Source organism: Pelodiscus sinensis, chromosome 2 (genome assembly GCF_049634645.1).
Source record: "Pelodiscus sinensis isolate JC-2024 chromosome 2, ASM4963464v1, whole genome shotgun sequence".
In the NCBI taxonomy this organism is placed as follows: domain Eukaryota; kingdom Metazoa; phylum Chordata; order Testudines; family Trionychidae; genus Pelodiscus; species Pelodiscus sinensis.
This window is the reverse complement of record NC_134712.1, coordinates 65,694,758-65,758,203: the sequence shown is the minus strand read 5'-3', so window position 1 is coordinate 65,758,203 and position 63,446 is coordinate 65,694,758. Positions and strand designations below refer to the sequence as shown.

At 42.9% G+C, this 63,446-nt stretch overlaps 1 long non-coding RNA gene across 1 annotated transcript; it reads right to left on the bottom strand.

The window, feature by feature from the left end:
• Positions 1–25,891: 25,891 nt before the first annotated feature.
• On the bottom strand, positions 25,892–44,907 carry LOC102462145 (uncharacterized). Its single transcript, XR_001368791.3, has 3 exons — positions 44,189–44,907; positions 39,712–39,903; positions 25,892–26,005 (listed from the first exon to the last, which is right to left on the bottom strand). It is a non-coding gene; the product is annotated as an uncharacterized LOC102462145 (long non-coding RNA).
• Positions 44,908–63,446: the final 18,539 nt, after the last annotated feature.

Genomic DNA, 63,446 nt, shown 5'->3' with positions numbered 1-63,446 from the left:
ATTTATTCAGTGAATTGTACAAAACTGAATCCTCAACACTTTTGAGAGACACCAGTAGTAGTCTCATTTTACAGCTAGTGTTCCTGAAGCAGAGAGATTAAATAACTTTCCTGAGGCCATAGTAGTGACTTGACTGGTCAGTGGCAGACATAGAATTAGAACACGAACTTTTGATTTAATCAGATATTTAAAACCAGTTGAGACACACGTGTGTGTCTAATCAGGATTTTTCTAAAATATTATAAATAGAAAATCTAAGCACAAGTAAAAATGTATACAAAAAGCAGTATCAGCAAATGTTGCTGTTTTTATAGCCATTAACTTTAGATAAGGTGCATATATTAAAATTAGGAGTTTAGAGATAGGACATTGTAACTGAGCTGATTCTCATTCGAACATAATGTACAAGTTTGGTCAAGTCACTTAATCTGCCCTGTGTGTCAATTATTTCCCATCTCTAGAATGAGAATAATTCTTTCCTATTTCCCAGGAGTAGTTAGAATAAACCTCATTAATGAGGATTTCATGAGGTGATTTTATATAATCTCCGCATGGGCTACTGGAAATTATAATTAAAACTAAATCTAGCTAAGAAATTGAATTTTTCATCATGATTTTCCATTAGGAAAACTGAAATTGCAACAACCAACATTTTTTCTTGAATTTTTTTGGCAACCATATTTTCCAACAGATGTTTTAGAGTGAGAATCTTTAATCCGCTCTACTTTGAACATTATATACTCATGTGAAGGAATATTTATTTGGATGCCAGATTCTCTCCCCTTTACTCAATATAGATGAGCAAAATAGTACTTTGAAGCATCTGGGGCCTACTCCATCAATAAAGGATTAATCAACTCTCACTAAGTTAATGGAATGATTCCCATGTGTTACAATGGAAGTTGGATAAGGCACTAAAGAGGGAGAAGCTGTTGGATCTCTTTCTGGCATGTTTCCTTTTCTCTTCTGCAGAAAGTCTAGAAGACCAAGACAGGCATGCTGGAAGAATTTGTATAGTGGGGGTGCTGAGAGCCATTGGACTAAAATAAACACTGTATATGATCAAAACCACTTTGAGCTAAGGGATGCAGTACCCTTAGTTCCAGCACCTATGCCAAGAGTTAAATAATATCCCTCTTCCCCAATCTAATTTTCAGGTACCTGAGGGAATTGTAAACATCTCTCTTAGCTATGAAATTATCCCATATCCTAGGGATAAGCTACTTATTGCCAGCACCCTTCTGTGCTCCCCCACTCTGACTCTATGGGGTCCAAGCCTCTGCTGTAGGCTTTAAGAAAAGCTATTTTTCTTCCTGCCTTCCACCTCCCTTTCTTTTTTCAGGGTGGAGGGCTTGATGACTTGGTGTTTATCAACCCAGCTTCTTGAGCTGCTCAATTCACAGGTGGAATCAGAAAAACTAAGTGGGGAAAACCCTTCACATCTTCTCCATGATCCCAGTGAAATCTCACTGAGTCTGACAATCTCGTGTGGAATAAAATTTACATTAACAAAATAATTGTAGGTTTCCATTGTCCCAGATATAGATGCTAAGAAGTAATTGCCCCAGACTCCTGGCTTGCAGTTTAAAAGAAGCTGGAATATTGTGGTATAAAAGTGAGACCCAATTCCTGCTATTCAGTGGTGTTAATGTGAGCGTTTTTACAAGGTTCATAACTTTGGCATGTTCTTAAGTGATCCCATATGCCAAAAACATAGCTTCTGGTGTTATTTTGAGTGTGGAGTAAATAACTTTCTCATTTTACAGGTATCCTGTTATGCATCCTGATGATTGTTGGTTTGGAAACTTAAATGACAAGTGACACCTTTTTTTATTGTTACTACAATACTGGTTGCTCCATTTTTGGTGAGGCGCGGGGGGAGAAAATATTTATTGCCTTCCCTTATTTGTGCCATAATGTTTCTGTTTTTATGAATCAATTCACAATTGTACTTTGTGGAGGTAGTGGTACTCAACAGGAAGGCTACTGAGGTGGAAGCAAAGAAGGAAGTTAGTCATTTTAGTGAAGACTGAAGTGTAAGTGTGTGTGTGTGTATTGTGCATTTTAAAAAGTGATTTTGTTTCAATGTTAGCTTTCAATGTTTCAATGACACTTAGCAGGAGCAATTCAAGTCAGTGTCTGGTACAGACACTCAGACTTCAATTGTAGTAGATTTCTAAATGGCCTTCAGGTGAAGGGGTAATTCGGATAAAATGATAACAGTGAAAGAATGAAAACAGGAAACAGATGTCTGGTGACGTCTGGTGATTGGATAGCACTTATTCAGTGAACATCGTCTTAGTCACAAGGCAGCTGTATCCTGGTCCTGATATTATTATGCTGCAAATATCTTGGAGCCAAAACAGCCACGTTCCCCCAAATCCGGTTATTCTAACTTATAAAGGTGATTTTCTATTGACTTATACTTGGCTTTAGTTGCCTTAGGTAAAATATGCACTGCTTGTCTTTTTCTGCTTACAGTAGCTAGTAGTTAATAGCAGCGGTTCCTAGCTGCTAACTAAAAAATGGCAGAGCTATAAAGGAATTCCTGTTTAATTTTCTCTCATCAGCAGCACAAGTCTCCTGGCAACATAGTATAGACTTAATTTACCTGTGCTTTTGATATCAACGAAGTCTCTAATAAATCCATAACAAACTGCTCCCCAATGGAATGTCTTTCATATGCTGATCAAGTTCTCTTGTACATGGAGAAAAACAGCACTGGCATTTATGACCATTACATGTACTTATGTTAAGAATGTGCACAATGTTTTTACATTCATAAGATAAATGATTGCACTGGGTTTCCTGTTTTGTTAGGCTTTTTCATATGCAACAATGTGTTGCACAGCAAGCATATTGACTCTGCTGTAACAGGAAAGGCATTTATCAGGTAGCTCCAGGATGAAATTTCATTTGGTCCATAAAGTGTTGAGTAATATTTTTATTCCTGTATACTTCCTTGGAAAACATACAGAGGAGATAATACTGAAATCAAGATGACTTTTGAGCAAATATGTACTCACATTCCACTTCGAAAGCACCCGGTTCTTGAGAACTAAGATGGACTTTGCTTTAATATTAGTCAATCAGTACTATACCTATTGTGGATTTTAAGTGAAGCTGTAATTCAAATGTGCCTCTTCCTCTTTTGTGCACTTGTATAATGAAGATAATTGCTTGCGACTTGGAGGTATTTGAGGCTTTATTGGTTTGATTGTGCAATATTTACATTTTGTGAAGCATTCAATTGGTGGTATGCAATTCTATTAAGTGGGTAAATTAGTAGACTAATCCTGAATCTTCACTGGCTGTATGCCGATATCTTTTTGACATATGAGTGCAATCAATGTTAGAGCTACAGGAAATTATACAAAAGTGATTAGTTAAGATAATAGTTTCCCATTGCTACTTAATTTTCTTTACTAGAGTTAAAACAAATATACAAAATTATAGCTCAAATAAGGTGCTAATGCAAAGTTAAGATTTAACAATCAAATGCTCCAAAAAGTTGATTTCCCACATGTCCCCAGAGTGTTAAGTTGGAGACATTATACATCCTGTATGTTTGGATATTTTAACAGCATTAATAAAGTTAACATTTACATTAAAAAAAAATGCTGTGTGAATGGCCAACCTTTTTATGTTCCAGAGCCATCTTTAGCATATGCCCCACTTGCTCTGCCAACCTAGCAGTTGGTGAAATGTACAAGTTCCTCATTTATTTTTTTATACCCTATTCAACTCTTAAATCACATGACCAGAACTTTTTTCTGTGGGCTGCCTGTGCAGCCTCCAGCCTTAAGTGCAGGATGGCATCTTCTCATTTCTCATGCTCACTATTACCACCATTCTTACAACAGCAGCATCTCTCTAGTGGATGGGAGAAGAGGAATGTTGTCTCCTCCTTCCCCCGGTAGCTGTAGTCCATATAAGCCAAAGAAGAGTATTTCTAGAAAGAACATTTTGCACCAATAGAGGGTGAATGAGAATTGGGCCAATAATACCTAGCTTTTCCAATACTATTCATTAGCAGAGCTCAGTGTTGTACAAAAGGTGTTCAGTATCATTATCCATATTTTGCAGAGAGGAAGTAGAGGCAAAATGGCTTTCTTGGTATCATCCCACAGGCCAATGGCAGTGCTTGGGAACAGACCGCAGGCCTTCAGAATGTCAGTCCAGTACTTGCTCTCCTAGGAAAAAGGAAGGAAAAAAAGAATAAATAGAATAAAAAGATGTGGAGAAACAACGGCAACAACATACTCATCTGTTTTCCTTTATTTCCCAGGCAGAAATCCTCAGTATCAGTGTTTCAGGGACAGGTGAGCCTAACATGCGCTTACTAATGACTGCTAGTCTGGAATGCATAGTTCAGTAGTTGGGCAGGGAGAAAAGCAGAGTCCTCAGACCTGCACATAACTCCAATGGATGATTAAAAAGGGGTCTGTGACCATCACTCTTCTCCCCCCCCCTCCCCCCCCCCCCCCCCCCCCCCCGCTGCAGCACACAGCCCACTGATCAAAGTCTCAAAGTCAGGGAAATGAGCAGCTCTCTGGCATTGTCCACCCACTCCAACCCTGCAGGATTCTGGCAAGGGCATATGATTTTTTTTATATTACTTGAATAAATTATGTGTATTAACTAAGCAAGCCAGTGAATGTTGTTAATGCTTCACACAAATACTGCTTGGAAAAAGAATACTTAAATAGAAACTAGGAAAAAAATACCTCAAAGCACATTTAAAAACAGCTATTAGCATTGTTCAACAGTGTCCAAGATATATAGCAAAAGCCAAGGTTATGCAGTACAATTCTGTTGTGCTTTAGAAAGGTAGCACTTCGTGGATAACTGCAGTAATACAATAGGAAACATTTTTAAAAGGACGCAAGTCTAACAATGAGGTTGAACTTTCAAGAACTTATATTAACAAGGGATTCAATCCCAGCAGTTCCTCAAAAGTATGTAGATGCTAAGCTCTCAGTGAAAGTGAATGGAAACTAAGTATCTAAACACTATTTTGGGCCTACTTGCTTGCTTATTAGATAGCATTCATGTCACTGTGATGGGATATAAGATAAAGAGTTAAAAGGAGTGGGCTCAATTAGTTTACCAGGTTACACCTGGTGGGTGTGTAGAATACATTTGCTATTAGATCCAGCTGTGTCTCTTTTCATGAAGGAATGAGTTCAGGGCTGTTAAAAGTGATGTGGGAGGATGGAGAACCAGGAGGAAAGTAGTGTGCTGTTCTTTTATTTTCTGAGGAAGAAACTGCAGAGAAGCTATAGGAGTAGAGTTGGCTCTTGGCCTGGGGCTGTGAAAAGCGGTAAGACTATAGGGAAATGACTGATAGTATTCTGCAGAGGAAGGGAGACTTGAGGAGGACCAAGGATGTATTAAATGCCCAAGTCTAGGCATGAGAAAGCAATTGCCTGCTTTTGATTATGATTGAGCTTCCAGGGAGAAGCCCTACAGTCTGATGGAAGCATGTACTGGAAAGAGGAAGTCCTGGAAGGCATGTCTACATTAGGAAATTATTTTGGAATAACTCAAAATAACTGTTTTGAAATAGCATGTCCACACTACAGGGAAGCCTCGAAATTAGTCCGAGGAAGGCTTCCTTAATGTGGACGCGCTACTTCAACTTAGAGCCCCAGGAAGCACTGGAGAGTAATTACTTTGACACTGGGGAGTAGTTATTTTGAATAATAACTATTGCTATTTTGAAATAACTCTTCCGAAATTAGCGTTATTCCTTGTGGCAAGCAGGAGTAGTTATTCTGAAATAACCAGTCCCTTATTTTGAAATAACTCCTATTCGAGAAAGGTGGGGCAGAACGTGCCCTGGCTGGAGATCCAAATCAAAAGAAGTGGATTGTCAGTTTGCCTGGCTGGCATTTAGAAGAGGTTATTGAGAAGGCTCCTTCACTGTACAGGGTGGGCATGCCAATTGGCGAGTCTGTCTTCTACAGTCTCATTTACCAACACAGTGCACAAAGTAATTGGAGAATTAAATTTTGTTTTTAGTGAGATTATAGATTCAAATAATGTTAAGAATGTAAACACTTGGATCTCTTTAAATAAAGATTTCAAAAACTGTAAATATATGAACAGCTGTAAATAAGTCTCTAGGTCTGCTTTATTTTATAATTATTCATTGACTTTTGTTTACTACACTATTACTGACCACAAATGTTCAAAAATTAGTCAGACCACAAAACGAGCAGACTTTAAAAAATAAATAATGGGTTCCTTTTACCAGCTTCTAGTTGTCAGCATTTGAGGGATTGCATTTTTTCTTTTTGCAACTCAGAGGGCAAGAAAATTGCTTTTAAATTAAATTTTAAAAAAACCAACTAAAAGCCTTGCATAATAGCATGTCTCGAGAAGGCTTTAGCGTTTTTCCTAAATATTGCAAGTCATAATAAAAGTCAGAGAGTTGGCAATAATCTCACATTTACAACACCCTCTGTTTTTTTGGGGGGGGCTGGGGGGCTATTTCCTATTTCATTGTTTCAGACTGTAACTTCTGATCAGTCTCAACTTTTCACTTCTAATAACCAGCATCCCCAGCATGACAGGAAAATACAATCCCTAAAATTTTGTTTCTCTAATAAAGATTCCAAGCTTTGTTTTGCAGATTTTATATTACACAGTGCAGAGAGCTCCATCATTATGTAACTACCTAAAGAAAGAAAGACCAAACAAACCAAACCAAAGGTACAAGTCATGAACTCTGGTGAATTAAATTTTGGCTTGTCCAGCCTGTTTCCCTCAGGTGTGGGCAAGGCTGACACCTAGTGACTAAATGCATTTATTCCTAAGAAGAAGAGCTCTGTGAAGAGGTTGCTGGAATCGATGCTGCTACAGTCAATCTTCCAGGGTTCGATTTAGTGAGTCTAGCTAGATAATTTCATGGAAGTTAGGTCCATAAAAGGCTATTAGCCAGAGGATAAAATGGTGTCCTTGGCCTCTGTTTGTCAGAGGCTGGAGAGGGATGACAGGAGACAAATTGCTTGACCATTGTCTTCGGTCCACCCTCTCTGGGGCACCTGGTACTGGCCACTGTCGGCAGACAGGATACTGGGCAAGATGGACCTTTGGTCTGACCCAGTACGGCCGTTCTTATGTTCTTAGTAAAGACATGCTAATTCAAACTGAAATTGAACTCCTATCAGTGCCAGTACTCCTGATTCAGGCAGAGTAAGGAAACTGACGGGAGCTTCCATCAACTTCCCACTGTGTGGATGGAGATTTAAGATACATTGACTCCAACTATGTAATTAATGTAGATGGATTTGCGGATCTTAAGTCAACTTGCCCCTTTAGTGTAGAGCGGGCCAAGGAGTTCTTGGTGTTCGGCAGCACCCCCTGGACTGAAGTGGCTTCCATCATATATAGGTTTTACAGTTTTGTTGAATGGCTTCAGCACTGCTACCTTAAAAATTGTTCCAGTGCTATGGAATGCTAGCTCTGTGGAGGCTCAAAAGCTTCCCTCTCTCACCAACAGAAGTTAGTGCAATGAAATATATTCTCACCCACCTTGTCTCTTTATTCCTAATGGCCTTCTTATGTTTCAATGGGAATATTCTTTTTTTTTTTTTAATAATAGTCCTACGTGTTAAGGCCTCACGCTGAGTCCTTCATTTAATTCTCTGAATCATAGTTGTCAATGTGACTGTTTTAGAAGGGTCTAGAACCGTGGGGTCTAACACATTAGCCATGAGCCACATGTGGCTATTTGGCCGGTTGTGTGTGGCTAGTTCACTATAGCAGTATCACTATAGTGGCTACTGCTTCAGAACTGGTTGGACACTGTGGTTCTAGAATACTCTTTTAAAGGTCAAGTTAAACTGCTTTTGGAAATTTGTTGAACTGGCTGTATTATCTTAATTATTTACCCTAGCTGACTGTATCAGCTTAATTTTTGAGGTGGGGAGGGGGCAGGAGGAGGCAGTTCCATCAGAGCAGGGGTGGGCAATAACTTTATGCTGGGGGGCCATTTCAGAAAAGTTTTAAGTGGCCCCTGGCCACACCAGAAGGGGCGGGGCCAGAAATTCCCTGCTTCCTCAGCCACAGACCATGATTGGTCTCAGGTTGGGGGAGTGCATGAAATCTTTGCCCCCCCCCCCCCCCACAAAGGTTCCCCCTAGGCGTCTATGGTCCTGGCTTTTGTCCTGAGACCATTCAGGATTTGGAGGCTTCTAAGCACAGGCACTTCTAAGCATGGTGCTTCTAAGTACAGGATGGAGAAAACTTTGGGTGTTTCCCCCCTCCCCCACTGCCAGGCCCTGATTAGCCTGGGGATGCGCGCGAAGCCTTCTCTGACCCTGCCAGCAGTGCATGGCGCTTCTAAGCACCGCATGCTCCTTGCAGGGCAGGGCAGAGGAAACTTCATGTGCTCCCCACACCCCCAGGCCAATCAGGGCTTAGGGGCAGGGGAGTGCACAAGTACCCAGGAGCTTGTGGTACTTCTAAGCACTGCACGCTTCTGGCAGGGCAGAGGAAACTTTGTGCACTTCCTCCCGCCCCCAGACCCTAAATGGCTAGGGGGCTGAGGAGCAGCAGAGCCTCCGTGGGCTGAATCAATCTGCTGCGTGGGTTGAATCCAGCCCATGAAGGCCCTTTTGCCCACTCTTGCATCAGAGCATAATTGTTATATAATACAGGCAGTCCCCTACTTACGCGGATCCGACTTATGTCGGATCCGCACTTACGAACGGGGCTTTTCTCGCCCTGGAGCTTGCGGGCGGCGGGACCGCCCAGAGTGCAGTGGTCCCGCCACCGCATCCTCCGGGACGAGAAAAGCTGCTCCGGGTCTCCCTAGTGTGCTGGGGGGGACTCCCCAGCACAGCAGGGAGACCCGAGCAAAGCCGCACAGGCGGCGGGACCCCGCTGCCCGTGCGGCTTTGCTCCTTTGCCCCGGAGCAAAGCCGCACAGGTGGTGGGATCCCCCGCCTCTGCGGCTTTGCTCCTGTCTCCCTGCTGTGCTGGGGGGGAGTCCCGCCCCAGCACAGCAGGGAGACCCAAGCAAAGCCGCACAGGGGAGACAGCAGGGAGACAGGAGCAAAGCCGCAGAGGCGGGGGATCCCACCACCTGTGCGGCTTTGCTCCGGGGCAAAGGAGCAAAGCCGCACGGGCAGCGGGGTCCCACCGCCTGTGCGGCTTTGCTTGGGTCTCCCTGCTGTGCTGGGGGGGGACTCCCCCAGCACAGCAGGGAGACAGGAGCAAAGCCGCAGAGGCGGCGGGACCTCTGCGCCTCCGCGGCTTTGCTCGGGTCTCCCTGGTCTGCTGGGGGGGAGGGGGCGCAGCTAGTGCGCCCCCCCAGCAGACCAGGCTTTTGTTGCGGGATGCCTGGGGTAGAGCAGCTGGGGTGCTGCCGGGTTGGTCCTGCGGACTCCCATCTAAGAGTACCAGAGGTTGGTGAGGTTTGCCCTCAGAATTCGATTAACAGGTCTATACTGTATTTCTAAATGCATCATATGAAAAAATAAAAAGTGCAGAGCCTTTTTTCCTAACCTAAAATTAAGGAGTCATTGGAATTAGATCTGAAAAGGGCTGTTTGAACTTTTAGTCCCTTTTAATGTGATTGTTCCTTGTTATATGTTTACGTGGGCTTTATTTAGCTTAGTTCTAAATGTACCAAATGAAGAGACTATCGTTGTAAAGATTTGTAGTGGCTTTTTTTAAGCTCTAGTTCATGGGTTCCCACATTGAGGGGCGTGCCCCCCTTTGGGGGGGTGAAGAAATTCCAGGGGGGAGCATGAGGTGACCCAGCCTCCCCCCGCCCCATCAAGTTTTGCTGTCCTGCTCAGTTCCTTTTTTTTTCTCAACAAGTTTTGCTGCTATTTTGGGGGGTGGAGGGGCATGAGGGTTTTTCAAAAATCTAAAAAGGGGGCATGATGCCCAAAAGTTTGGGAACCACTGCTCTAGTTGGAGTCCAGGCAGAAAGAGAGCTCAGAAAAGTTCTAGGCTGAAAGACTATTCTGACACAGAGAATAACATTGTTACTCTTTATTTAATTAAAGCTCCTCAGTCAGAGTTAGAAGAAAATAACTCAATTATGTAATTCTTTACTTTCATTGCATGACTGTGAAACTGCCTGATTTCATCCTTGCACAGGCTGTTAAATTAAACCCACAGAACAGCTAGAATGGGGAAGTGACTTTACCAACTTCAAAACCACAACAAAACTTAAAATCTAGAGTGGAGTACACGTCCACTAATTTACTCAATGGAGTGATAATGTATGTATTGTTTTCATTGAGGAAGGGGATAAAGATGACTGTAGCTTCATACTTAGTTTTTGAGGAACATTTAATTTAAAAGCTTCAGAGAGGTAGCTGAGTTAGTCTGTCACAGGAAAAACTTAAAAAACAACAAATAGTCTAGTAGAACCTTAAAGACTAACAAAACATGTAGATGGTATCATGAGCTTTCGTGGGCACAACCCACTTCTTCAGATATTCAGATTTAATTTAAAAATATTACCACAAATTGGAAAGCTCTTACCAAAGAGGAGAAAATGCGAAAGTCCTATATAAAGCAGGGGAAAACCACCATTGTGTCTTTGGCAGAATACTTCTGAGATTATTTCATTAGTGTGGAATTAGAAAAATACCCCTCTTTCTAATTCAATCCTCCGGAGTAATTAATGGAGCACCCTTACCAGGAGCTTAGCTATCTTCTCCCTTCATTTAAGAGTCCCATTAGACAAAAGTAATCTTTAGTTAAACCTTTCAGTAGATCTCTCTGACTACGTACTCTCACACTAATATGGGGGCCACACAAGGTTTACAGGATCGGTCAGGAAAGGCTTTCCATGTCAACTGATCCCCATCTAGACTGCCACTTTTTGCCAGCAAAGTGCCACGTCAGCAAAAAGTAGTGGCCATTTCTATTCAAATGAAGCCGGGATATTTAAATCCCCACTTCATTTGCAATAGCAATATGCCTAATCTACATCCCTTTGTCGGCAGAGGGGTGTAGTTTAGGGTGTGTCTAGAGTACAGAGTTTTGTCGACAAAAGTGGACTTTTGTCGACAAAACTATACCTGCGTCTACACTACCGCTGAGTTCTGTCAACATAATGTCGACAGAACTCAACAGTTTTGTCGACGCTGGTAAACCTCATTTTACAAGGCATAACGCCTTCTGTCGACAGAGTTCTGTCGACAGAAGGTGTTAAATGCATGTAGGGTTGTGTCTAGACTACAGGGTTTTGTCGACAAAGCAGCTTGCTTTGTCGACAGAACTGAATGTAGTCTAGACGCTCTTTGTCAAAAACTTCTGTCAACGAAACCCTGTAGTCTAGACGTACTCTAAGACACACCTTTAGGGTATGTCTACACTACAGCACTAATTCGAACTAACTTAGTTCGATTAAGTTAATTTGAACTAAGCTAATTCAAATTAGCGCATCTAGACTTAAAAACTAGTTCGACTTAGCGTTTTGCTAATTCGAACTAGCATGTCCACACTGACTGGACCCTGAACCGAGGTTAAGGATGGCCGGAAGCAGTGCCGGCAGGGCATCAGATTAGGACTTAGAGCGTGGAGCTGCTGTCTCAGGCTAGCCGAGGGCTGTGCTTAAAGGGACCCGACCCCCACCCCGGACAGACAGTTCTCAGGGGTTCCCCACTTGCAAAGCAGTCCTGGCTTGGAGTGCCCTGAGTGCCCACACTGGGCACATCACAGCACTCGGCCATCAGACCGGCTGCACTTACCGCAGGCTGCCATCCGGGGGGAGGGGCAATCAGGGGGCTGCAGGAGAGCTTCCACCCCGAGGAGCCCACAGAGCCACCCCAGTCCTCCTCATCGGGGGCTCGTACCCCATTCCTCCGTCACCTCGTTCCACTTACTCCTCCCTAGCCCCCCCTTCCTGATGTACAAAATAAAGGACATGTGTGTTCAAAAATAGAAACTCTCTTTATTGAACAAAACTCGGGGAGACTGGGAAAAGGAGGTGGGAGAGGGGAAGAGAAAGGGTAGAAGAAGGGAGGGCAACTAAAATGATCAGAGGTTTGGAAGAGGTTCCATATGAAAAGAGGATAAAGAGACTGGGACTTTTCAGCTTAGAAAAGAGGAGACTGAGGGGGGATATGACAGAGGTCTATGAAAGCATTAGTGGCGTGGAGAGGGTGCATAAAGAAAAGTTCTTCATTAGTTCCCATAATATAAGGACTAGAGGACACTAAATGAAATGAATGGGTAGCAGGCTTCAAACTAAGAAGAGAAAAGTTCTTCTTCACAAAGCAAATAGTCAACCTGTGGAACTCCTTGCTGCAGGAGGCTGTGAAGGCTAGAACTAGAACAGAATTTAAAGAGAAGTGAGATTAAGTGATGGAGGTTGGGTCCATGGAGTGGTATTAGCCAGGGGGTAGGAGTGGTGTCCCTGCCCAAAGTTTGTGGAAGGCTGGAGATGGATGGCACGAGACAAATGGCTTGGTCACTGTCTTTGGTCCATCCCCTCCAGGGTCCCTAGGGTTGGCCGCTGTCGGCAGACAGGCTACTGGGCTAGATGGACCTTTGGTCTGACCCAGGACGGCCATTCTAAGCTCAGGGCTCAGGGTCGGGGGTCTCACTGGACCACCTTGATTTTCATGCAAACCAGCTCCTGGGTGGCCAGGCTGGCAGCTCTCCTGCCCTAAACGGCCACTTTCCTGTGCCTAGTGCGGAGGTCGTGGATGAGGTCCACGATGTCCGCACTAGATCAGGTGGGCGCCCACCTCTTGCGGCCCCAGGCAGGCTCCCGGGAGCCGTCAGCCTGGTCCCGGGAAGAGGCAGAGGGCTGGGTGGCAGCAGGTGGCTGGCTCGATCCGTGCCAGGTGCAGGGTCTGCTGGCTGGGTGCTGGCAGGCTTGCACCTGGCATGGGCACCGTAGCCAGCCTGTGCCCCTTTAAGGGGTCCGTGGCCGGGAGGGGGGGCAGAAGAGTTTCCCTGGTGGTGCCCAGAGTGGCCACCAGGGCAAGCTGGGGAGGGCTAGCCTCCCACTAGTTTGAATTAAGTGGCTACACAGCCCTTAATTCGAACTAGTTAATTCGAACTAGGCATTAGTCCTCGTGGAATGAGGTTTACCTAGTTCGAACTAAGTGCTCCGCTAGTTCGAATTAAGTTCGAACTAGTGGTTTGCATGTGTAGCGCCTATCAAAGTTAATTCGAACTAACGTCTGTTAGTTCGAATTAACTTTGTAGTGTAGACGTACCCTTAGAGACTAACAAATATATATAGTATCATGAGCTTTCATGGGCAAAACTCACTTCTTCAGATCCTGAGAAACCTCTCTCTGAACTCTTGCAGTATAATTTGACATAAAAAGTTTGATATTTTGGCAGAGAGATTGCAGTACTTTCTTTGACAGAAACTTCTGTCAAATTACATTGGAGGAGGCATTTATACAAATTATATACTTACACAGAAAAGACCTCTCTACATCATGGTCTCTAAAGAGAAAATGTTTTCAAATTGGTAAATTTCATTAAGAACACTAGGGGGAGATGTTACGCCAGGCTTTCTATTTCATCCTGGAATTGTTCTTCTTGCCTTTTGGCTGTGCTGGTATGCAGTTTGATTTAGTTTTTGATGAAGTATTGCTATGAATGGGGAAAACAATACCATATATAGCAAGTCTAGTTAAAACAAACAAAAACAACCTGAAAACTATTTTTACAGAAAACCAGAAAACCTTATTTAACAATATATTAGGGGGCTGAACCACCCCCTCGTCCCAGCTCACTATGCTCACCCCCCACCCCGCCCCCTGGAGCACCAGGGAGGGGGCTGAGGGAGGCTGCACAGCTCCTGTCCTTCCAGGGAGCACAGGGAAGGAAGGAGGCCATGGGGCTCTTGCTCCCCGATGAGAGGGGAAGGAGAAAGCACTGGGAGCATCAGATGGTGGGGAGGCCATTTGGCTCCCTCTTACTCCTCCCACCCTGGAGTACCGGGAAGGTGGGAATGGAGAAGGCCACGGGGCTCTCACCCTCCTGAGCTGTGGGGAAGCAATGCCACTCCTATCTCCCCGCCAGCGCTGGGTTGAGGGGAGGCTGTGCTGATCCAGCCCCCCCACCATGAGCACCGGGGAAGGCTACACAGCTCTGCTCTCCCAGGAGTACTGGAGAGGGGGAGGCTGTGTGGCTCCTGCCCACCCAACTCTACCCCTCTGCACTGGGGAGGCCGCATGGCTGCCATCTCCAAGCACCAGGGAAGGAGGGAGGGAGGATACTGGGTAGTGGAGTGGGGATGGGTTGCAGGATGCAAAGTTACATGCTGAGGTCACTCTGTTGTCCTTCAAGAAACGTTTTATATATATATATATATATATATAGAGAGAGAGAGAGAGAGAGAGAGAGAAATTTGGAAATACCCCTGCCCAGAATTTATTGGTTTTGGTTTTTTGGTTTTTTTGGTTGTTTTGTTTTGTTATTGACCATGACAGCTTAACATTTTCAGTCAGATACATGTGAATGAGGCAAACATATTCTGGGAGAGCTTCTAACAGAGAATGCTAAATAAATGGGAATGTAACTGCTGCTATGTTTCCTTGCATTAAGAACTGCAATCACTAAGGCTATCTGAACAGTCAAAAATGATAAGATGACTACAATGAACTAATTAAATTCTGAGTGAACCACTGAAAAAAACACTATTAAGATAATACACCAGGGCCCTTAGCAAAGATGCATTTCCTTCCTCTGCTTTTTTATCTACTATGTATTTGAGAGAATTTATCTGTCTGTGTGTGAGTCTGTCTGTGTGTCTGTTTGATCAAGAGATCCTCCTAAATGGTAAGAATTGGGACCACCAAATTTGGTATGCAGCTTCCTCTTATCATACCTTAAATCAAGATAAGGGTTTGGTTGTGCCAGGAAAATGGGATATGCCTGGAATGGGCTTGCTTCTCATATAACCATACAGAAACACCAGACTGGCGAAAGGGGCTGGCTGGAGGTGTGTCCCCCACCCCCATCCAGGTCTGCCCTAGCCCTGAGCACATTAATATAATGTGAGTTGGTAGATATTGATACTGATGCACTCCCTTTCAATAGTGTCCTCTTTTTTGAAAGTTCAAATATGGTAAACCTAGCCATGGGACATTATGCTGCATGATCCATTACGCTGCACAACTGTTTCTGTGATCTCCAGTGGCACAACTGTTCCAGCACATACGTATTTTCCGTGTAGTTTGGGCAGTTGTCTGAGAAGAGTGATATCCATGTGTCCATTACTAAATAGACAGTGAGGTATGTGCTCATTCTTTATAATACAGCACAGCAGAGATGGGACTGGTTGTGTGTAGACTGTTTCTAGATCTCAACTTTCCCCAAAGTTGATGAGCTTTGAATTTTGGGTTCTGCTTTGAGTGCATTATAAAAATATGTTCAGTTCGGTTCTAGTTCTTTTGGGAGGATTAGGGTGCTAGTGGTTTTGGATTCTTTCATTCTGGATGGTGGCCGGCCTTAGCCAACTTTACTGCCTCTCTGAAAACCACTGAGACATGCATGTGAAAAGAGATGTGTTCTATACATGTTTTCCATTTTCTTTAAGAAAGTGTAGCAAAGCCCTTAAAATTCCCTTCCTAAAACTTCTTTACCATCAGCAGCAATAGGCCATTTTCTATGTCCTGAATTGCAGTCAAGTCTAATGGAAAACAACTATCTGTGCAAGAGATGATCAGTGTTGGCATCTTGGGTTTTGGTACAATTAAGTGTCTTCTGTGATTAACTTAAAGACCTGTGATTAAAGAAACCTTCCACTGATAACAGAGCCAGCTGGTTTACTAACTTGGAAGAGAGAGCTCCAGAGCAAGATCTGTATTTGATTTTGTTCTCACTTTTGTTTGTATGTTTAGAGATACCATGATAGGTGCTAACTGTACATTGCATGGACAAATATAGACTTGTTTTATTTCTGGCTGATGAGTAAAAGCACTTGCTAGTTAAAGTGCAAAACCTAAGATGGTCTCTTTCAAAACCACACATGTGATGCTGTGCACTTTCAGACAATATCTGGTTTGGAGCTGGACAAGGGAGGTATGCTCTAACTAACTTATGCTAGACACTGTATAGTGCCCACATGGGATCTTCATTTTCCCCTTCTGCTTGATTTAGACTTTTCAGTAGAAATTCTTTTAGGGTGTTTGGAAATGTAAGGCTATATTCTTATATCACTAGACAGAAATTTTTCTTTCATACTGCATAAGGGAAAAGCCACTGGGAGCTCAGTGCCTGCTTCTGCCTTATGAATGGGAGAGAAAAGCCATCTTCTAGCAATGCATGGCCAGGACTAAATACCTAAGAGGTCCCTTCCAGCCTTAAAAATCTAAAATACTGGACTGAAACAAACAGCAAAGGTAGAACTTAATTATTTCTTACAGATAGTGTATGACCCAAGCCACTGTGAACAGCAATGTCAGTAAGAAACGGACTTGCCATTTAATACACCCAAAGGGCAGGGAGGCCAACAGCCTTGCTGGACCCCTGGGCAAAGTGGGGGGGGGGGGACTGGCTCTGTACATAGGAAGGAATGGGGCATCAGGCAAAGGGGGCAGAACCAGAGCAGCCAGCCATCAGTTCTACCCAGCAATCTGGAGGCAATTTAAAGGGTCTGAGGCTCTGAGGGCTGCTTCAGCCACAGTAGCAGCATCAGCAGCCCCAGTACCTTTTGAATCACTGGCCTCCGGGCTAATTGCCCCCTGCCCCACCACCCCAGGTCAGGCCAGAAGACTGTTACAGAGTGGGGAAAAGGCAGCCCCAAAAAGCATAAAAGGCCTGCTAAGTAGGGGTGAAAGGCTGCAGGACAATTAGCAACTGACAGGGACTAGACCAAGGCAAATTAGAGCCAGCTGACTCCACTTCAGGCCTGCTGGAGGCCTTTAAAATCCTCCCCAGTTAGACGGTCCGGGAGGGAGGGAGGGAGGGAGAAGATGAAGAAGAAAAAAAAAAACCCAAAAAACAGAGTTTGAGATAAAATAATACTAGTAGTTAGAAACAGCAGGGAAGGGAGTCCCAGAAGGAGTGGCTGGGCTTCCTACAGCAAACCCTCCCTGGCAAAGGGGGAAGGCTACCCACCCAACACTGGCCAGGGAAAGAGGAGCCCTTGCCCACAGCCCCTTTGTGACCCTATTGGTGGTCCTGCCAAAAGGCCAGATAGTCCACAGTCGAAGTCTAGCTTTGGGGATGGAGGGCAAAAGTGGAAGGGCACAAGGATCTGCTCACTTGTTATCTCTGCAATCTCTTTTATGTTTGGACAGTTACAGATAAGAGTTCCTACTGACATAAAAGGGGATATGAGGTGAAAGACAGTATGCACTACACCTCATGAGAAGGTGGCATACATTGTTTCCCATTGCAGCTCATTGTATTCAGGTTATCTCCTATATACTGTGGATTTATACTATGGTCAGTGAAATCATTAGCTTCCTGAAAAGGACTGTGCAGGTCTATCAGACTATAGCTAAATGTTGAATAAGACTAAAGAAAATACCCCACATCTACACGCTCAGCAAGTATCATTGACTGTTGCCTGGTTTCTAGTCAGGGCTACATCAGCGGAGCTTCATTTGAAAAATGGTCCAGGTTTGAAGAAAAGTTCCCAAATATTAGTGAGCCTGGCCTCAGTTGAGTTCTCACAGCTCAGTTCCAGTATGGTCAAGGAAGATCAAAATCTGCTCAGAGAGTTGATAAAACGATTTCATTGACTTCATCATATCGTTTAATAATAAAGCCATGCTATATGGAAACAGATGGAGATTCATAACAAAAACACCAGTGTAAATTCAATGACTCATTGAAAAATGTCTCTTGTAACGTAGGGAAAATCTTGGCTGAAGCAACCTTCTGGCTTCTTATTTGTTTCAGGGTCATATGAATTGGCAGAGAATGTCCTAATCTTTGTTCCGAGCACCCAATTTGACAACCTGTCCAGAGTCAGAATAACCCTGGTCTCACAGTTTTTCCTCGAGTCTCCTGCTGAGAGTAAAATATGGCTGTCCTGCAGTTTGTACAAGGTTTTTAAAATGTCATGAGATGTCACGGTCCATAGAAAGGGAATACAGTGTTCTGCTTGCTGTGAAACAGAAAAAAAGCCAACCAAACTGGTTCCTTCCTCCTAAGTACATAGTAACCAATGTACAGCTAAGTCAGAGGGAAACATTTTAAAATCTCAGTTTAGTTACAAAGAGTATTCTTGAGATACAGGTTTATTCTCTCCTCTGTGTGTGCATATTACTCCCCTTACTTTGAGTTCAGCTAATACCCGGAGGGGAAAGTAAACCATGACTTCAGTGCAAGGTTAATTGGTTATAGCATCTATCTTGCTGTGTTTCTTTGTATGGAGCACTCCAGAAAATGTAATAAGTGTCTGCTGGAGAAATCATGCTGTCCAAAAGCTCTATGTATTCCAAGGCACTCTGAGCATAGCTATGAGACTTGAGTCCTAAACTGTGCTGTTTCTACAGGATCACAGACCTAAGCACAAAAATAGAGAGGTCTGAGTAGGTTGGTCATTGACAAGAAGATGAAAACATAACTGAGAATGAAATATGGTAACACTTTGCTTATGGCAAATGAGTGTAGCGTTGCTTATTCCTAATGCTGCTGTGTGTTCCTACAAGTTTCCTCTTCTCTTCCCTTGCCCTGTCCCCCCAAGTCCTAGGGCTACGTCTACATTGGCAAGATTTTGCGCAAAAGCGGCCACTTTTGCGCAAAAACTCGCTGCCTGTCTACACTGGCTGTGAGTTCTTGCACAAGAACACTGACGTTCTAATGTAAGAAATCAGTGCTTCTTGTGCAAGAACTATGATGCTCCTGCTCAGGAATAAGCCCTCTTGCACAAGTGTTCTTGCGCAAGAGGCCAGTGTAGACAGGCAACATGAATTTCTTGCGCAAGAAAGCCCGATGGTTACAATGGCCATCGGAGCTTTCTTGTGCAAGAGAGCATCTACACTGGCATGGATGCTTTTGCGCAAAAGCACATCTCTTGCGCAAAAGCACATGCCAGTGTAGACGCTATCTTGTGCAAATACTCTAGTGCAAAAACTCTTGCGTTAAAGGGTATTTGCGCAAAATTTTGCCAATGTAGACGTAGCCTATGGCTAGTAGCCATGGTGTCAGAATGCATGTGTGTGGAGCTCTGTGTGCACTGGGTTTGGGTGACAAGCTGGAATGATGTCTCAGTTAGAGAATGACAATGCATTTTCAGGATGGAAAAATAATAGGATGGATTCTGAGCCCTGTCCAGCAGCACAAAGGGGGCTGGGAAAGATGGCCTAAATGAGAGTCCCTCTGAATGGGGATTCTTCAGCTCGTGCAAAAGTAATGTTCAGCTCTACATTTCGCTTGGGGAGCAATGGTTAGTTCTGGATTTCTGAGGTGCTCAAAGATACCGTAAAACAATCTTTGTCCCCATCCTGGATTATACCAATCAAAGCATACACATAGTGAAGATTCTGGGTCCAGAAGTTTATTTTGCTGTCCAATAACTTTCTGATTCTGAAAATGGGGCATGACAGTTTTGCCTTTTGTTAGCTGGGGAAAATCATAGCACATTCTTCTGATTTATCTCTTTAGGCTCAGCCATGACTAGTTTCCATCAGAATAGACATCTTTTCCATGGAAAATTAACGTTCCTTTTGCCCAAAGCTACTTCAGTCTGCAAACTCTACAACACTCTGCCCAGTTGCATATTACCTCAACACATTGGGTGTCCTCTGTTACTTTAGATGCCCTTGTGATGGCTGTTCACACCACCCCTCACCTGAAAGGATTAGCTGAAACAAAAAACAGGACTATGTAGCACTTTAAAGACTAACAAGATGGTTTATGAGCTTTCGTGGGCCAGACCCTCTTCCTCAGATCAAATAGTGGAAGAAAATTGGCATGACCATATATTCCAATTTTCTTCCACTATTTGATCTGAGGAAGTGGGTCTGGCCCACGAAAGCTCATCACCTTATAAACCATCTTGTTAGTCTTTAAAGTGCTACATAGTCCTGTTTTTTGTTTCAGCTAGACCAGACTAACAAGGCTACATTTCTATCACTGAAAGGATTAATGAGCTTGATAGGCCAGGCAAGGCAGCTGGCAGTAGAGGAAGTTTGCAGTGAGGAAGCCTGAAATCACTTGAGTGAAAGGAGGAAACCCTTGGGATCCAGACCCTGAAGGAAGAGTTGATTCAGAAGGGTGGTGGAGCAGAATCCTGCAAGAGGTGGAGTAGAAGAAAGCTCAGGGAAACTATAGCAAGGTGGGATGTTGCAGACCTTGTCTGCTGATAGAGGGTTCATGATCTGGAACTGAAATAGAGGGCAGGCCTGGGTTTCTCTCTTAGACACTAGGAACATGGTGCAGTCAAGGCAGTGGATTTGAAGATGCATGGGATGTCAGATCTTTGATACCCCTGGAGAGGGAAAACACTTCACCCTGGTCTACACTAGGGAGTTATTTCTAAATAATAACAATTGGAGTGTCCATACTGCCAAGCCTGTTATTTCAAAATAAGGGGCTAGTTATTTTGAAATAATAACTACTGCTTTCCATGAAGAACAACCCTTACTTCAAAATAGTTATTCTGAAATAGTCTTAGTGTAGACACTCCACTGCTGCTATTTTGAAATAACTACTCTCCAGAGTCATTCAAAGTAATTTCTCCCCAGTGCTTCCTGGGGCTTAAGTTGAGGTAGCACATCCACATTAAGGGAGCCTTCCTTAGGCCAATTTTGAGGCTTTTCAAAATAAGTAATTTTGAAATAATTTCCTAGTGTAGCCATGCCCACAGGGACCTAGTCTGAGAGCCACACTGTGAAGAGGGAGCTACTGAGTCTCAAAAGGAGAAAGTAACCTGAGCAGCAGAGAGGTGGCAGGGTGTTCAAATGAGAGTTGGGAATAGGGGTCCGATGCAGCAGAGCTATTCTCCAGAGTAGCTAGGACCCCAGTACATGACCTAGGCAAAATGGGTGACAACCTAATAACGCTGAATGTTTTCTGTAGTGCACATAGCTCCCAGTAAGCACAGGGTCTGTTTCATTCTGCAGTGTAAAATGTTCTCCCTTTGATTGTATCAATGTCATAGTTGGCATGTGAATTCTTCTGTTTCTTGTGGAGATTATTAATATAAGTGCAGCTGAGACAACTTCACTTTTAAGGGTGATTACATTCTTATAAATGGCTATAGTTCCTTTCCTGAGCCCTTCTGTGTCAAGATGACAAGTTGCTTATTGGTGTAGGAAATCTACACAGCAACACTGAGAATGTTTATTGTAGATGGGGAACTTTTGCCCTGTGAAGTCACCTCCTACTAGTCACCAGTAGGTTTCTGATATTCTATCACAGGAAATTCCTGGTGGTCCACAAAAGCAGTCCCCTGAGTGCAGCTGGTACAGGGGGAAAAAAGTGCTGCACTAAATTGTAAGGACTGAGGCTCAGTGTCCAGTGTGGAACCTAGCACCTGTGCCCTGCAAAATGCAAACCCTGTGCTCTGCAGACAATGTTAAAATGAGCTAAATAGGGAGCAAAGGTCAAGTGAGCCATTATTGTACTGCATTTTATGCAAACAAAAAAAATGCATTAGAGGATGTGCTTTGTGTTCCAACAAGGCACTGTGAGATTATATTTAGGCTTCAGAGCTTTGAAGCCCATGGTAACACCACTGTATAATCACATCTCTTGATGTTAATGAGGAAGTTATAAGGCACTCCATCTAACCAAACAATGTAGGAAGAGTTAGAAATCTCTTCAGAGCATGACAGCAGCTTTAAAGGCCTTGGGGCTTAGTTGGATTAGACCACTAGCTTCATTTTCAATACTTGAATATTTCTGCAAAGAAATTAAACATCAGATTAGCAATATATTATTCCACTTCAAAATGCTTTGTCATCTCCATGGTAGTTTTGCCAGTGAACTCCTTTTGCCTCCACTCTGTTTTCTTCTGCGCACACATGGAGGACAGTTTGATGAATCTTATAAATCTGCAGAGTAGTGAGCCTCTGCAGAGAGCTTGGGAGCATCCTTGATTTCCAAAGTGAATGGGTGGGGAGAGTGTAGAGGACTTTGCACAGGGCATGTGGTACTTCACAGGATCATGCCCTTTATGATTCAAAGTTAGCTGCTGGCTGCTGAATGACATGAGGCTTTTCTTTACCTTTAGGGACAGAGTATGGTTCCTCTGTAGCACTCTCAACACCTGCTGCTTCAGAGAGTAAAAGACAATGTCTAGTAATGGACAGCAGGTTTCTAGACTCTCTAGAGTACTGAAATTCAGCAGCCAAGACAGGCCTATAGTTTGGTTTTTAACTTGAAAGAAGTGATATCTTATTAGGTGTGATGTCTGGATAAAATAAGAACTGCCTCAAACTTAGCCCACCCTTAGAACATAAATACAAAGCAAACTTTCTGTGTCTGGCTGTGAACTTTTTTTTGTCCCTCTAGGTTTTCACTAAAATGTTCAGATTATTTTCATGGTATTTGGGATTGGACTAAAATCTCAGAATACAATGATTTGTGCAAAATGCCCATGTGATTTGGGGGAGGCGGGTGTCGAAGCACTGCACTCAGCAGGAAGGCATTATTACGAGTATCTGGGCTCAGGGTTGCCCCACGTCACCTGGAGAGGTCAAGTCCAGAGGGAAGGACAAAAGAGGAAAAGACCAGCTCAGCACAGGGTTCATGAGGAGGAAAGAACCATTGGGCTGGCTCCTTAAAAGAAGGCCTGGGTAGCATTAGGGCCTGTCCTGGAGCTTCCTGAAAGAAAGACTGGCTGGGACCTGGGGCTAACCCATGACTGCTAACACCAAAGCCTCCCTGGGCCTGGTGTGGGATTTTTACAAGTGCTTTTACATGGAGCTTTTTCTTTTGGCATTTGCCAAATGCCCCTGGGTGGAAAGGCCTAGAGGGAAGCCATAGTAGGAGGCAGCCCATGGAAGAAATGGTGGGTCTGAGCAGACCATAGCTGTTTATTACAGGGTTCCTGGGGTTGCAGCAAAGGTGTCCAGTCTGCCCAATTGGGAAAGCTGGCAACCCTAGGCTGGGCTGGAACCCAGAGCAGTGAGAAGGCCTGGGTTTCTTACCAGCCCATTGACAAAGATGGCACAAAAGCCTCAGGGGTAAGATCTGGAAAGGGCTGTTAAGACTGGAGTCAGATGGAAGATCTGGTGAGGAAGCTGCTGAACTATAGATCTCCAGCACTCTGCCAGCCCCAGAAGGAGCGGGACCATATGTGACCCAGCCAGAAGGTTGAGTCACAAAAGTAGACTATCAGGACTGCTGTCAGCATGAGGAGCACAGACCCAGCTACACCAAGCCCTGCTGTGAGGGACTGTGCTGCCTAGAGAGACACTTTATCACAGCTTGGTTTTGGGAGAAGTTGAGTTTGATTTTTTGGCTGTGCTATTCTGCAACCTCTCCAGGAAGGGAAGGTCTGGGAGTGGAGAAATGGTTCTGTGGATGGCATGGGTGGTCACAAGCACAGTGTTACCTTGCAGCATGTTAATGTTAATCTGAAGCTCTCAACAGGAAAGTTCCATTTAAAAAAATGACTGCTGTCTATCACAATTTTTAAAACTGTGACATAAGCACTTTTGAAAAGTGTATCCCTTATTTGAAAAGAGGCACATGTAAGACAGCAGCACATTCACTGTCCTGCAGTCTCAACCGAGCCACAATCTACCACTCCCCTTCCCTCCTCACATACAACTTCCAGGAAAACTTGCAAAAGAAAAGGCATATTAGGGTAGGAGGAGACCTACTTTACATTTTCTGCCTCCTATTCAACACAATGCTATACAATGTACAGGATGCAGGTATCCCAAGGCACCTCACACAATGCAACCCAATAAAAGCACACGCGCACGCGCACAAACACACACAGAAAAAACAAACCCACTCTACCATAGCAAAGTTATAAAACAAACCAAAAGAAAAACTCTGAGAAATGTTATGTAAGGAAGTCTCCCAAGAGAACTCTTCTTTGGGGAATGGGGATGAGCAAGGACTTTAAGCACTTCAAGACCGGTGCTATCTATTTTGTATCAAACTCTTGGGCTGGAGACTCTGCATCAGCCAAGAAGCATGTGGTGCTCTTGAAGAGTTGGAAACAAAGGTGATCTTTTGTGCTATCCCCAATTCCCTATCTAATCTGCTATGGGCTGACTCCTCAGTGCAGATTAGAGCAGCCTCCAGGATTTCACCACAGCTTCTGTGAAATCACTATGGAAGAGCAGAGTCTTGGCCACCCTGTCTCTCAGCCAACCCCCGTCTATGTTAGCAGCTGGGAGAGGAGTGTGGAGTGTATGGGTGCTATTACAGCAACTCTAGGCCACTTAAGGATCCCCTGCTGAGGAGAGGGGACAAAACAGTGTCCAAAGGTAGGGTGCAGCGAGGCTGGAACACAACTCGGGATCAAAGATTGTCAGCATTAAATGAATATATAAAAGCCTAATAAAGTTTTCTTTCTCTTTGCAGATGTATTCCATCCTATTTCCAGAGTGGTGCTCTTCAGGTTACCTGGAGTAGATCCTGGTCTCCATTCTGTCCCTTATATAATTAACTGGTAACAGCATTCAGGTAGTACAGAAGTAAACACTATGTTGGGAGCAGTATGTCTATGTTAACCACTTGACTAGAAGTTAAATAGAATAGTGTCATCTTAGGGAAGGGCTTTTTAGGGTTGCCAGGTGTCTGGTTTTCACCTGGGCAGTCCGGTAATTGCATCTTCTGTCCAGTAAAATATATATATATATATATATATATATATATATATATATATATATATATATATATATATATATATATATATATATATATATTTTCTGTTTTTCTTGGATGGAAGGCCGGCAGGAACATTTCTCTCCTGCCACATCTGGTGGGGGGAGCAGGGAGCATGGGAATTTAAAGGCACTGTGATCTTTTTTTTTTGCTCGACCAATTTTTTCCACCGCCATGGTCAGGAATTTTTGTGAAAGTATCTGGCAACCGTAGCTTATATGGCTGTAAACATGAACAAAGGCAAAAAACAACCCAGCAAAGTTGTAGGGGAGCTCTTTCAGTAGATTAATAACAGTGATTTTTTTAAAATCAACTTTTGAGACTCTTCATGTCATGGCAAAACAGAGAAAGGGCTGTAAGATATCTTAGCAGGGTGTCGCATTTGAGTTTCAAAACTAGCGCATAAAAAAAGTTAAAAGGGGAAATGTGTGAAAAGTTGCAGTCCTCTTTCTACTTTGGTGTATATGCAATGGACTAACTTCTAAAAAGTCCAATTTCTACAGCAGGATACTGTGTCAAATCTGGTTGCTTAAAGAAGTCTCAGTTGCCTCATTCTGAACCCAATATAAAGGAGCATTAAGAGTTCACAGCTGTCACCAAATTCATTCATAGTTTCACTTTATCGAAACCCCTGGCTTCACACTAAGTCTTTGGCCTAGCAGAACTAATTGTAATGCCATTAAGAAAATAAAACGTCATAAGGTGACTCCAAATGAGACTGGACAGAAGATATATGTAATGATCTCTGGGTTCTATTGGTCACAGAATTCACCAAAGGCCAGCATATGGAAATGTACATTTGTACCACTCCCTATCAGTTTGTGCTAATCAACAGCAGTTCAAATATCTGGGTTAAGGAAAGGTCTATTTCTAACTGTCCAGAACTGCTCTATGGAATTTAACATGGGTAGAACAAATATTTGTCAATATCTTTGCAAAAAATGAAAGCCCAAACCATAGCATGTGGCTCACATTACATGAATAATATTATATCACTACAAAAGCCAGTATATGGTATCAAAATCAGTCTTCAGGCTTCTCTGTTGGCAGCATGGTATTTTCTATGCACAGATAAACTGGTGGCTATTGCACAGCTCTTACAATCAACAACAATACATGGAAATTAATAAATGTATTTATTGGGAGAGGTCACTAGTGAAACAGGAAAATCAGTTTCCCAGCTTCCAAGACAAGTGTTTAAAGATCAGCTCCTTTAGTTCAAGCCAGCAGAATTGTTCCTTTTCTTGTCCCCCTCCTGTAACAAAGAAAGGTAGTTCATGTTGTTTATATGGGTCAGCAATATTAACTATTAAATACAACTGTCTTGTAACTTTCTGCTTCTATGGATGAAAAGTGCAGCTACAATAGTGTCAACTCCTTCTGTAGTATGGGTGTAGGCATTTGTGATGTGACCATCATTTATATGTTGGCACCCCCACATTGTTTTCCAAAGGGAAACTGCACTAAAGCTGTGTTGTATGCGTGTGTAGTTTCAATTCATTACAGAGTAACAGTTGGAAGGAAATTGCCTATCAGTAATTTTGCCATCATTCTTACACAGCAGAAGCTGCTTGCAGTGAGCTCCAGTTTAGTGAAGCTCTGTTGATGATAAAGAATATCCTGAACTAAAATGCCACAAGTAAAATCCTGGCTCTGCTGACATTCTGTGGGGCCAGGATTGCAATACAGATCTGAGCTTAGGCGGAGTTTAGATCGGGAGCCAAACCTGATGGCTGTTTGCATTTCTATAATACACTAAACTAAGCATCCAGATCTGATAGCCTGCCTTCTCTGCCCCATTCCACCCCACTCTCCCACCAAACTGAAAAGAAGTTTCCGTCCAAATCAGAACTGTGCATCTTTTGCCCATCAGTGATGAAATGTCTACTCCACACAGTTGAAGAAAGGGTTAGTATAGAACTGAGAGATCACTTAACCTACCTAGATGCACATGGAGGAGAGGGGACAGGCATAAGTAAGGACGGAAATGAGAGAAGACTGCTGAAACAAAAGGAGGTTGTGGGAAGAAGGGCTAAAAATTCTGCAGTCACTTTTGTGACCCTGAAGCAGGAGAGATCTGTGGGGAACAGGAAGGCTTCTACAGAGAGAATAAAAAACCCAGGAAAGATACAGGATTGGAGCAAGCTCCTGTGACTGTCCCTGGCATAAGAATGTGAGCTAGGGAGAGGGGTAGGGGGGAAAGGCTCAAACGAAAGTCCAAAACTGTTCAAGAGGCAGCAGCAAGGTGTCTGATGGAACAGACTTTGGCTGCTCAGCCTAAGGTTCAGATTGGAACTCTGCATACCAGGTGGGTTTGGGTTCCCCTACCAGCCATAAAGGTGATGTTGTGAAGCCTCTTTGGCCTAAGGGAGTAAGACTGATTTAAACTCCTAAGAAAAGTGGGTAAGGAAGGACTACTGAGGCCCAGTCTCAGGGTCAGAGACCTGAGAAAAGATCTAGGGATTATTTATTTATTGGTTGGTTGTGTTTTTTTCATTGTAATTTTTCATTGCAAGGAGTGGGACCAAAATGTGATCTAGCTGAAGGGCTAGGTCCTGAAAAGCAGCATGGCATTGCAGGTCCACAAGGCCAGCAGGCAGTGGCCACTGGAGAGGGAGAATTCCTACATCATACACAGCCACAAGGTAGGGTCCTCATAATGAATCTACTCTCCCATTACTAGTTGTTTCAATGAGAAAAATACAATTGTCATGTAGTCTTTATCTTCTGACAAAAAGACTTAACTGAAAGTGTGTCTCCCTGTATGTGTGAAATAAAATGTGAGTAACAAGATGTGGCCATTGTGCATGGGAAAATAGTGAGGCATAAAAATATCTAATACAGTTCCCTGGTGTGTATTAATTTCAGGTGGCCTACACACAGCAATGCGGTATTTAAAATAAATTTGTTGTGATATAACTAGCCATGCAAAGTAGTCTTCTTAAAAGCAATATTTCCAGGAAATTAATTGGGTTCTTTTCCAACTTTTTGGCAGGATAGTTGAGCTGTACAATTTTACTAAACTAATGATTAATTACTAAAGTTCAAACCTTTAAAGATTTCCACTGGAAGTTTACTGAAAGAGCCAGCACTGCATTTCATCAGCACAATGAACCAAAATAATGAGCAAAGACTCTAAACTGGCTCTTTAGTCTTAGGTTGCTGACTTGCTCAAAGGTGAGCAGAGGACAGGTGAAATCTGGGCCTGTCAAACTCAGGCAGGCTCAGGTTTCTATCCCTCCTCTTGGAGACATGTAATGATTTTTGTTGTCAGAAGTAAGGCTATTAAAATGTGATTATCCGGCTAATCATATAGTTGATACAATTTGTATCAACTACAGTGTTTCTCAACCAGTGGTACCGATGTCCTCAGGGGTACTTGAGAGAAGTCTGGGGAGTATGTCAACACAACTGAAATAGTGCTTTATTGTTTTTGTACTTTTTACACCCAAAAATTTTGCCCTCCTGGCTACGATTAAGTTGTTTAAACAAATGTGTTGCAATGGTAGAACAAAATGTTGTGTGTCTAAAAACTGTAGATACTGGGGGTACTTATAATTTTTTTTAAAAAGGGGGCACATAATTTTTTGTATTTTGAAAAAGGGGTACTTTATAAAAAAAAGTTGAGAAATACTGGATTATACAATTAGTCGATAAGCGCCGCTGTGCAAAGCCGCAGTGGGGGTAGCTCCAGGAACCAACTCCATCTGGGAATGAGCAGTCCTGGCTCATGCTGGCTATAGAGCCACCCGTGCTGCGGCTCTGCATTTTAAATGTAGTAAGAGCTGCTGGGCTCTTACTACATTTAAAATGCAGAGGCGCAGCGATCAGCATGAGCTGTGACTGCTTGGTCCCGGCTCATGCTGAGTCAATCAGTCCCTGTTTGTGGCGGCCAGCCTCAGTCAGTGGATAGTCAACTAGTCACTAACATCCCTAATCAGAAGAGGGTCACAGTGCAATGAAGTTTGAGAACTCCGGATCTAGAGTGTCTCCTGTCACCTTGCAATACTGCCTGTAATTTCCACCAACATATCAAATGTGCCTTTATGGCTCAGATCGTGGCCTGTGGTCTGTTAACAGTGTGATAACCAAGCAGTAGGCACTACAGGGTGAAGGTGAAAGTGATCGGGACAAGGATTGCTCTCCTCTAGTGGCTCATAGAATGAAAACAGGTTGTAACTCTATTGAGCTTTTTACTTCTGTCTTGGGCTTTACTTCTGTCTTGGGCTTTAAATTGCAGTAAAATTGCAGATAAAAGTCTAGACGGTAACTAAATGCACATTAAATGTATTATCATAGCCCACTAGAGTGCTCTCTCAACCTGTTTAAGAGACAGGGTGTATCAAAAGCAGCAATGTAGTCTAGGTACGGCTGTATTAATTTTTCTGTGAATTGGGATTCAGGTTAAATGCCTAGGAGAAGTCCCAGGACAGCTCAGCATTACAGTGTCCTCTGCACACTCATGTGTTCTCCGATACAATAGTACTAAGATTGCAAGGAGGAAGCTTGTGTCTGAATGAGAACAAGAGGCCTTTCAGCACAGGGAAATAAATTGTCTTTGCTAATTCTCTGTGCTGAAAAGTTGCTTGGGGAATTAACAGAGACAATTTAGTTCTTTAAAATGGTGTGTTTCCTGACTCTACTGTCCTGATGCACTGCTCTGAAAATACACCATTCTGTGATGTAAGGTACCCGCGAGCATTTCTGAATCTCTCCCATTACTGCTCCATCACTGAGTTATCTTCACCAGTGTCAGCAGTAGTTGGAGCCTGAGTGCCAGTTTTTTCCCACTGCATTTTTTCTAACTGGTTTAGACAGGCAGTGAAAATGTTGACAGCCTGGCTAAACTAATGCTCCAGTGAGTAAATTTCTTCTACGAAAAAATGATTGCACAATGTTTGGATTTTTAAAGAGATTAGTTAAAACATTTAACAAACATACATGGGTTGACTTTTTCCATTCATGCATTGTAACCAATCCTGTTGCAGGCTGTCCCTTTGAGCATAGTGGTACATCCGTCATTGTGTCTGGCCAGGAGGTAGGTGCCTCCAAGCATGAAGTACTACAAGTGCTGTCGTAGCTCCAAGCACTAGGTTCTTTTTGGGCTAACCCCAGTGGGTTCCAAAAAATAAATGCACACTTCAGAAAAGGCTGCTATTTTACTAGAGCAGCCAGAAACAAACAGTAAAGCTGTCCTAGGCACAATGTCTTCAACTGGTTTTTTTTCAACTACAAGAATGAAACATCTTCCTAAGTACAAGCCAATATGAAAATAAACTGGTTTCCTTGTAGTCCCTTTCTTCCTCTTGCAGCCATTAGGGGTCCCCTCCCAACAACAGGGTGGATTTTTTTTGCCCACCTCCTGGGTGTTCCAGATGCAGCTTTCCTGGTGCCAGCTCCCCAGTAATCTTTCCTAGCCTTCTGCTCTCACTCTCACAGCCAGGTCCCTCTGACCTCAGGTGGGTCTTCCCTTTCCTGTGGCAGGAGGATTTGTGGAGCCCTTTGTTGTCTGGATGTTGAACTGAGTGGGCAGTTAAGCCAGTAGGTTGATGATAGGGTTGCCAGATGGTTTAACCAAAAATACTGAACTCCCCCCCAAAAAAACCAAACAAACAAACCACTGTTGAGAAAAGAAAAGGGGGAGACCAAAGTTGAGAAAAAAAAGGCCCCCGAGAGTTCTTAAGCAATAATAATAATAAATAAAACAGTGTGGACCCTTTAAGAAATGCTTTTGAGGCTGTTTGGCCCTAACAAGCTGCCAGCAGCCGTCCGCCATCTTGTCTCCCTGCTCCGGGCTGGACAGGTCCCCTGCAGAACCCAGTAAGCACCTGAGATTTTTGCCTCCTGACCAGGAAAAATTCAGAAAATGCCAGACTTTTCTGAATTTTTTTACCGGACAGGAGGAGAAAATACCGGACTGTCCAAGTCAATACTGGCCAACTGCCAACCCTAGCTGATGGCCATACAATACTTTATCTATACTTTAAAACTGATGGTATTTGCTAAGAGCTGACCATGTGCTTATGGTCTACCAATTCCAAACAGATGGAGGCCTGGTTTCTGTTAGCACATAGCATGGAATGTAACAGTTACATCCTAAAATGGGGCCAAAGTTGTGTGTAGTTGAAAGTATGCCCCTATAAGGGACTGATGACTCTGCCAAGCCTGGTGGAAGCTGGTTTCGGTCCCCCTGATGGAGCGGAGCCTCCAGTGGAAGGTGGAGAGCCAGAGGCTAACCTCCCCCAGCCAGCCCTTCAGCACTGCCAGGGCCACAGTGTGTGCAGTACCAGCGGCTCCACCTCAAATGGGAACTTAAAAGAGACCACGACTAAGTATAAAACAACAGGTAGATATAGACAGCTGGCTGAGCATAAGGAAATAGTGAAACAATATTGATCAGCAAGGTAGCCAAGGATGCCATCAAATCTTTGTGAAATATTTTTGGGCAGATGATTGGTGGCCCAAAGGAAAGTGTCCTACCTCATGTACAAGTGGCCACAGTTTCAAAGTGTCCAGCTAATCTCTGCTAAGGAAGGATGGACCAGTGGCTTGGATCTGGATTTCCAAACATTTTTCATGTCTCTGCTCAGTCCTAGACTCGTGTTGCTTTGTACACAACATTTTCTTTGTGTATCAGCTCCTAATCTATTAAATGGGGCTAATAATACTTCATAGGAGAGTGAGGAGGACAACATTTAAAAAAAAAAAGTCTGAAGCACTTATATTATGGTGATGAGGGGCCAGATAAGTACCCAAGGCTGCTAAAATGCTAACATTTGTGCTCACAAAGCTGTGCTCTCTGATCTCTACCTTATTCAGCTCATAAACATGGAGAACAGTCAAATGAATATTTAAAAACTGCATTAATAGACCAGGATACCAATAAACCCCATGAAAGGATTATATACATTGCTGGGGAAATAACAATCCCCATTTGTTTCCCTTTGAGCTGGTAGGACAAATGCTATCCGGTATAGATTAGCTGCTGTGTCATAAAGTCACTATGTTGTAATTTTAAATATGCCTTATCAGGTGCTTTAGAAAAAAAATAGGAACAGGCTAGATGTAATAATGGAATGAAATGTCTTACCCCTAGGTAGCACGAAGGTGAAAAAATATTTCATAACTTGTGGAGAGAGGCAAGAGCCATCTCCTGTGTAGCCTCCTAACCTGGGTCTCTACCGGAAGGAAGGAGGCTGGAGTGGAGCTAAAATGATAGGTATGCTGAGAATGTCTGAATGGAAGCCAGTGTAACCCAAGACTGATTGATTAATACTGAGGAACAGGTATGGAGTTTTCTGCCTTTATCTCTCTTCATCCAAACATTTTAAATACTCACTCTGATTAGAGACAAAATGTCAACAAACTTAAGACATTTCTGGGGGTGCGTAATCCAGGTCCCAGTTGCTAAATGGACATTCTCATGACACTAGCTTGGCCCAGAAGCCTCTATTCAAATGTCTCAGTATTTGTAGGTGTTCAGAACCTAGGCCTGAATTGGATTGAAATGTTAAGATTAGAAACTGTCATTAAATTAGGCTGGATCAAAACCCCAATTGGAAGACACCAATATGTGTGGGTATACAAAACCAAAATCCAAATTTATAGAGTTGGGCGCACTTCTAGGTTGAGCAGTGCTTGTATTTCTAATTAATCAACATAAACCAGGGGTGTAGAACCCTTTTTGGGCTGGGGGGCTGCTGACTCACAGAAATATCAGTCAGGGACCACACACATATGAACAGCAAAAAACAAAACAAACTAAAACCAAAACCCTCTGATGTGGTCCCCAGCTGAGAAGGAGAAAGACATTATCCACATTCCCCTCACACACCAGAGCCTTGGAGGGCCCAGGCTAGTAGATTGTGTGCTCAGCTCTGCAGGGGAGGGGAATGGTGTGTGTGTGTGTGTGTGGGTAGGGGGTGGGGGGTGGGAGTGGTGAAGCACCAGTGTGGGTTCCCCAATGCTGGGGGGAGCCCAGAGCCTCAGGGGCTGGATCTAGACAAGTCAGGGGCTGCATTCAGCCCTGGGCCTTAGGTTCCCAATGCTTGACATAAACGAACAAATCCACTTCTCTTTCTAATTTAGCATTACCGCACATACGGCGAGCAGCAGGTCCTCCTGTTCTAAGACCCTCTGAATAGGAGATCACTTGGGCTTCTACCTTGGAACAGTAAGCAATACAATCATCTTCTTTATTGCTTCTATAACTGATTGATTGTTACCAGCAAGAATCAATAAATGACATTTCACTATTACACCAATCTTGAATTCATCTCCTATAGAGCTATACCATAGTACTGAATTCTTTTCAGTTTTGTACATTGATAATTAACTTATGGAATGCAGAGGCTAAGAATAGCAAAATACCTCTTGTAACCTTATATTATCAATGTAGGTCAGTCTATTTTTAACATTTTTTCAGGCTGCAGTCTATAAGCTTCATCCTTTTTTGGCAGAATGCTGTAATGTTTACACAGGGTGGTGTTTTTTTTTTTTTGGCTACTATCTACTGGTGTTTGAACAAAGTTTATTGTATGTTGCTGTATCAGTTACAAAATGATCTCATCTATCAAAAATGCCAGTTATGAAGATAGGAATTCTTTATATCCAACCCAAGGGAGAGGAAGAAAACTGTTGGCACATCTCTGCAATCCAGTAGTCCAGGGTGGCTCACAGCTATCTGAGTCTGGTTCAGTTAAAGGTGACTTACAAAGCAGAAAAAAAAATTGGGCAGATTCTGTTTTTAAGGTGTAGAAAGATCTGTTACTTTTTTCATGTACTGTACATTTTTCCCCTCTCCTTTTTTATACTGAAGACAAAACCTGATCTTCTAATCAGAGTCTTACAGAAATCAGTGATACAACGTCACGAAAGAGTGAATGTTGAGCATCTGAGGAGAAAGGATTTTTGGTCACTATTTGAAATGTTTTTGGGTGTGTTGATTATATGTGTGTTACCATTTATTTAACCTTAAATGAGAGACCTCTGTTTCCTCCATTAAAGGGTAAAAGCAGACATATACATTCTCCGTGTGACAAGGCACAGCATTAAATGCCTAGCCTAGGGGGAAAAGGGGAGGCTAAATAGGTGTTAAGCAATTTTGTGCCCTAGTGACCTTGAACTGCTCTGTGGCCCCAGGGATATTTCAGACATTTGTGGGGATTTTTATGACAGCATCCTGTGGAACCCTCCTTAGCACTATGTGTTATGACCCTGCCCCTGCTGTGCACTTCCTGCCCTCCTACAGCATATCTGCTGTACCTTAGCTTGCCAGGAGGTCTTTGGAAGGTAGCCTTATTACTGTTGGACTCATTTATTGTGCTGGGGAGATCCAGGCCTTCAGAGCCCCTTTATGCTGCTCCATATGGAGGTTGTGGAATCTCCATCTCTGGAAATATTTAAGGGCAGGTTAGATGGTCTAGATCAGTGTTTCTCAACCAGTGGTATGAGTACCTTAGGTGTACTTGAGAGAAGTACCTCACGTGAGCAGTTTATGTCCAGAGAGTAACAAGGGGTTGGATTAGTGTTATTTCAGCATCCATACCAATGTCTTCTCCTTTGTAGCTACAGATATTATTAGTGATCCTTTAATTGTCCAACATTTTTCCCAAGTATTGAATTGCAGTGCACAATTCCAGAATTCGATAGCACAAATATGTGGAGGAGGAGGAGAAAGAGGGTTCACTTTCCTCAAAAGCATCCTTTACTGAGCACCGACTGAAGCAGGACTCCAGGGTCAACGATTATCTGATGTTTCAGGAAAAAACTCTTAAGTTCCTAAACAAGAATGCTATTTATTTGTTAAAGTTTAACAAGTATCTCATTATTCCTTTGAATCTGAGCTAGTGATCTCCAGTCTGCAGCCATATTATCTCCTCGCAGCCAAGTAGGTTTGGGCCACCTAGAAAATTAAAGTAGGGATTTGACACAGTAGGTGGAACTCCAGCCTCTGAGTCAATACTGAAACCATGTTCTGCCCTGAAGATGTGGGACTCTGTGCTGATGGAGGAGCCATCTTTTAGATGAGAAAGAGAGAGATTTGATAACGCAGGAAAGACCCCAGGATGCTCTTTCAGAAGAACTGAGAAATAAAACTTAGCATCCTGACTGAACACCAATATGGATAACTATATTTACCAACATAAATATTTTCTATAGTTCCCTTGGTGCTGGTATTTTTCTTTACCAGTTCACAACTGCTGAGTAGATTGCTGTGAGTTATTAAGTATCTAGGGTTCTGTGACCGAGGGCATGTCTGCACTACTGGTGCTATAGCACGCTGATGTTGTGCAAATTTTAGATGCTTTCCTACACCAAGGGAATCGTTTATTAAAATTCCCTTAGCCTAAGTAATCTAATTCCCCAAGAGGTGATAGCTAAGTCAATGGAAGAATTTGATCAAGTTGAGTCTACACCAGGGTAAGGTTGTGAATTTTTCACACTCCTCCTGCATGTTGTCATGCAGACCAGCTCTGGCCCCAGTCACAGCTCCACTCTGCCCTCATTTTCTCTCTAACTCCAGGCCAGCTCTGCTTCTAGCACCAGCAAGTCCCCCATCCCAGTTCCACCTTCAGCTCCACCCTCAACCCAAAATCCTCTGCTGAACCAACCTGTTCAGGGCTCAGAATTTTCAGACCGGGGGAAACACTGATTTTGCAGTCTGTCTTCACACATGAGAACAGGGCTGCTCAACTTATGAAGCCCCCGGGGCCACAGTGATACTCACAGCACATGCCAGGGGCCGCAACTTAAGTGTGGTTACATATACATGCAAATATATATGCAAATAGGTTCTTTCACTCTGATGGGCATGAATACAAAGATTAAGGCAAGACTACACAACATGCAGGCCCCATTTTACTCTGATATTAATAAAATGCTCTGATAAATAAAATGTTCTGCTGATATTAATAAAATGCAATATTTACCCAATTTCCACCCATAGGACAACACTTTTAATGAGCAATGATAGTCCAGAAATTGAACTACTAAAATGCATATCAACAGAGGACCATTATATTGACTACTAGAAGATGTTTCTATTGAACTGCCATTTGAACTATGACCAACAGAGGCTGCTAGTCTGGGCTCTGCTTCATCATTGCTTGTGCTGGTTGTATGGAGAGGGAAAAAAGAAGCTTATGGGGCAGGCAAGGCTGCTGTGGTCCAGCTGCTAAGTCAGGTCCTACTCACCCCCTTTATCCCCTGCACTAGGATGCAGCAAAGGCGAGTAGCGGGGGCAGAAAAGATTCTAATATCATGTGCCCTGCCTTGTCATCTCCAACCTGTTGCATCTCCCCATCCTCCACTCTTGCTGTGATCCACTACAAGGACAGGGGAAGCAGTTGGCTGGAGGCAAACACTGAAACAGGGGTGGTAGCTGGGCAGAGAGCAGTGGCAGTGTCTAGAATTGGGTGCAGGAAGTTGGCAGAGGTGCTAGGGAAACATCCCACTGATGAGTCAGTAGTAAAGAAAGGAACTTTCCCCTTCTCCTTATATGCGTATTACTATTTTATTTATTTTCTGTATTTCAGGCTCTCTCCTGAAATTCCCATGTTCAAAAAAGGGAGGGTGGCCCTGCATACTCACCCCTCAGAAAGAAGACCCAAAAGAAATGTTTAAATTCAAAACAAATTTCATGAGTTTCCAACTAAGCTCAGGATGTGTGTGTCTGGGTTTTGTGTGATTATTTTTTAAATTGTAGGGCTCACAGTACTGCTGTGCATGTATGGGAATGATACAATGGATTTAAAATACACAGAACTCTGGAGACTCTTTTTGCTTATCCTCTCTTTTGCTCCCATGTTACTCAGTTGAGTTAATCTGAAATTACATTCATACATAATGAAGGAGAATTTGAGTCAATTGTTTCTATATTGCTGATCGTTACATAACATGGCTGAATAACCTTTAAGTGTAGCAACTGTACCGTAGATAGTACACTTTTAACCCTAGCTCCTCAGATGGGGTCTGCACTATTCATTTTTACTTGTCTCTATCCAGTTCAAGTTCATGGTGATAAATCTAGCTTATAAGGCATTTACAAAGATGGGTGTGGTGTGCTGATAGCTTTCATGATTAAATGCTTTCCTGTGTCAAATATAGCCTGTAATATACTACAAACAGGCAGTCGATTTTTATACAAACAGATCTGGCTGCTATCAGGCTCTCTGACATTTTATATGAATACTTAAAATAAATCCAGAAACAGGAAAGAAAGTACAAAATTATTGTTTTAAGCTAACTGCGAGGGCTTATCTTCAAAGTGGCAGAGTTTTCTATTGTATTTGGAGAAACTGCTCACTACACTGGCATAAAGGTTATTAGCAATGTGAGAGATTGGAGTAAAGTCCAGGCCCAGTTTTCACTTGTTTTCAGAAGAATCCATTTGGTTTGACTGTGAACACTACACAAAGCCATTGCATTATTATTGTTGGTTTTTAAATTTACTAACTTTGGACCAAATCCTAGTCCTGCTCCAGGCAGTGGGAATTTTGCCACTGATTACAGTGGGGCTAGGATGTTGGCAAAACACGGCAGTGTATTAGGGACAAGACAGATATGTATTTGAGCCAAGATCAGATATTCCTAGTGACTTTTATGTGCTGTAAATTTTGGCTCCCAACCTCAGACTGGTTCAGTGCCTGATTTGTAGATAATGCTGAACACCCAATCTTCTGAAAATCAGGCTGCTTCAAGAAAGAGGGGCAACCAGAATTTTACTTCAGAAGGGCCTCATGTCAAGTGTTCCTGGGGATTCCTGGGTGCCAGAGCAGCTCCTCCAGCTCCCTTTCTAATTACAGTCCCCAGTTCATGCACACAGTTTTACAGGGAATGATTCAGAGGGGTGGAAATATTGATTGACCCTAAACAGTATTTCCATTGTACATCTTCACAGTTCCACAGCCTCTGGGAACTGGGGCCTCTCAGCATGTTGGAGCCGTGTATAGCATATGGAGCCCTGCCAGCCATGATGTAGAGCAGGGCATGACTGCCAATCTCTACCCTTCCCAGGCTGCCAAGGCCTGAAGTATCAAGTTCCTAGGGCTTCCTCTCCCCTGGGAAAGGTTAGACCAACTCCTTCTGCCCCACGTGACTAAGCTCCTGGTGAGTGGTAGCCCAAGGGCTGTGATTCCTGGAGCTGGGTACCTCAGGCCATGGCTGACTGCATGGGGTGGGGGTTGGCAGACCCTGAAGGGGCTTGAAGTCCAACTTGAAGGTACTCCAGGATGTCACCTGCTGCATACCCCAGAGGCCAGGCCTGACCTATGCTGGGCTTGGATGTACTGAAATGCTGCTTCTTCTAGTAGTTGTCTCTGTGGACTTTTTTGCCTTCTGCCACAGGGGGAGCTGAGTCCCCTCCTTGTACTGCTGCTTCAAAGTGTCTCAGGTTGGCCACCCACAAACCAAGTTGCACAAAATCACTAATCAGCTTTGAAAATGTTGAGCCCCTAAAATATGTAACACAGTAGGCACATTAGTAAGGATGAGAGAATAGAATATACTCTGTGATAAGATGCTTGAGAAACTGAAACAGTCATCTAGATAAAAATCAAATGTATTAAAAAATGAATGCTTTAATGAGACTGGAAAAAATACATTTGATCCTTGTAACTGAAGGGCACTTGACCAGGGGTGTCTGTCTATGGAAGATGGAACTCAAATATAAGACACGATAAGAATTGATTTATGCTTTCCTGGTGGTCCTTCACAAGCCAAAAAGAAATTAAGCAATCATTGTAACTTGGACCTAGATGTGGATTTGACAATCTAATCAGGAAAAAACTGTGGGCCCTTAAAAGTTAAAACAACCAAACAAAAACAGTGTGAAATGTATTACATTAACCTTCATGTAAAACAAGAAAAAACCTTACAGAGTTTTATAAAGAGTAAGGGTAATTTCAAAAGAAGGGTTTTCTTTCGAAATAACCGTGTCTAGGCAGCGTTTCTTTTTTCGCAATAGGGTATTTCAAAATAGTGCCCAGATGTGATTATGCAAATGAAGCACGGGAAATTCAAATCCGCACTTCATTTGAAATCTTGCTCAGCCACATTTGCATTCCTCTCTCTAAAGAGGAATGCACTGTAGACATATCCTTTGACACTAACAAAATATATATCTCTAATATTACGAATTTTTGAGGGCAAAACCTGCTTCTTCAGATGAACTGGAAGCATTGGTAGATGTGAGCCAAAGGCATCCACAGAACTAAAACAATATCAGTGTGGCTGCAAACATCAGACCGGGAGGTGATAGACTAATAATTCCTGGAATTTGATCAAACCATCTAGACAGTCTTTTTTAAAGGCTGAAATGCAAGATGGAAGGGAAAAGATGTTTTAAAGAATTTGAGAGGCATTTGCCAGACGTCTGCAGCATTGCAATTCTCACTGTTATGGAACCCTGCTTTATGGTTTATCTGGGGTAAAGACCTTTGTAATTAAATCAGTATTAACTGTTGTGTCACTCACTGCTGATAGATAGCCAAGGAAATGATAATACAAATTAAGCTAGGAACAGACTGCAGGCATTAAAAGAGTAAAGAATAAAATTGTAGCATGGGGTTAGTACATATAATTCTTCCACAACAGTAAACCAACACTGCCTGCTCAATAGCCATTCAGTCATGCTGGCTCTAATGCTCTTTTTTGTTAACACAATCCCCGTTTGTGGTGAGGATTTTGACAGCCACTTCATTACACTGGGACTCTGCTGAAAGGTGGTGGGAGACAATCTCCTTGCCTGTTTAATCATCTGTGTTCATTAGCAAGTGCAAAGATCTCAAAGCCTTGTTTGTGTTTTCCTGCTAAGAGGAAGATGCAGCTCTTGCTTTACCTCAGCATCAGTCAAATATGGAGAGAGGGGGTAGAGGCAGCTGGGTTGCCCCCACAGAGACAACTCAGGATCATGAGGCATTAGACACTGTGTCAATTCTACTTAAGTTTTTTTTTAATTACCTGATTAGCTGGCAGCCCAACAGTAGCAGCAAATTGGAGGTGTGTATCTGAGGGGCAGTCATTGGAGCCACTTCCTGCCGTGCCAGTACAATGCTTCATCAGGCTTAGGCCTGTCTTGAGACTAGTGGCTGCTTAGATAATCCAGTGGGGGACTAGTGGAGGGGAAACTCCTTAACATGATTCACACATTACCTGAAACAATAGTCACAGCACAATTTCAGATTAGAAAATGTAATTACACTGATAAATTGTTTACCACAAAATTGTTTGAAGTTTTTCAAAGGCTTTATTTGCAAGCAAGGCAGTATCTCTCCCATTGTGTGTTTTGTGTACTGGGCGAAAAGATAGTGGCATGAACTCTAAGAAAAGGACCCTCCCTCAAATCATCAAGCTTTGAAAAAAATGTTTATCACACAAGCCTAGAGTCACATGCAAGTTTTTAAAATGTAATAAAATTTAAATCTATGGGTGCCACTGATCGATGCAATTTGAAATTGGACTCTTACGTTTTTCAAGGATTGATGACTTGATCCTGGGGATGCTGAAAGGAAAGGGAGCTTTGCGCAGGATTAGAGTTGTACACTATGGAAAATCCCTAGGTGTTTAGGTATCAAAATAATTTATCAGATAAAAATTCTACAGTTGGTGGGGAGAGGAACATGATAAATAATTTCTGGGCCATTTAATGTCAGGGAAGACAAAATACAGCTATTTCTGTGCTAATTAAACTTAACTCACAATCCGAGCTGTGCTAAACCAGCCCAGACTGGAGCTAACCTAGGCTGATTTATAGTTTTGCACCCAAACCACACAGAGCTCAGCAGCTCCGAATGATTTTCCTTCTGAACTTGAAATTCAAAGCTAAACTGGATGCCACATAGCTGTCTTAAAAGGTGAAGGGCCATACTCTTATATGCTTGTGTACCTCTGGAAGCAAAAACTGACCTGAAATATTTAAATATTTAGACTTTTAAATGTTTGAGACCAAAATTGTGGCATTAAATTCCTGCCTCCCCCTTTCTCACTCTTGAGGGGAAAAGAATCCAAAATAAATTACATCTGTTACTTGGGGTATCCATTCCCTGGGATTATAGGACAACATCAGTACCCTGATGCAAAGAGAGCCCTGCCAGAGTTTGAGTTCAAAACAGGTTGGGGTTGGCTGATGTTTGTGGTTAGATCCCAACTCCAAACAAGAAGATCTTTGAGTTGGGTTTCCTATCCTATCCTGTTGAGAAAGCATTTTAAAGTTGAACCTTGATAAAACTGGAATCCTAAATTTAGAACTCAGCTAATGTGTGATGAATAAATTGGTAATTGGGTCCAGTTCTCTGTATCTGAACTTGCTGCATGGTTTTGGTTTCAACACCAGAATATTTCAGATTTGTGCTTGGGATAAAATCATGAGAGAATCTGATAAAAAGACCCTTCTTCATTTCCTTCCTTTTAAAATCTCAGACCTGCCTACACCCCCACTGATCACCTTCCCCATATCCCAGTCTCAGCCTTCCACTTTACTCACTTTTAACAATTATTTATCTTAAATGAAACCATTAAGACTAGTACATAGCAACTCCTTGACTGTAAATTTGTGTATGCCTCATTCCCCCTTTTCTAAGGGTATGTCTACACAGCAGTGTTATTTTGCATCTACACTATAAGCAGTTAATTTTGACATAATTGTCAAAATAATGGCAAGTTGGAGGACTTCTTACTCCAACTCCTATAACCCTCATTTTACAAGGAGTAAGGGAAGTTGAAAGAAGAGTGCTCTTCCTTCGACTTCCTGCTGTGTAGACAGTGCCAAAAGCCGAAATGAGCTATTTCAACTTAAGCTACGCAATTGTAGCTCAAGTTGCATAGCTTATTTAAGCTTTAGCTCCGCTGTGTAGACTACCCTAAGTGATCGTTTGTGATATGTCTTTAAGTCAGGGCTTCTCTGCCTTAGTAAGGAGGGGGGAAAAGAGATAAGGGAGGATCACCAAGGACGAAATTTGTGTAAAATTTGGCCAAAAAAGATTTGGAGTAAAATTTAGAAAATGCCCCTCATTGGACCTGTTATACTATTTGTACCACTTAATGTGAGTAAGAGTGGCTGAAAAGGCCCCAATATTTGCCAAGACATTTTCTTTTCTCAGACTGAAGCAGGAAGTTTTGAAAAGGCTCCACCCATATTAAGCTTTCATTCCCCTCAATTCAGTGTTTTTCTTCCCCACTAGTTCATAAATAGTTTAGAATAGGGGTGGGGGACCTTAGGCCTAGGATCGAGGCTCAGGGCTCCCTCCAGTGTTGGGGAGTCCGAACTAGTGCTCCAGTCTCCCTGCCACCCACCACAAGGCTGGAGCACACAAATTTACTAGTCTGGGCTCCTCTAGGCTCTGGTGTGCAAGCTGAATGTGAGGAGAGCCTCTCCTTCTCAGTCAGGGGCCATGTCAGTGAGGGTTTGAGATTTTATTTTTTTGCTTCTCACTTGTGTGCGGCCCCTGACTGATTTTTTTCTGTGGGTCAGCGGCCCACAACCCAAAAAGTTCCCCACTTCTGGTTTGGAGTGACTGTAGATTTGTTACGTTTTCTTCAGTGGTGAACATTGAAGTAAATGATGGTGGAAGAAGAATGTAAATTTTCCCCTAAATTACACCCAAGCAAGAGCAGATCTATTCTGACCTGCTAGCATGTTTTAAACATGGTGTCTGTTGCCAGTGTGAATGGCCACAAAGCCCTATTTTCCAAAACATAGTAATATCTCAGGATAGTGTAAAAGTGGTTTGGTCTTGCCTGTGCAGTCAGGCTCAAATGCTGTTTTGATAGTTTTAACCATGCTGTTGAATTGTGTGCCAGCTCTGGAAAGTTCTGGAGGAAATCCAGCCCCAATGTGAGGACAAAGGAATTCAAACTTAGTGACAGGTCTTTACAGGGATGCTCTTTATTTAACAACGTAATATTTTGTTCTGAACATTCCTGTTCTGTTCTGTGTTGATTCATGTAGTTACATCTATAGTATGATTTCTGAACACAGATCCACCAGCTCTAGGAAAATTAGTCTTTGCTGGTTATCGGTTTTAGCAATGGGTGTAGATGAGCAAGTATTGAATATGGTTCAGCTGCCAATGCAGATGCAGGTAAACCATGTTCAGTGTTGTTTCTGCTTATAGCTAATCACCCTGTATGCACTGATTGTAAAAAATGGGCAGCCTTCCTAGTGGAGATGAGGAAATTGTGTATAAAACATGGTTGTTTAACATGGTTAAGGATGGTGCCAAAATATTTTAGAATCAGATTAAAGATCACCTTTTAACCATCACCTTTATCAAGTTCCCTAGCTGTGTGCTCACTGCTAATATGTCCCATTTCATTGGCCAGAAGTGACCGTGTTGTGTAGGCTCAAATTATATTGCAATTGTGCCTTTCAAACAAAGGGCTTCCAGTGGATGGGGCCAAATTACAGTAAGAAGATGTTTGAAAATTACAAAGCCTAACACTGCAGAGTAAGTCTGTGCATACAAGCATGGAGCTTCCTTAAGAGTATCTTCTATGTTTCAGTTTGTCTGGAGGAACGATATGTATGTATCAAACCTACAGACTGTAATAACTGTAAACAGTGTAATGTGCATATTAGTTAACACAGCATATCCTACCCTGAAACCCATATGGGTCCAACTCATTGGAGCCACAGTCCTATCCACCTTGTATGCACCTAGTGGCCTATATGAATCAATTTGTAATGGCTTGTAAATGCATGCTCCTACATCAATTTGTTCTTGACCAAAAAGCTGGTACTGTCAGTCTCAGCGATAGCATTTGAAGTTCTGAAAATCCTAGCCTTCACACAGAGTGATCAGGGAAATCTTTCTGTTAAGCTCACCATACTATTGGGTTTATTAATTACTGTTTTTACACCCTGCACCCTTTTCCACAGGTTCAGTGAAAACTCATATTCACTAGTCCTCATAGCTTTAGACCATCAGGGCAGCTTAATTAGTCAGCAGCCTGGGAGAGGGAAGCCTCTATGAAGTTTCCCATATACCTAGCATCTGTCAAATTATTCTATAAGGAGAGGAGAGAAAGATTCTCTCTCTCCCCTTCTCCCTGCCCATCAAAGCAGCAGTTTCACCCTCCCTCTATAACCCCTGTAGATTCCCTGATATCTGTGCAGACCTCACAGATGTCTCTAGAGGCTATAGAGCCCTCCTAATGGAGTCCTTTAGCCTTTGGAATGACAGCAGGGATTCCTGCCCACCCGCAAAGTCCCAGCTCCTTGCTGCTCTCATGCTAGGGCTTACACCACACAAAAAAGGAGACATGGTTACATCAACTTTTGTTTGACTGTACTGCTATCGGCAGGGGGAGGGACAATGCATGCTTCCCCAACCTGGAGCTACTCAGGCCCACCCTGTGCCCGGAAAGCTGGGATTGTTGAGAATCAGGTATTCACTGAAGATTTATTACTTGGATTTTAAAGTCCCTAGCGAGGTCTCACCTTCTCAGCAGTAAAAATTAGCAGCTCACTCCACCAGCAGTTCTGAACCATGATGCCACTCTGTGGTTAACTCGTTCTTAATAGTCCATTGGTTTCTGTAGCATTTTTGGATATTAATGGTTGCCAACAAAGAAGCCCCACTTTATTTCTTTGTGCGCCTGTCTTAGAGCAGTCTTTCCAAGTGAATACCATTGCACATGTCCACTTCACATTGTACAATGATCCAGGATCTTCTCTTCTGTTGAAGGCCATATCCTACAGTTTTTCATCTTAAATGGGTGTTAATTGTGCATCGTGACCTCCCTCCAGTGATCTCCCTCCAGGTCTTTGAGTGAAATATCCATCCAAGTGAAATAGTTTGATAAGTCCAAGGTTAGTTTTCCAGATTTGTAACAGCAGCAGGTCTCAAATCCTAAAAAGAGATTTCTCTGGCATGGGGTAGAATACAACTCTTGAAGAAAAGAAACCAGTGATCTGAAATGCTTGTCCCATCCATTTAATAAAACCCCCACTACTTCTGCAGCCAATAGATGAACACCCAGGTATGACTGTAATAGGAATATCCTAGTGTGTGCAGCACTAGAAGCCACTGAAAATGTGAAGGGGGTCTGAAAAACTGGTACTTAATGCACTGATCTTTGGAACCTTCACAATGAGGCATTGTTAGGTATAGGATCTGCTAAACAATGAGTCCTTGATAGGGCATAATACCTATTCAGAAGCTCAGCTTTGCACACTTGCTCTTAGAACATCCTCAGCTCAACCTAAATTTACCTTTGTTGCACACAATGCACATGTGACAGACTGCTACATTCATTCATCTATTTTATTCAAATTACTGACAGGCTTACCTACTCTGACTGCTGTAAAACTGTGACTGTTTCATATGGGTCCTTTAAATCAATAAAATTGTGAGTCACCAGCTGTTGAACTTGCTACTATCAGTGAGAGAGCTCAGTGACACCAGAATGTAATGGGTTAAAGCTTAAAAATGGTGCAAGAGAATATAACTTGTTAAGTAGTTGGCTTTGGCACATACCTTCTACACACTCTCAGAACAGTTTTTCCTTTTGAAAAACAAGTACAATATACAGCACATACTGTACTTTGTTACTGATTTCATCATTAACTCAAATGTATTGTTTGTTATTAGCAATCGGTTAAACGCCTCCTATTACTGCAGGCTGATCGCTAGGCTTCTAGGGCAGGAAAAAGTATCCGGGACACAGTATTCTCACTGTGCTTTATGTACTCTGCCATTCATACAAATTCTTCATTACAGAATACATGCACACAATATGAAGATTTCTTTGTTACAGCTGCAGTTGACAGTTGCAAAAGTTTACAGTAAAACACTGTGTCCTGCTGTTTCATGATCTTGAAAATTCATTTATCTCAAAGTTCCTTTGAAACAGCCTTTTCTCCAACAAAACCAGTTCACATGTTAGATGGTTCTTGTATAACTTGATTTTTTTTAGTTGTCCAAAGCCAATGTAATAATTTGAAATTTAATCTTTCTCTGGAAAATGGGGTTATTTTGGAGGTGAAGCATTGTAATTTTCCTCTTTTTAAGGTAAAATTGAACCATCTTCAAAATGAAATATCCAAATGTTGTTTTCAAACTTTTAGTATAAAATTTGTGCATATTTGAAGTTACAGTTATCTACTGCATTTATTTGAAATATGAGTACTGAAAGTACCACTACAGAATGTGGGGAAATATTTCTTGGCCAGGTAGAATGTTCAGTTTTGGAAAACTACTTTCTGTAATCCATGGGATATCCCAACAGTATACCGCAGTCTCTATTGCTTTAACTAGAGGTAGTACCTTTCTAACCACCTTATAGAAGTGTATTGCCTGTGGTCCAAAGGTTCATGAGTCACATCTCAGCTGCAATATGCACTCAGCATATTGAAGGATTCTGCTAACGGAACAAGTCCATTCTTGTCCTTTGGACTAGTCTGTTTTGGCTGGCTGTCAGATGAGAGACTGCACAATACTTGTCCTTATAATGCCAAGGTTAACTGTGTTTAGCGAGGAAGCCCTGGGTAACTCGAATATAATGAGTTGCCTATTAAAGGGAACTGAGGGGTGAACGGTGTGTATTGGCCCTATTGCATGAACATTGATTTTGACCTGATGTCTTCTTGATAAGTAAGAAGTCTATTCCCACATGCACTTTTCCAAAAAAATTAGTGGACACAGAAGCGTGAATTAAAAAATAGATGCCTTGGAGACTCCTGAAAGCAAATATATCACAACTCTGTCATAAAAGAAGGGAATGAACATCTTAGCTCAAAATTGGATAAGGAGAAACTTCATTTACAGCTCTTGAAACCCCCTTTTAATGCTCACATTTGGTGCTGTCCTAGATATTGTGTATTTGTAAGGGCAAAGGCTAGTCTGCTTCTTACACCTATTTCCGAATCCTTTGATACTTTCCACTTATCCCCTTACCTCCTACAGTGCTTTAAAATGACTTTTGGTATTTACATGTTTGATAGTGAAAAATATAAGTCTGCCTTTTACACATTGCTGAAGGTAATGTTGCCAAAGGGCCTGATCATTTGAGATTTGAGGGAGGTAATGCCACTGGGATGTAAATAAGGTGCTTAGAGAGGTGATAGACACATGTGCTGTGTATTGACACACTCAGCTACGTGATGGCAGGACAGTGTCTATGGGCTAGAATCTACAAAGAAATAATCCAGTAGTAATTAGGCTCCTCTTCTATTTTTAGAGTTGTTTAGTGGCAGACATTCTTGGGTCAGATGTGATAGATCACCTCTGAACTGGTTGGCTGCCACTGTGGGGAGGAGACAAGCATAATGTTCTCTCTTGGTGGTGTTTTGGACAGGTTTTGTTTTTGTTCCCTAAAGTTCTGGAGGTAGCATAAGGGGAAGTCTATGAGCAGCCTGTTGGTCTATATTCCTTAGTGCTGGTAAAATCAAGCAGGGGAGATAAATGACATTTTTTTAAGTTTGTTCACATGTTGAAGTGAATGAGCATCAATCCGTCTTAGGCATTGATATGTCCCTCTCTTCTAAAGTGTCAGTCTATAATGTATTATCCACACAAAGTCCTTGGGAAGTAGGACAGGCTTGGACATGGGTGGGCAATAATTTTTGATAGTGGGGGGTCTCTTCAAGAACCTAGTAAGTGGTCAAGGGCTGCACTCTTCCATTATATTAATGGAGGAGCTGGAATGGAGGTTGGGGGCAGAAGGGATCTGGGATTGAGGTTGGGTACAGAAGGGAATTCAGGGTAGGGGACTGGGGTGTAGGAGGGGATGTGGGGTCTTTTGGGTCAAGGAAGGGGATTGTGGCCTTGGAGGTGTAGGAAGGGGTGCAGGTGTTTGGATTGGAGGGGTATAAGTGCAGGAACAGGGACACAGGGTGGGGAGGGCAGAAGAGAAGATGAGAGAAGAAGGGAGTGACGTGCCAGATGCAGGCTCTGGCTAGATTTTAGTGGTTCCCAAACTTTTTGGCATCACGCCCCTTTTTGATTTTTGAGAAACCCTCATGTCTCCCCTCCCCCCAAAATAGCAGCAAAACTTGAGGTGGGATTGATGGGGGTGTGTGGGGCTGGGACACCTTGTGCCCCCCCTGGAATTTCTTCACGCCCCTCCCCCCAGAGGGGCATGCCCCCCAGTTTGGGAACTCATGCGCGGCTAGAAAGTGCTTACCTTGGGCGGCTCCTAATTGGCAGCCAGTGGGACTTTGGGGCATCCTCCTTGCCTGCCACACTTCTGCTTTCTGCTCAAAGCAGCTGGCTGGGGGGCGGGGGGACATGTGTGTCTCTGTGCACCCCTCATAGTGGGGAGCTCTCATGCAGTGCCTATCGTGCAAGCACTGCAAGATTATGCTGGAGTCAGGGACACCCCACACAGGGGTGCTCAGTGTACAAAGACACACACATGACCCCCGCAACTGGCCACTTTGAGCGGTGTGCAGGGGTGTGGCCAGAGGGGACGACAGCCACCCTGAGCCCCAGGACAAGGTGAGGGAGAGCAGCTCCATGCCCCAGAAGGGGCAGGGCAAGGGGCAGAAGGGACAGTGCTGAGAGCAGTCAGCTCTTAGCACCACCCAAACTACAGCACACTCCCTCCCCTCAGCCCACAGAGCTGCATAGAGCAGTGCTCCAGTGCTTCACCAGCAATTCAAAGGGGCCCGGGGCTTCTGCCATCACTGCTGCCACAGTAGCAGTGGTGGCCAAGCGCTCTAGGCCCCTTGTAATTGCTGGGCCCTAGGGAAATTGCTCCCTTTGCCCCCACCCCTTGTTGGCAGGCCTGTGTGTGGCAAGCAGGGAGTCTGCCCAAGGATCCCTCTCAGCTGCGGGACGGTGGTGTGCCAGATCTGCTGGTTTGGCAGGTTGGATCAGGTCTGTTGGATGTATTTTGCCCGCCCCTGAACTCTGATTTATTTTAATATAGCCATCTTGCACACAGTCCTTCCCCACACACCACTTCCACCACCTCTGCTTGCAAATGTGGAGCTGAGTGAGAGTCAAAGGGTGTGTCTACACTTCAGGGCTTTTAGTGACAAGGCTGTGTCGACACAGCTCTGTCACTAAATGTCAGCTTCTGCAAATGCTGTTCGTTGGCATGTTTGCCAACAAAATACTTCCACCCCAGAGGAACAGATTTTGCTTTGTTGGCAGCAAAGTGCTCCTGCCAAGAAACCAGCATTCACACTTTCACTTGCCATGTCAAAACTTTGTCATTCATGGGGCATGGGTTAAGCACTCATGAATGAAAAAATTTTTGCCGATCAAGTGCAAGTGTAAACGTGATCTAAGCCCCAGTCCTACAAGTTACTGCCCTAACCATTGAACCATCCTTCCCCTAGCTGCCTTTGTGGCTAGTGGATCATTCACTGTATACTGATGGTTCTTCTAAAAATGGACTTGACCTGGAACTCTTGACCCCAAACCTCTTTGAGACAGCTGGGATCTGGATCTGGTTCTGATATATGAAGCTCTGGTCCAACTTAAACTTTTTTATATGATCTTAAAATTCCAAATTTTGGCTAGAAGAATGTGTAGATGTTGCTTGCTCTGCTGCTTTGTTTTTCTTTCTAACAGTAAGTGTTGAAATACTGAAGCCTGTCTGTTTAGACTGTGTAGATATTTTGCTAGAAAACAGCTTAATTGTACAGGGTGAAGAGTTAAGGTTTATTTTTGTGCATCTCTGTTTTTAGCTGCAAGTTGACATAGCTGGCTAGTGGTGGAAGCCCCTTTGTCTGAAACATCCCTTATCCTATCTGTCCCTTGAGCATACTGTGTGCCAAATTATCATCCCTAATAGGCTGCATGATTTTCTGGATAGAGGAAACATCTTGAAAAGTTTGTTAAATGTGTTATGTCAGAGAAAGTGTTTCATGGATCTTTTATAGTGTACACAAGGACATCATTGGCCCAAGTCTGAAGTGCTATATTCCCCAAGCTCACCTGTTCAGCAAAATGTTATTCACAGCATCTGATTATCCAACTGTGTACACTTGCCTGCCATTTTTTCAGAGATACTTACGCAGTAGCGTTTTGCAATGACGACAATTCTTTTCCTGTCTGACCTAGAAGACTACAGTGACTCAGTGCTCACTGGTCAGCCTTAAAGATTAAATCGAGGACACTAACCTAATTACTTTAACAGTTATTTTAAAGGATTTCCCAAGAATGAACATCATGACAAAATGTAGTTAAGGGGATTTTAGTAACTCCTGAAACTGAAGCTAATGATGCAACCCAAGATGTACTTCACTTTAAAGCTACAAATTGCCAATTTCTTAAACAAATAATCAGTATTGTGAGGAATCTTGTGAGGCAGATCCTGAACTTAATAGGAGCCTAGTTCTGTGGCATTTACATAAGTAGCTCTATTTGCTGCATTGGGACTTCATTAAGGAATAACAGTTGTGGGATTTGGTCATACAGGTTGAACCTCTCTAGTTCAGTACACTCTGGTTCAGCAATATTGGTGATCTGGCATGATTTTAGTTAGCTGGATGTCCACGTATCATGGGTGTGGCCAACTTTCCTGCAGTCCCATAAAGCTTGTTTACAGCCACTAGTCCTGGCTCTGTGTTCTGTGCTGTTATTTAGCTCTAATTGACCCCTAAATGTCTTCTAAAAGCCCACTAAGCAGCGGAAGGGTTGGTAGTGCTGCTAGACAATATTGACCTCTCAAGGTCCCGCAAATTCTCTGGTTCAACATCAGTCAGTTCCCAAGGGTCCCGGACTAGAGATGTTCAACCTGTAGTACAATATGTGCAAAGTAAAATTATTCTTTCTAATATCTAACTCTCCCCTAAATATAATATACAGAAAATACTTCTGAGCAAATCCGTGGTGTTTTTTGCAATTATTGTGAAACATAATTTCTAAAAACATTACTCTTCAAGTATGTTTTGTTTAAACTTTTGTTTATTTTTCAGAAAATTGCTATATTATTTGGTAGAGGTGAGAAGTCACAGAAGACTTGATTGTGGTGGTCAATATAGCTGCCTTCCTATTGATAAGCATATACGTGGTAGGTCAGATTCTGATCTTTGCTACACTAGTGTAAATTTGGAACACCATTGACTTTGAACCCCCACAAACTGAGAGAGCAATAATTTCTCTTTGTACTACAACAGTATTGTGGTTTGGTGTTTGTTTCTTAAATCTGGTTTGACTTCACATTTTATAACTTTGAGCAGACGGTAACTAATTTTTATAGGCATCAGATAATAAAAGTGATTTATTGTTGGTTCAAATAATCAAGAAATACTAATTTTGCTCCAAGTTACTTTGAGGTAAATCTGAAATAACTCCCTTCCAATCTGTGAACATAGGAACGCCCATACTGGGTTAGACCAAAGGTCCATCTAGCTCAGTATCCTGTCTGCCGACAGTGGCCAATACCAGATGCTCGCCTAGAGGGAGAAAACACAACAGATAATCCTCATGTGATCCCTCTCCTGTCACCCATTTCCAGACAAACAGTGTCATTGATGGACCTAACCTACATGAATCTATCTAGCTCTTTTTTGAACTCTGTTAAAGTCCTAGTCTTCACTACATCCTCCGGCAAGGAGTTCCGCAGGTTGATTGTGCACTGAGTGAAGAAAAACTTCCTTTTGTTTGTTTTAAAACTGCTGCCTATTAATTTCATTTGGTGACCCCTAGTTCTTATATTGTGGAAATAAGTAAATAACTGTTTTACTTTTTCTATACCATTCATGATTTTATAGATCTCTATCCTATCCCCCCTTAGACTCCTCTTTTCTAAGTTGAAAGTCCAAATCATTTTAATCTCTCTTCATACGGGACCCATTCCAAACCCCTAATCATTTTTGTTGTTCTTTTCTGAACCCTTTCCAATGCCAAGATATATTTTTTGAGATGAGGTGACCACATCTATATGAGGTATTCAAGATGTGGGCATACCATGATTTTATATAGCAGCAATAAGATAGTCTTTGTATTATTTTCTATCCCTTTTTAAATGATTCCTAACATTGTTTGCATCTTTGACTGCTGCTGCACACTGAGTGAATGTTTTCAGAGAACTCTCCATAATGACTCCAAGATCTCTCTCTTAAGTAGTTGTAGCTAAATTAGCCTCCATCATACTGTACATATAGTTGTGATTATTTTTTCCAATGTGCATTACTTTACATTTATCAACATTAAATTTCATTTGCCATTTTGTTGCCCAGTCACTGTGGCTCTATGTTAGATTTAGATCAGAGTAGATTAGTAGAATTTGGGCCTGTTGTGATTGAGCAATGGTATCTGTTCCATAATGAAGATTGGAATTGAGTTTCCATTTCAAGTCTGATATTTGATCTCTTTTCTGCTGCACTACCTACTGTTGGCCTCTTATATCCCCAGTACTCCTCTCCTGGTTGCTGCACAAAGATCTGGAGAAGTAAGGGAGCCAGTTCCTACAGATCTCGTGGCCTGTGGTCTGTGTGGGTTAGCAGTGGGGGAAGAACGAAGAGGAGAGGCAGAGGAGTGCAGAAGTCTTGTGTTGAAAAGGAAGTCAGGGATATTTCACCCTTCCTATGATTCTCTTAAGGTTTTGAAGGACAGGAGAATCATCAATAACTCTTAAGCCTTGGTGGCAAGGAATCCTGTGGCACCTTATAGACTAACAGAAGTGTTGGAGCATAAGCTTTCATGGGCAAAGACCCACTTCATCAGATGCATGTTTTTGCAGATTCAGACTAACACGGTTACCCTTCTGATTCTTAAGCCTTGGACCAAGGGAGACCAAGGGAGCATTCCCTTCCTGTTGACTGCCCTTTAGACTGTTTTGAAAAACTAAAGTATTTCCCAAACAAAAATCTTCATTAAAGAGGAGTTAAGACTGAGAGCACATATAGGTGATTTAAGGGTAAAAATCCTTACAATAACATTGGAAGTTACATATATATATAAAATAAAATGCCTTTAAAAGGCTAGGAAGTTCCCAGTTAAGGTATACTGAAAGGAAACCCAAAGATGGACATTCATCGTTAAAGTATTAAACTCCAACTGAAATTACTCTGCATGGAAAGCAAACAAACAAACAAACAAACAAACAAACAAACAAACAAAAATCCCACAACCAGTCATGTATCACTTTAAAGACTAACAAGATGGTTTATTAGGTGATAAATGATCTGAAGAAGTGGGTCTGTCCCACAATAGCTCATCCTCTTGTTAGTCTTTAAAGTGCTACATGACTTTTTTGTTTTGTTTTACCAAGATCAGACTAACACAGCTGTTTCTCTGTTACTTTTCTGCATGGAAAGGTGAAGGCAAGTGGCTCAGTTTGCAGAAGCAAGGCCTGAATATGTCACTGTAAAAGAACAGCACTGGGAGAGCAACTGGAGTTGTTCAGGAGAATTTTAAAGTTCTCTCATGGATTTTAATTGAAGAGGCAGGATATTTTTTTATTTTTAAAGTTGAATTATTTGAAGGATAAGACAGGCATCAAGTATTGGTATTTAAAGCCCCGCTCTCAAAGAGCCACAGCATCAGACTGAATCGAGGCCATAGAAAATACTGGACCGGGTATGGGAGACAACTGAATGGAATGACTATGTTAAAGGCAGAAAGATACTGTGTTTTTTGTGTGCTGCTCTGAAAAATCAGGTATAGTAGTTCAGTATGCTAGACCAAATATTCCTCCTGCTCTTTTCTCTCTAGTTAATTCTATTTATTTAGACAAAAGGATTTAATACAGAGTTATGATGATTAACCTGATACTAAAGTGCAAAAGTCTCAGAGGGATAGGTGTGGTGTGTCTACACTGCACCCTTAGCTCAAAATAAGAGACACAATTTGCGGTATGCAAATTGAGTATTTTATTTCCATTCTTTTTTGAAATAGGCTATTTCAAAATTTGGCGCATCTATACAGTGCAAAATTTTGAAATAAAACAGTATTTCAAGACATCGCTTATCCCTTGTTCAATGAGGTTTACAGGCATGATAAACAGCTAAATAAATTCATGGAGGTTAGGTCCATAAAAGGCTGTTAGCCAGGGGGTAGGAATGGTGTCCCTGGCCTCTGTTTGTCAGAAGCTGGAAATGGATGGCAGGAGACAAATCGCTTGATCATTGTCTTCGGTCCACCCCCTCCAAGGCACTTGGTGCTGGGCACTGTTGGCAGACAGGCTACTGGGCTGGATGGACCTTTGGTCTGACCCAGTACAACCATTCTTATGTTCTTATGATGAAATAATGCACTGCTATATTTCGCAATAATGGACGTATTCAAAAGCTGCAGGGTAGCTATTTCAGGATATATGTATATTTCATGAGATTTCGTGGGCAAAACCCTCAGCTGATACTATATATATATATATATATATATATATATATATATATATATATATATATATTTGTTAGTCTTTCAGATGCAACAGGACTACTTGTTACTAAAGTGTAAATTATTTTTAAAATCTGGATTTGTGTGTTTCAAACTAGTAGCAGTTCACCATTTAACCCTATTACAGACACATTTCATAATGCATCAGCTTTAAAAAATGACTCTGTAGGACCCCAAGCCAGCAAACGGGTTCACTTGGGCATACCCTTAAGGCTTGCACAGATATGTTTGCAGGACTGATGCCTTGTGACTTCCATGGGCTTTGGATCAGGTCTTTGAACATCTTCAAAATGCCAAACCTATTTACCTTTTGATAAAATCAACAAGAAACACAAATAGAAGTATTTACTTTGTGGGATAGGTAGGGTTTGATGGTCTAAAGAGTTTTATAACCAGCTACGTGCATGGTACATCCCAGATTCCACTGTAGCTCATTTTAACAAGGTCTCAGATTCCTTCTGGTGACATCAGACTTCTCTCCGATTGATGTATGCTTACTCATGTTATCTGCTGCTTTACTTTGATTGAAAGCAACTACAGCTGGCCTTCTTCATAATCTTTCCATTTAAAAAAAGAAAGAGCTATTCATGTTAACTATATACTTACCTGTGATATTTTTTCTTAAAGTGTTGAAAAGGCTGGACTTTTTTTGTAATAAGTTATGGTTTCATTTACAAACTGTCTGTTGCATAGAGGGGTGGTTTGTGCCTGTGGGAGGGAAGGGGTTCAGGAAGAGTCTTCCAGAGGGAAAAGGAAAGGGTATGTGGGGTCACCCTTTTTAGTGACTAAAGTGTTTATATGGGCATAGGGGAGGCAGTATATTCTCCCTCCCCCGCAAGTGCTACCACTAGTCACCCTGTGATTGCATAAGGTGTAAATTGCTGAGCTTGGCACCATTATGTCATACAACTTATGTGTAAATGTAGGGTGGGATTTTCAGAAGTGTTCCATGTTGGCTTAACTCTGCTCCCAGGGGAGTTGCCATTGACTTCAACAGAAACAAAAAAGTTAGACCACTGGGGATTACTAGTGCAAATCCCAGCCCCCCAAAGTAGAGAAATAATACCTTAGTAGTACAGGCGCAGACTGCAGCTTCAATGTTAATGTGGAAGAAATCCTTCCTGTAAAGCCCAGAAATGCAATCGTTATCTTCAAGTAGCTAGGGAAGGGCGGAAGTCACTTATAAAAGTAATGAGTCCTTATAGTACAGTGAATGAGAACAGCTAAAGTGTTGTTTCTCAGGGCTAATGTCCATCTGTCAAGTTGTGGAAAAGAATTTCAGCTTGAAAAATAGCTTTTCTTTTCTTTGCAGCTCTTCATATTAATGCGAGATATTAACAAAGAGTAATCAGAAGGAACTTAAATTAGGAAGAAACTGATATGACTTGTCATGAAATATTCCTATCTTCACAGCTATTGTGCCCTTTATCTAATGTCCATAGCTATCTGATCAGGGCTGTTTATTTCCCTGTTGAATTATTACTGAAGTCTGAGAGGGCACTGCTTTAAACAATGGAGCTGGTCAGCAGTGTTAGCAATTCATTTCCATCAAATATAGCCCTGTGTGGGCATGTAAAGCTTGACTTTGGCCTTAGAGCCCTCTTTAATACTTTATAGTTTTTGGAGATGCTACCAAACAGGGTCAGACTTAAATCACAGCAAGACCCTCTGCTTTTTTTCAGTTCCAGAATAAGAATGTCTTGTGATAAGCAAGTTCTACTGCCGCACTGGCTACTAGTGACTTCCGGGTAAAGTTAAAAGAATTAGTTTTGAATGCTAAAGCCATAAATGACTTGAGTCCCAATTACCTGAGAAATTGCTGTCTTCCTATGTGAAACTGCATTAACTGTGATCTCCAGTGTGTTGGATTAAACAGCTCCCCCAATCCTGGTTTAAAAAAGGGGGGGGGGACTGGCTGTAAGGGGGATTGGCAGAGGGGGTCCTTGGCTCTGTAATTAGCTACAAGGATAGTTTCTCCAGAGACTACCTTTGGTACCCCTCAGGGCATGATAAAAAAATGCATAGCAGAGATGGATGGATAGAACTACCTGTTCTATTGTAATGCAGATGGGAACTAATTGTGTCCCCATAACCTGCTTAACATCCTGGCTTGTCTGATGCATGATAAGTTATTGAACACAGTTATGTGCCATCTGCATTATAATTCTTAACCTGCTGTACCTGAGTCAGGAGACAGCAAATTTGTAACTAGGCCTTCCCATTTAGTATAAACAGGGCCTAAGATTGTGCAAAGCCATAACTGGGTTTTCCACTCTGGCAGGCAATGAAACAACTTGCTGCTTCCATGCATTTGACAGCTGGAATTATTAACTGAATGGAACATTAAATCAATGCCTGTAACACTGAGGCTAGTTTTTCAACCCTGGTAGGTTCTGGCAAGTATGTCTGGAAACATTCCCTGCCAAATGGATAACCATCTGAAGAACACGAGCAATACTGGATCTAGGTCCCAGGACTCAGACAGCTCTGCATGAGGCACCTGGCTAACACCACAAAGGACTTATCAGATGGACATTTTATCTTGGTGTTGATCTGTCCAACTATTTTCTCCAGTATTTTTAGGAATTTTGGCATCTGCTGCACCAGAACAGCCATTTACAGGGTCTCCATGGTAAAACAGGGTTTTCATCTTTTTATGCCTAAGTAAATCCCTTTGAAACCTGCATGGGAATAGCAGCTTCCTTAAAATGTAGATGGGTGAGTCATATGCTGAGGGAGCACAGCCCTTGTGTGCGTGAAATAGGAGTTTAAAAAGTGTTCCACACACTCCTCTGAAAATACATCACAAAGCAGTTTTTGCTCTTGCATTGAATTCATGCGCCACAGAGCGTGGCACACTGACGTATCCAGCTGACGAACACAAAATGCCAGCAGAGAAGCTGGCTTGGAGCAGCCATAAACAAGACCACATAGAGAGACCCAGCCTTGCCTGAAAGCTCCGCTCTGCATGAGGCACCTCGCTGGACCCACTGAGAGCTCATCAGATTGTTGTTTTATCTCTGTGTGCATCTAACACCGTATTTGGGTGGGGAGATGCGATTTCTCAGCTATTCTTAGGGATTTTGGCACCTGCAGTAATTCACAGGAGGTCTGAATGGGCCTACTTGACACATTGTTCTGGCAGGCAGTCCCATTGAAACTCAATTGTCTCAGCCCTTTCCTGGGCCAGATTCAGTCCTACCAAAAGTGGAGAGCAACTCTCATTGACTTCAGAGGGGTCCTACCCCACTTACTCCACAGCTGGGTAAGGCTCTCTATCCCTTTATTAGCAAAGCATCAGGGCAGTCTCTGCTGATATGGCATGCACGCACACTCTCACCCCACACCTCACATACACATTCTTTGCTCTTCGGACAATAGCACAGCTCCTAATGCTATGACTTAAAGGAGGCTTAATTGGATTTGCTGTGCAAATAAAAAGCTCTAATTGGGTTTATGATGACTAGATTTGCAAGTCTGATTCCTCAGAGAAGTTGAGGTGCTTGCATTTTTCAGTTAATCAAGTTTCAAAGGTGCCCAAAGGGAAGCAAAACAGATACTTATTCAATCCCCATAAATGTGGATTCTAAATAATTCAAACATAACATGAACTCAGCGATATGGTTACATTACTTATAAAATGACATCTTTGGGAATTACTGAATAGTGTCACTTGTTTTTCATCCTGAACATTATACAGAGCAAATAGGAAATAAAGTATTATTATTGGCAGAGAGAAACGACAAGGCTTGTTTTTTTGCTTGTACACAAATTGTTTCCATGTTTCATTAGTCTCTGGAAGTATTCTGCTCCTTTCCTCTCCTTGGGGACAATAGGAGAAACTTAAGCTAATGAAGATTGTAACCCTGTGAATGCCATTCTCCTCTAGCTGAGTGGACAGAGCCTTCTAATTTGTACTTTTTTTTACCCCCATAAAATTATTAAATGTATGTGAGGAATAATATAAATCAACATGTGCCTGATTTTATATCTTTGCAGGACTGGAGAACATATGAAGGATCCTGACAGAGAGAAGAAAGAAGAGCCGTAGAATATGAACCCTGGACATCAAAAAAGCAGACTTTAACTACTACGGGAAATATGTAGGGGGTCACCGGGGTCATGTGCTCCCCCATGCCATGGGTGGGAGGGACCGGCCAGCAAGGAGGAGGTGGAGCAGGGGTAGGGAGTGGCAGGGCCTGTTCTGGGGGGAAGAGGGAGATCATGTGGCCTATGGCTCCACTGATTCTCCCTGATCAGTCTCCTCTGTTGACTCCCTCAGGAAACTGATGGGCAGGATCTCCTGGAAAGCTAAAATGAGGGGGAAAGGAGTCCAGGAGAACTGGCTGTATTTTAATGAAGCAGGCAACCAGCTTGGTTTAGCAGAGAAATCTTTAGTGAGCTTAAACACAAAAAGGAAGCTTATGCAAACTGGAAACTTGGACAGATGACTAGTGAGGAGTATAAAAACATTGCTTGAGCATACAAGGGCATAATCAAGAAGGCCAAAGCACAAGTGGAGTTGCAATCAGCAAGGGATGTGAAGGATAACACATATCTCTAGCTTCAGGGGGTAGCCGAGTTAGTTTATACAGGAAAAACTTTAAAAAACAACAAATAGTCTGGTAGCACTTTATAGACTAAGAAAACATGTAGATGGTATCACGAGCTTTCGTGGGCACAGCCCACTTTTTCAGAGGACCAGACTCTGGTCATCTGAAGAAGTGGGCTGTGCCCACGAAAGCTCATGATACCATCTACATGTTTTGTTAGTCTACATATCTATAGATATCTTAGCAACAAGAATGTCAGGGAAAGTGTGAGAATGTTACTGTGAATGAGGAAGGCAACCTAGTGATAGATGATGTGCAAAAAGCTGAAGTGTTCAATGCTTTTTTGTTTTTTGTCTCAGTCATCACAGATAAGCTCAGCATTAGGCAGCACAGTATAGGGAAGAGGTGAGCAACCCTCAGTGATGAAAGAACAAGTTATGGAGTATTAAGAAAAGTTGGACAAGTCCCTGGGGCCATATGTGATACATCTGAGGGTGCTGAGAGAGTTGGCTGTTGTGATTGTAGAGCCATTGGCCATTATCTTTGACAACTCATGGTGTTTGGGAGAGGTCATGGATGAAGGAAAAAAGCAAATGTAATACCCATCTTTTAAAACGGGAAGAAGGGGAATCTGGGGAGCTATAGACTGGTCACCCTTACCTCAGTCCCTGAAAAAGTCATGGAGCAGGTCCTCAAGAAATCCATTTGAAACCCCTGGAGGAGAGGGAGGTGATGAAGAACAGTCAATGTGGATTCACCAAGGGCCTGACCAACCTGATTGCCTTCTCTGATGAGATAACTGGCTCTGTGGATATAGGGAAAGTGATAGACGTGATATACTTTGGTATCGTTTCCCTCAGCATTCTTGCCAGCAAGTTGAAGAAGTATGGCTTGGATGAATGGACTGTAAAGCAAATAGAAAGCTGGCTAAATGGTTGGAACTCAATAGTTATTGATCGATGTCTCAATATCTAGTTGGCAGCTGGTATCAAGCAGAGTGCCCTCAAAGGTCCTTCCCGGGGCTGGTTTTGTTCATCATCTTCATTAATGATCTGGATGATGGAAAGATTGCATCCTCAGCAAGTTGGCAGATGATACTAAGATGAGAGATGAGGTAGATGCACTGGAGGGTAGGGATAGGATCCAGAGTGGCCTAGACAAATTGGAGGACTTGGGAAGAAAAATCTGATGAGATTCTGATGAGATTCAACCAGGACAAGTGCAAAGTCCTGCACCTAGGATAAAAGAATCCCATACTCTGTTACAGGCTGGGGACTGACTGGCTAAGTGGCAGTTCTGCAGAAAAGGACCTGGGGTATGTCTAAACTACAGCACTAATTCGAACTAACTTAATTCGAATTACTTAATTCGAACTAAGCTAATTCGAACTAGTGCTTCTAGACCTAAAAACTTGTTTGAATTAGCGTTTTGCTAATTCGAATTAGCATGTCCACATTGAGTGGACCCAGAACCCGGGCTTAAGGCTGGCCGGAAGCAGTGCCGGCAGGGCATCAGATTAGGACTTAGAGCGTGGAGCTGCTGTCTCAGGCTAGCCAAGGGCTGTGCTTAAAGGGACCCGACCCCCACCCCGGACAGACAGTTCTCAGAGGTTCCCCGCTCGCTTGTCTAACTCGATGAGGGACAGCAAAGCAGTCCTGGTTTGGAGTGCCCTGAATGCCCACACTCGGCACATCACAGCACTCGGCCATCAGCCCGGCTGCACTTGCTGCAGGCTGCTATCGGGGGGGGGGGTCAATCGGGGGGCTGCAGGAGAGCTTCCACCCCGAGGAGCCCGCAGAGCCACCCCAGTCCTCCCCATCGGGAGCTCGTATCCCATTCCTCCCTCACCTCCTTCCACTTACCCCTCCCTAGCCCCCCTTCCTGATGTACAAAATAAAGGACACGTGTGTTCAAAAATAGAAACTCTCTTTATTGAACAAAACTCAGGGAGACTGGGAAAAGGAGGTGGGAGAGGGGAAGAGAGAGAGTGGCAGAGGGGAGGGCAATAAAATGATCAGGCATTTGGACCAGGTCGCATATGAAGAGAGGCTAAAGAGACTGGGACTTCTCAGCTTAGAAAAGAGGAGACTGAGGGGGGATAGGATAGAGGTCTATAAAAGCATGAGTGGTGTGGAGAGGGTGCATAAAGAAAAGTTCTTCATTAGTTCCCATAATAGAAGGCCTAGAGGACACCAAATGAAATGAGTGGGTAGCAGGCTTCAAACTAATAAGAGAAAGTTCTTCTTCACAAAGCAAATAGTCAATCTGTGGAACTCCTTGCTGCAGGAGGCTGTGAAGGCTAGAACTGGAACAGAGTTTAAAGGGAAGTGAGATCAAGTCATAGAGGTTGGGTCCATGGAGTGCTATTAGCCAGGGGGTAGGAGTGGTGTCCCTGCCAAAGGTTTGTGGAAGGCTGGAGAGGGATGGCACGAGACAAATGGCTTGGTCACTGTCTTCGGTCCATCACCTCCAGGGTCCCTAGGGTGGCCGCTGTCGGCAGACAGGCTACTGGGCTAGATGGACCTTTGTTCTGACCCTGTACGGCCATTCTAAGCTCAGGGCTCAGGGTCGGGGGTCTCACTGGACCACCTTGATTTTCATGCACACCTGCTCCTGGGTGGCCAGGCTGGCAGCTCTCCTGCCCTAGACGGCCACTTTCCTGTGCCTAGTGCGGAGGTCATGGATGAGGTCCACGATGTTCGCACTAGACCAGGTGGGTGCCCGCCTCTTGCGGCCCCGGGCAAGCTCCCGGGAGCCGCCAGCTTGGTCCCGGGAAGAGGCGGATAACTGGGTGGCAGCGGGTGGCTGGTTCGTGCCGTGCCAGGTGCAGGGTCTGCTGGCTGGGTGCTGGCAGGCTTGCACCTGGCACGGGCACCATAGCCAGACTGTGCCCTTTTAAGGGGTCCGGGGCCGGGAGGGGGGCAGAAGAGTTTCCCTGGTGGTGCCCAGAGTGGCCACCAGGGAAAGCTGGGGAGGGCTAGCCTCCCACTAGTTTGAATTAAGTGGCTACACAGCCCTTAATTCAAACTACTTAATTCGAACTAGGCGTTAGTCCTCGTAGAATGAGGTTTACCTAGTTTGAATTAAGCGCTCCGCTAGTTCAAATTAGGTTCGAACTAGCGGTTTGTATGTGTAGCGCCTATCAAAGTTAATTCGAACTAACGTCTGTTAGTTCGAATTAACTTTGTAGTGTAGACATACCCCTGGGGATTACAGTGGATGAGAATCTGAATATTAGTCAACAATGTGCCCTTGTTGCCAAGGAAGCTAACAGCATATTGGACTGCATAAGTAGGAGGATTACCACCAGATCTAAGAAAGTGATTGTTCCCCTCTATTTGGCACAGATGAGTCTACATCTGAAGGACTGCATGCAGTTTTGGGCTCCCTCACTGCGGAAGGGATGTGGACAAATTGGAGAGAGTCCAGCAAAGAGCAGCGAAAATGATTAGGTTGCTGGGATTCATGACTTCTGAGGAAGCTGGGTTTATTTAGTTTGCAGAAGAGAAAAGTGAGGGAGGATTTCAACTACCTGTAGAGGAGTTCCAAAGAGAATGGAACTAGTTTGTTCTCTGTGGTGGCAAGTGAGAGAGCAAGGAGCAAGAGTCTCAAGTTGCAATGGGGGAAATAGGTTGGATATTAGGAAAAACTATTCCACTAGAGGTGCGTCTACATTGCAACCGTAGCTCGAAATAAGCTATGCAATTTGAGCTACGCAAATTGTATAGGTTATTTTGAGTCAATTTCAAAATAGCGTATTTTGAAATTTGGTGCTGTCTACACAGCACTTATTTGGAAATAAATTACAATTCCGAAACATCCCTGACTCCTTGTGGAATGAGGTTTATAGAGATGTTGGAATAGTGAGCCTTTTATATTTTGAAATAATGGTCACACTCCAAAGACACAGATTAGCTATTTCAGGATACCATAGCATTGCAGTATAGATGTAGCCTAGGAGAGTGGTGAAGCACTGAAATGGGTTGCCTGGGAAGGTGGGTGAAATCTCCATCCTCAGAGGTTTTTAAGGGCAGGCTTGACAAAGCCTTGACTAGGATGATTAGTTGGGGTTGGTTGTGTTTTTAGCAGGGGGTTGGACTAGAAAGATGACTTTCTGAGGTCTTTTCCAACCGTAATGTTCTATGATTCTAAAATGGCAAACGAGTACAAAACAACCATAGAAAAAATGGCTTGATAATTATTTGGCATTAGTTAGTTAGAATATCGCTTTTTATTGTGTCTGATCTTTCTCAGGATTAAAGGGGCCCCATGTTTTCTGATTTACCTCTTAAATGCCTATCATAAAGAAAGTCTTGTCTTTTAGGGAGAATTATCTCTTTTTTAAAAGGTATGGAAGATCAATAGAAATAAAACCAGTTCTAGTGAAGTTGGTTGAATTGCTGAGGAGCTTCCAGTCCCCTGCTCTTACAACAAGTCAAAAACGTCTTGGTATAAATTTCAGCTGCTTACTTACATTGACTTCATGAAGGCAGCATTAATCTCTCTCTGTCACAGTGACACTTTTTTTTCCCTGGCAATCGCACAGGTGGGCCTGAATCAAATCTTGAATCTAAACAATCAAAAATAGATTTCATGATGGGCTCCTTTTCTGCTGACACACACTCCCAGACTTAACCTCACCGAACTTTGGGAAATTCCTACCCACCTAGATGTGGATCCACACTTTTTGTAATTTAGATGATACTGTGATGAACACAGTGCAAGTATATAGATAAGAATATAAGCATTGTCCATATTACATCAGACCAGTGATTCACCCAGTCTGGTATTCTGACTCTGGCAGTAGCCGGATCCAAGCCTGTCAATGAAGGGGGTGGAGGACAAA